The following is a 72,089-nucleotide window of genomic DNA, read 5'->3' as shown; positions in this document are numbered from 1 at the left end:
ATTGGGACAACGAACTCTTAAATGTTTGTAAGACAATGTCTTTTGTTTTGAGTTGTAGAGTATTGAGTGGTTGTATAGAGCTAGTGTTCTTATGTGCATGATCTCTTCATCTTTGAATGCAATGAGATTGGTGTGGGTTCTTTGATCCTTGTTTCTTTGAACCACCTGGATTGAACATATTATTCTTTTTTTTCTAGCAAGTGGACTATGCCTTGCTATGGTTGGAACCTTGTCACCTTGTATTTTGGGTGTCACAGCATTGTAATTTATTTTGATTCCTAGGTGCAAGTCAAGGGGGAGTGGATTTCATTGGGGGTCGGGACCCAAAGTGGTCCCTTGGGTAACTCAATGGAAGTTTTGTAATTGAGTGACAACCTAATTAATGAACTCGGGTGGGTAGTTAGTTGACATTAATAAAGATAATTCTTTGTTGCCTCTTTCGCCTGCAAATGCTCATATAGGTTTGGGGTAAGTAGAGAAGGGCTTGGAATGGCTTCCACCAATATTGTCTCCACAAAAGATTGGTGTGGTCCACTAGTGTATGTATGGGGGTTGGGGGTCGAGAGAGGTCACCAAGTAAACCTAGGATGGGGGCCGAGACTTAGTGAAGACCTACCAAGGTAACTCATGACAACCTACTGATGACACTCTTCCCTATTGCTACCTAGTGGTAACTTGTGTCTTTTATCCTTCCGTAAATTTTTGAGCCTCTGGAAGTGGTTGGTTATCTTATGTTGTTGCCCCTTTGTTGTTTGCTATGGGCCTGTAAAAGTTGGATTTTATTCTTATGTGCCTTCTGTGATGTTCTCTTGTGAGCCTCATGTATGTTTTGACTATTGTTACATTGTGAGTATTGTTTTGTTGATTCTCCTATGAGTCATGTTTGTACCCTTTTATGTTTTTCTTCCGCCTTGTGGGTCTGGCAGATACCTCCTACTATGAGGGGTGGACCTTATGGTACCACATGGTTGGGTGGAGTGTTATTCTCACCCATTGGGTTTTGTCTCCTTTAGCTTCATGTTCATGATGGCTCATGAGAAGATTGAAGACTGTCATTTTTGTACCAGATTCATGTATTCATCCCATCATGGGACTCTTCGAGATTTGTATCTTGAGGATCCATTATAATGTATTTGATGTTCTTATGTGTTTAAAAAATATATATTTATATTTTTATTGTATTATTTATTTAAGTCCCCTAGGCCTCATGGAAGGGCATGACACTTGGTATCAAAGCCCATGTTCAAACACTGAGATCTCTAGTTTAGGTTGTGCCCTTAGTTTGGTTGGATTTTCTGTCGTATGCTTGTCTTTCGGGAGTGTCCTTGGGAATGTTGTATAGGACCTTGTAAGTCTGGGATGTTTTGTGCTTTGTGTCTCCTGCCTATCCTAATTGTATTTATCATGTGTATTCACCTCTTGCTCTTACCTTCTTGATGTTAATGCTTACTATGTGAGTGTATGTGCTTCTAATTATATTATAGTTAAAATACATGTAGATAACTGAATAGGTTGAGGTGTTTAGTATACAATCTCTAACACACTTCGGAAATGCGATCTTAGGTGTCGTTTAGCAGTTACTCCCCTCAGTGTGGCACAAACACGGTCACCTTATGTTGAGATTTTGTTGTGTTCATGATTTATTGACTTGCTTATGCATGTGCTATGTGAATTTGGGGATAGAATAATTTCATTTTAAATTTCTTATGCAAGGAATGACCACCAAATCCTCTCTTCTTTCCATTTTATTTATGACTGTTGTCGTGTTTTGGTGTTGATGGTTGTCAAAAACACAGATAATTTTCTTTGGTTAATCTTGAGTTCAAAATAATTGTTTCTTGAATTATTTTGTCTTGTTTCTAGTGGTTGTTCTGAATGTTTGAATTAGTTGGCCCTAGTTGTCTGTTATGTGTACTTCTATCATGTCCACTTGAACCTCGGATAGTGTGTTATGGGAGAATACCACGGAGATTGGATCTAGGCATGTTGGGTAATCGAACTATATTAATGGTAATCTAAGGAAATAATAGTGTAATATCTTTGATAAAAAATTTCTGTAATCATTTGGATTATAAGATATTTAGGAAGAAGTTTGAATTGTAGTAGACTATATTTTATGCTTGGACTCTCTTTTTGAATTAAGTTGGCATTAGATGGTTAATGTATGTACTTATGTTCATCACCTCTCTTCGATTTAGAATATATATTATACCTTGAGAATAGCATTTTAGGATTAATGTTGATGTGCATGTCATACCTCAAAACCCTCTTACTCTTTCAATGTGTATGCATTATGGACCTTAATGTTAAATGATACAATAGTTATGACTAAAATTGTAGAGCTTAATTTGAAAGTATGTTATGACTAACGTGTTCTTGTTTTTGCTATCTCAGCCTTGTGACTTCGAGGAGTAAGTCGAATCCTAGAGGGGGGGGATGTAATGCCCATCCCTTGATTAGGCTCATTTTATCCTAGCTAGACTCTGGATGACCTTTGTTGTGGATATGTGCTTTAAGCGTCGATGATGTTTTTCAAGATGAATTTCATATTGATGTCCATGATGTGATTGATGATTTCTATGTTGATGTCTATGATGGAATCATATGGTGTAGTTTATGAAGGGATTATTAAAGGCTAATCATATTCAATTAGTTTATTAATGTGCTAGATTATTTATGAGTTTCTTTACATCATCAATGCATATTGACTTGATGTACTTTGCTTCTATGTTTGATGTGCTTGTGTGAAAGAAAAAAGTGTCGCATTTCTCTATACGGGAAAGCTACGTCGCTTCCATTCACTATTCAGGATATGATTTAATGTGGTTTATATATGTACATGTTCGATAGTTTGTTTATGCAGCGATAGGTACCAAGCATCGACTCCACATGAATCTCCAGGTCTAAGCGTGCTTACCAACCCAATGGTAAAGTGGACAATGGAGATATCAGTCAGACCCCATTGTACCATCATTCATATGGAACGAGACCTATGTCTGGTGACCTTGTTTTGTTCATCTGTGGTTATTCAGTAATGTCCACTTGTCTTCACGTTTCACACTTTCTTCTTCTAGGGGTTTGTTGTGTGGTTAATGTCTTAAGAAGAAAATTAATATCAATTCTTTAATTATATTAATGAATGGAAAATTATTGCAATGTTTAATTTGTTTATAATTGTTGAGTTAGATAATTTAAGTATTTAAGTATTTAAATTTATTTTAGAGGAATTAATAATAATCCCTAATTGTTTATTTAGAGAGTAATTAAATTAGTAAATTAAAGTAAATTTTATAATGTCTTAGTAATTAATTTGTGGGGGTTCATAGATTTAAGTTACTTTTGATTATTTATTTGGTTATTTAAAAGGGGATTATATTAGAATAAATTTTATCATTTTTATGATACAATTCATTAAAGAATATAATTATCATTTTGTATGTGCATGTGGGAGTTACAAAAAAAAAGAATTAATGGAATTAATTAATTAGTATCTTGCATGTGGATTGGGAGTTACTTTTGGGGAGATTATTAAATTTTCTTTTGGGAAATTTTCAGGGGGATTTCTCGTGAATTTTCTCTACAAATACTTTTTTATTTTTTCTTTCTAGTTGTGGGGATTTTTTTTAGAGAAGATTGCGGGAAATTCTTGGAATGGCCACGGAAAAAGTTCTCTGCTCATGATTTTGATTTTTTTTTTGTGGTGCCATGTTTTGTGTGGAATTGATCAGGGGAATTGGAGTGTCCCTCGATTCATCCCGAGGAAAGGGGTGGAGTTCTGCAACATCAGGAAGTTTCTCTCCAATGGTGAAATTCTAGACATTGGAAATCATTGAGGCTTGAGAATTCTACTTATGCCTCTCAAGTTGGTTGTGTTTCTTTCATTACATTTAATTTGATTTGATTCTATGCTTAAAGTGTATTTGTAATCAATATTTGATGTCGGTAACTGAAAATTTTGTACTTAGTATCTTCATGTCTTCTCCTCTTTCTGGATCTTCTTAGGCATACCTCTATTCTGATAATCGAATCTTATCATTCCATTCATTGAGGATTTTTTTTTTCATGTTTGATATACTCCGATTTATGGTAAAATCTTCTCATGGGTATGCAAAATTTATCGTTGCTTAGATCCAAATTTGTTATTACCTCTTCCTGCCATTTCTTTTATCTCATGATTTTATCGATCATGATGTTTGTAGACTCTATAGTTTTTACAACAAGATAATAGATCGTGATGTTTTCTCTTTTTCTTTTATTCAAAATACAACATAATCTTGCCAATAACAGTAAAAATATTAGAGTAGGTTCTTGGCCTAAACATAGTAATGCACACAATCACTTACCAACTTATCACATAATCACTGATCCATAAAAATGATGATATCCATCAACCTTTTATATCCACAATATAAAATTAGATCATCTACATGTTGGAAAGTCAAGAACACATAACATGCAAATGAAACATGTAAACCAAGTCGGCTTAATCTAAACTCCAATGCACATGAGGACCAAAACAATGTCAGCTAAGACATAGTATGGACCAAAATGAACACCATGAATAAGAAACACCACCAATAATTATTCCTCAAACATCCTACTCTATTGGGGAATGCCTTTATTCCAGCCCTTAACAAACCCTTATGTTACCCTAGGGTCTTGGCCATGCAATTTTTTGAGGTATGGAACAAGTCCACCATTTGACACATGATGACTATGATAGTATCTGATCTGAGTTACCTACATATGGATTAGTAATTACAATTTACTTAATACCAAAAACCTGTTGTGTTATGCACGACTGCAACAACTGCCCCGTGCATAACATAACTTGCATGTTATGCGCTTTGTCCATCTTCATGTATAACTTGCATGTTATGCGCTCTACCACATCTTCTTCTCTACATCCTATTGACATCCTTGCAACTCTTGTTGACATCAATGACAACACACAACTTCTAGAGCACCAAATCATTACCATGACATCCCAAAACTTCATGACTGCAACTACAACATATCAGAAATGTGGAGCACAAAATTCAGCTCTACTCTATTGGGGAATGCCTTTATTCCATCCCTTAACAAAATTTAGCTCAACTCTGTTGGGGAATGCCTTTATTCTATCCCTTAACAAACTTCAGCTCTACTCTATTGGGGAATGCCTTTATTCTAGCCTTGGAGTCTTGGCCATGCATTTTTTTGAAGTATAGGACAAGTCCACCATCTGACACATGATGACTATGATAGTATCTGATCTGAGTTACTTACATATGGATCAGTAATTACAATTTACTCAATACTGAAAACCTGTCGTGTTATGCATGACTGCAACAACTTCTCCCTGCATAGCTTAACTTGCATGTTATGCACTTTGTCTGTCTTCGTGCATATCTTTTAATAATAATAATCCCTAATTGTTTTTATAGAGAGTAATTAAATTGGTAAATTAAAATAAATTTTATAATGTCTTAGTAATTAATTAATGGGGGTTCATAGATTTAAGTTACTTTTGATTATTTATTTGGTTACTTAGAAGGGAATTAGGGTATGTGCACAAAGATGGTGGTTAGAAAAGTGGACACCACCCAAAAAAAATGAAAAAATAAGTAGCGCATACGTGATTCTAAAATTTGAAATCAACCTCGTACGCGCTTAGGTCCGTTGTTCTCGAGCCCAAAAAAGATAGTGCGTATGCGCTGTCTTTAGGAAAGTGAGCGTGTACGTGCTGTCTTCAGGAAAGTGAGCACGTACTCGCTTCTTTTAGGAAAGTGAGCGTGTACGCACTTATAAGCCCTAAAGAATTGCATATGTTGTACCTGTTAAAAAAAGTTATAAAAAAAAACTGGGTCTTATTTTCCCGTGACCACAGTGTTTTTTCCTCCATTTCCTCCACGAAACCGTGAATGGGTTGCCTCATTTCTCCTCCAAACGCTATGGATCAAGGTTGGTTTTTCTTAATTTTGTCTTTCTTTCTCGTTTATTCAATTTGTTTTATGTTTTGAATTTAATTTCGTTTATTTTGATTAGGTTTTTTTATATTTTGTTTCAAAAACCAGATTTTAATAATCCACAACAACAAAAAAAAAATGCACCTTCTAAAAACCTCAGAGAAAATGCACAAGATACTCCTTTAGTTCCTCCTTTTGACCATACACTTGAAACACAGGAGCACTTGATTAATCAGTTAGGGAAACACACGTCTAAAATAAATAGACTGATTAAGAAATTGAAAACATTTGAGCTTGAGCATCATAAATCCCTCGCCAATAGCTTAGATACATTAGATAGTAGTTCCACAACTATTTCTCACAAATTACAAAATGGGGAAACTCTAGGGATATGTGTCGTCAATACTATGTTGGTGGGTTATCATACGAGGGAGTGAAAAACAAAAATATTAGTAAACAACAAATATGTGCCCTTTTTGTTCATCCTAAAATTGGCTAGTCCTTACCTCTTAATGCAAAGAGGTTTCCCATACATTGGTGTACCAATGTGCAGATGAAGAATCTTTTTTGGCAGAGGTGGTGATGGTATTTGATGATCCACCTTGTAATAATTATGAGGTGCCATTGTATTTTTTGAGAAAAGAAATATTGTGAGCTTGTCCTCAATGTGCGGCCAAACTATTTTGACATGAGAGAGTTTCATGGTAGAGGTGGTGGCTCTGCCCAAGATAGACCTAGAGCTCGTTGCTGAGTAGGTGCGAAAGTCATCACCCCCTAGCACCCAGACCCAAGGTGCATCAGGCTCTCCCAGTAGAGTTGAAAGAGTCGATGGAGCTACTGACTCTTCAGGCAGCCACAACATTGACCGGTGCCATCATCCACCATGGGACATAGTTAGAACACCCTCTTGTACTAGATGATGACCCATTAGTTGCTCCAGGTGGCAACAAAGAGCCCATTGAACATCTGTGTGTTAGTTGCTTGGGGATATGCTCAGGGACGGATGGTGAGGCCATTGTAGATGGATCCACATATCATTCATGCATGATTTGTTGGAGTAGATGTCAGACCTGTAGTACCCCTGCCCTAATCAATTTCTAATCTCGGTTTAATCTTAGTTAGTTTATCATAATATAATGATTATAGTCAGATGTTTTGATTTAGTGCATAGCTGTTAATGTGGTTTTTGCACCAGTTTGTATGCAAGTTGTTTAGTGTTCATATTTTCATGTTATTATCTCGGGCTAATGCTTTCATTAAGTTTATATATGTATGCATGTATGACTCTTGGTTGCAGGAGATTTCAGGTACAACGCTGCATGAGTGCGAGGTTTGTCTTCACCTGGATTTGCAGGTTTGAGTGTACCTCTTTAATCCTTAGAGTTGGATTAGGTGGTCGTAAGACCCTAGTTGACCATAGTCGTGCTCAAGTGAGCATCGTCAGTCGTCGTCGGTATTCCCTTTTGGTTGGGTTTGCGAATCGTCTGTCTAGTTGACCTTCTTGGTTTGCGTGTTTGGTGTGTGTGGTTAAATTGATTAATTTAGTCCCTAGTATTTAATTTGATTAAATATGTGTTTGTGCATTAAAGATTAATGGACTAAATTAAACAGGATTTCTTTATGTGATTTATCGTTAATTTGAATTGCTCGATTTAAATTGGGAGCAAGTTCAATTAAATGGTTAAATTTAAATATTAAATGTATTATGTTTATGCCTTCGAAAAGAAAGATTTAATTTTAATTGAAATAGAATTAATTTTATCTTCTTGGCATTTTGGAAATAGAAAGGTTAGTTTCAGTTAATTGAGGAAATCATTTTTTTAAATTGAAAAGCAAGTTAATTTATTGTTATAGTTGGAAAATAAAGATTTTGGTGATTTATTTTAAATAAAAATTTTAAATCCAAAAATGAGATTTTTGGTCAAACTTCTCCCATTTAACCTAGACTTTTGGAAAATTTTGGGGATTGATATTTTTGGAAAAATGGTGTTGGAAAAATATTTTTTGGAGGAAAATTTGGGGGTTTTGGAGAGGAGAAATTTCTTGAGCCTCTAGGTTGGGCTTTCCTCTGATCTTGCCAGGATTGCTGAATCAGGTAGGCCTCTGATTATTTCTTGGGTTCTTGCTTAAAGAAAGTCATTTTTGGTGTTTATGTAGAAATCTGGTTGTAGATTAAAAATCTTCTGGTTTTGGGAAATAGAGAAATTGTAGTTTGAATTTTTTGGATCTTAAATTCTCCTTGCTTCCTTTCCAAATCTCAAGATGGCAATTTTGTTTGTATAAATGGATTCTCAAAAAAAAAAATTAAAACCAAATTTTGGGGTTTGGCTGTTCTTGAGAAAAATTCATTTAAAACTCCAATGATTCTCTCTTATATAAGTTTAAAAATGGAATTTAGACTGGGGTTTGACAGATGTGATGTTAAAATTGTGTAAATCCGTCTCATTTTGCTGAAATGTTATGGTGTTGGAAAGATTTCCCTTCCCAAATTTGGATATTTGGTAAATGAAGAAAAAAAAATAATTTATTTTTAAAATCTGGGACTGTATCTTTTTTTTTTACTGTGCATTTTTTACAGTAAATTTAAAAAATATAAAATATAATAAATAAATCAAAAAAAAAAATTAATTGTTTTACGTGGGATCGGGGAGCCAAGGCTCGACCCCATTCCCACGGCTTGGGGCTGCGTGCTCCCATTGGGAAGCAGCGCTTCCCCAAGGGGAAGCGTGAGCTCCCAAGGGAGGGGCCCACGTGGGTGGGTCCACGTGGGTACCTTTTCCCCTCTTTTTTTTTATATAATTTTTTTTAAAGTTTTTTTTTTTAATATTTTTTTTATAAAAAAAATATATATAATATTTTAATATATTAAATAAATGTTAAGTTTTTTATAAAGTTTTAATTATGATTAAATTTGTCATTAATTAATATTCATGAATATTTTGTTATTAATTAATTGTATAGTGTTGGTTATACATTGATTAATATTCAAATCTCATTTTATTAGTAATGCAGGTTTTTCTAATTAAATACTTGATTCAGTAATTTTGTCATTAATTATTAATCTATTATGTTTAATTAATCATGGATTAATAAATATATTCATTAATTAATAGTTAATTTTAGTAATTTTCTTTATATGCTCAAGGAAACAATCTATTAATCTAGGAATGGATTTTCTTTAATTGGCTTCCTCAATTATGTATATTTCCTTGATCTGTCTAGTGTAATTTGGTTCTGGAAAAGACAAATTTGTAGGATTTATTTTGAACAAGTATGTCAATGATATTTGTAATTGGAGATCAAATATCTTATTTAATTGGTTAATGGTTGTCTGATTTTATTAATGTGAAATTGGTTTAAGAACTCATTATGGCTTATTATGTGTGTTCGATGCAATGAACCTTAGAAAGTTAGAAAACCAAGAACAACCTATACCTAGATGAGGTAGATAACTGCAATCTAATATAGATCATGTAGAAAACTTGATTGAGTTTTAAACGTTTAGATCAATTCAGAAAAGATTGTATCTGCTGGATATTACCTGTGCGAGTTTAATTTCTGTATTCGCTTTTGCTTATGTAATGGCAAGTCGTGCTTTGTTTGATAGGACCATGTCGTATGGATTGATTTGGGGTACCTGTTTCAGTCCTCGGTTCCGAGTTGACTGTTGTTTTGTGGTAGTGTCGTAATTGGTAATATCCTTTGTGTGGGTGTCGAATGATGATTCATGGTTGACCATAGTTGGTCAGGTCTCTGGTTAGAGTACCGTCAGTAAGTGCACCTCATATGATGTCGTGTTTGACCAAATGGTTGTTTTCTCCATTTCGAACTCCATTTGCTTGACCATGTGTGTTCCTTGGTTTTTGAGTTCGTCTGAGTATAGTCTAGTGTCGTATGGGAAAGTGGCTTTCAATTGGGGGTCGCGCCCAAAGTGGTTGCTTGGTAACCCGTCGAAAGTGAGTCTAATAAGTGAAAACCTAACAATAGATTAGAATGTTATCTCTAAGTAAGATAATTGTGCCTCACGCATGGGACGAGCGCTAACACAGACACGACATGCTGTGAGAAGGCCTGAAATGGCAAACCATCATCCTTGTCTTCACGAGAGGAGGTGTGGGTCCACATGAGGCTTGGATGGGCCGGAGGTTCAGACTAGGTTGCCAGGGTAGCCCAGTGTATGGGGCCAGAACCTATGAAGACCTGCCATGGTAACCATACCACGTTGTGTGATGACACTTGTCCCTACGTTTGCTAGTGTGTTGTTGTATTGTCTGATAGGAGTACCTTTGTGGGTCATCCTTTTGTCTATGCCCTTCTAAGTACTTGGTTTCATGTTAGACCTTGGGTGGTGATGACTCAGTTTTGTGGATGCTCTAATGGACCTTTGTATTAGCTTTGATTATGTTCAGCTGGATCCTTTTCTTTTCAGGGATCATTTATGTATTTATTGACTGATGCGGTCGTTTGTATATTGATTATGTTTCACCTTGATGGCCGGATTGTAAATGGTGTAACCTCATGTATTCTTAATGTTATTAATTATCAGAGGGGTCTTGCAGTTGAGTAGACTCGGAGATGTAGCCCTTTAGGGGTGAACTCCGAGATCATCTTGGTGTTATGTGATGCTTTTATTTCTTATATTTCATGTTTAGTGTTAGCATGTATGAATGCTATTTTGATCGATTGCATAAGTGGTTTAGATGAGATTTATCGTAGATGCATGTATGCAATCGTCTTTTAAAATGCAGTAAATTGGATCGTGAAAGAATGTAACTTAGAGTAATGGAATATATTCAGTTGTTGTTAAGGAAATTAAGTATGCATGAAAAGATCTCATATGTTTATGATGAAATTCTAGTGTGTTAGAATATTAGATGCATGGTTTATATTTCAATGAAAAGTATAAATGATGGGTATGAATAAATCTTAATGGATGAACCTTATCTTATGAATTATATTTCCATCTTTTGAAAGAAATTATCCTTGGTTAAGAATTATCTCATTATTAAGATAATCAGCTTATTGGATTGATTGTGTGAGTTAAGTGAATTGTGAAATTTAAGTAATCTCGTTGGGAAACTCTTAAGGTGTTAGCTGTTACCTTCCACTGTGTAATTTGAAATTTGATATCTCATTGTATCATTGTGTTGTGTTTAACTTTAAAAAAAAAAATTATTGCACTTTATTCTTGTGTTATGGCTTTATCCCTTCGGAGTTTCCTGGTAGGGCATTACAGGACCCGCATGGCTGAGGATGTGGCGCTGACAATGGAGTTGTTACAGATGTTGTTTCCCCATTAGCGGCAAGCTGAGGTGTGTTTATTTGAATTCATAGTATTTTATTTATCAATCACTTTAAATTTGTAATTACATAAATGAATTCTCATTTATATATCAATTTAAATGGAGACAAATAATATGCATTTCAGGATGCAACAACGATATCCCATACTCCTCTCATAGTTACTACAGCTGCAACTTCGATGCCTGAGGTATAAATTTTGTAACATGTTAAAATAGAATAGTACACTTTGAATTCAAAAAAATTACAAGATATACTAACTATCTTAAATACTTGGTCCAATTTTTGGTTTGTAGGTGTTGATAGGGGACCAAATGTCCCATATTCATGACATCACGCTCTTAGGGATCAATTCTGGCCTACAAGGCTATACAGTATCATATTTTGTACAACCTTTTTTATGTATTATTTTGATAGAAAATGCAAGTCATTTCATTTTAGATTTTTAAAATTATGTTTAAAATATTATCTGTACTAATATCTCATGTTAATTTTGTTTTTTTAGGGTACCCCCTCCATGTCTAGGCCTTGTCCTAAGAAAAATAATTCCTCGAAGATGCCAAACCGTGGGAAGAAGGTAATTGAACACATTTTTAGATGTACAATTGTTAAAAAATGTTGAAATCAAGTCTTAGTTGGGGTTTGTAGATTGATTATTGTTTTTTGTGTATTTTACATGTACAATAGACATTGAGCTATGTGGATTTGATGAATGCACCTGATTCACCCATGGATTGAGAGAGGGCGGAGGTATGTATCTCTAATTTATTTTCTTGATTTCATGATTATATGCATGTGTACATGTGAACTTGTGATAAATTAAAATCTTATAATTTTTTGATACAGGAAATATCCATAGCTGCTTCATCAATGGCGAGCCCTCCTCTGTGCACTGGAGAAGCATCTCAGGATCTGATACACTTTTGTTTGATATATTATATTAATTGTCTTTAACCTACAATACTTATAATTATATAAATTATATTTAATCTTTGATCATTTTTTGTATAGGTAATAGCGAGAGTTTCTCCATCGATGGCGAGCCATCCTCAATCCATTGGAGGAACATCTTAGGAATTGGTGTGCCATTGTTCTCTATATTATAGCTTTTAAGTGTTTTTGATGTATTTATGTTAGTACACTATATTAATTATACATTTAATCTACAATATCCCCCTTTGCGGTTTGGCCATAACGTGGATCCTTTTAAGTTTGTCTTCAAGAAAACTTCTAAGAGTGACAAGGAGAGGAGAGCAAAGACATTAGCTCCGAGATCAACCGATGAGGTAATCTACATTTCAACTGGAAAGGAATTATAGTTAAATGCATAGTTATGTTGTTAATTGTGAACTATTTTCTACAAAAGAATTCTAACTTGGCTTTTAAATTGTGGTTTTGTAGCCATCTATAGAATGACGTACTGCATCAAAGGGGCTCGATTTTGATGATCCACCACAAGTTTAGGATCATATAGTGTTAGTTGTGGTGAAAGAATGAACAATACATGTATATATATTCTACATTTTTATTGTATATTGATTTTGACATGGCATATGCCACATTTTGTAATACTTGTATGGACTTGGTAGACATGCCTTTTTTTGATATATATATAAATGTTGATATTCGATCCAATAAATGTGTATAGAGTTCATTATTGTGTAATCATTGTATTTCGTGGCTATCCTTTTATAAACTTAATTAATCATTTGCCTATGTAATCAACAATATGAATATAAACAACAAAAATATATGATATAAAACATTACGATCGTGGAATATGATTTGATAAAATTTCTAAAATATCGAATTAACCCTACAAAACTCCTTGTATTCAATTCATTATTGTGTATTCGCTGTATTTGGTGGCTACCCTTTTATAAATTTAAATAAATTTTTTCTTGTGTAATCAACAATATAAATATATACAACAAAAATTGGCAATATGAATATAAACAACAATATGTGTGTGGTGCGAGAGAACCCTCATGCTCCCAATGGTCAAATTTTGGTTCTCATGTACACAAACCAACATCATGGGCATATCCAGGTGGATAGGCTTATGCTAGGCATGCTCCTCTCGTGCATCCCAAAGCGTCAGAACGTCGAGAGTCATACCCTACCAGCACGATCTCTCAAGTGGTCTGACAACTGTCAAACTTGGACGTATTTCCAATCTAGGACATATATGATCGATTCATTTGAACCCATGGGGTTGTGCAAGACTCCTCTACAATGGCCTATCTCAGTTTTTGATGACTCAGAGCCATTTTCAATTGGTAGCATTTTTTTGCCTGCTACAAAAACTGTTAGTTGCAAGCAAAGCAAAGTTGCAAGATAGGCTAGAATTGATTCAGTTCATCATGCTCACAAACCGACGTCATGAACACATTTGAGTGTATAGGTTTATGCTAGGCATGCTCCTCTCATGTATCCAAAAGTGTTAGAACATCGAGAGTCATACCTTATCGACGCGATCTCTCAAGTGCCTTGAGTCCAAACAATTATCAAACTTTGATGGAGTGTTTCTTCCAATCCAGGAAACATATGATCAATCTGTTTAAACCTAGAGGGTTGCGTGAGGCTCCTCTACAATGGTCAATCTCTATTTTTGATGAATTGTAACCATATTCAATTGGTAGCATTTTTTCGCCTGCTGCAAAAACTGTCAGTTGTATGTAATGCAAAGTTGCAAGATAGGCTAGATTTGATTCGGTTCGTCTTGTGCACAAAATGATGTCTTGAATGCATCTAGGTGGGTAGTTTTATGCTATGAATTCTCCTCTCATGCATGCAAAAGTATCGAAACGTCAAGAGTCATACCCTACCGGTGCGATTTCTTCGATACCCTAAGTCCAAAAAATTGTTAAACTTTGACAGACTATTTCTTCCAATCCAAGACATATATGATCGGTCCATTTGAGCCTATGGGGTTGTGTCAGAATCCTCTAAAATGGCCTATCTTATTTTTTGAAGACTCAAAGCCATTTTCAATTGGTAGCATTTTTTCCATTGTTGTAAAAACCGTCAGTTGTATGTAATGCAAAGTTGCAAGATAGGCTAGAATTGATTTTGTTCATCATGTGCACAAACTGACATAACAAGCACATCTGGGTGTGTAGTTTTATTCTAGTAATGCTCCTCTTGTGCATCCCAAAGCATCAAAACATCAAGAGTCATACCCTACTAGTGCGATCTCTTAACTGCCTTAAGTTCAAAAAACTGTCAAACTTTGACTGATTGTTTCTTCCAATCCAGAACACATATGATCAATTTGTTTGAACCTGTGGGGTCGCATGAATCTCCTCTGCAATGTCCTATCTTGGTTTTTGATGACTTGGAGCCATTTTTAATTGGTAGCATTTTTTGCCTACTACAAAAACCATCAGTTGCATGCACTCCAAAGTTGCAAGATAGGCTAGAATTGATTCAGTTCGTCATGTGCACAAACCTGACGTCACGAGTGCATCTGGGTGGTTAGGTTTATGCTAGGCATGCTCCTCTTGTGTATTCCAAATTGTTAGAACGTCAAGAGTCATACCTTACCAACGCGATCTGTCAAGTGCCTTGAGTCCAAAAATTTATCAAACTTTTACGGAATATTTCTTCCAATATAGGACACATATGATCGGTTCATTTGAACCTGTGGGTTTGTGTAAGGATCCTCTACAATGGCCTATCTTGGTTTTTAACGAATCACAACCATTTTCAATTCATAGCATTTTTTTGCCTATTGTAAAAACCGTTAGTTGAATGCAATGCAAAGTTGCAAGATAGGCTAGAATTGATTTGTATCGTCGTGTGCACAAATTGATGTCACAAGCACATCTAGGTGGGTAGGTTTACATTAGGCATTCTCCTCTTGTAAATCCCAAAGTACTGAAACGTCGAGAATCATACCCTACTGGTGTGATCTCTCAAGTGCCCTAAGTCCAAACAATTGTCAAACTTTGACAAACTATTTCTTCCAATCTAGGATACATATGATCGATCAGTTTGAACCTATGGGGTTGCATGAGGATCCTCTACAGTGGCCTATCTTAGTTTTTGATGACTTGGATCCATTTTCAATTGGTAGGATTTTTTCGCCTGTTGCAAAAACCGTTAGTTGCATGCAATACAAAGTTGCAAGATAGGCTAGAATTGATTTGGTTCATCCTGTGCATAAACCGACGTCATGAGCGCATCCTAGTGGGAAGTTTTACGCTATTTTTGCTTCTCTCATGCATCCCAAAGTGTTGGAACATTGAGAGTCATACCCTACTGGCGCGATCTCTCAAGTGCCCTGAGTCCAAAAAATTGTCAAACTTTGACAGACTGTTTCTTCCATACCAGGATACATATGATTGATCTGTTTGAACCTTTGGGGTCACGTGAGGCTCCTCTACAATGTCCTATTCTAAATTTTGATGAATCAGAGCCATTTTCAATTGGTAGCAATTTTTTGCCTGCTACAAAAACCATCAATTGCATGCAGTGCAAAGTTGCAAGATAGGCTAGAATTGATTTGGTTCATTGTGTGCACAAACCAACGTCATGAGCACATTTAGGTGGGTAGTTTTAAACTAGGAAATATCCTCTCGTGCATCCCAAAGTGTCAGAACATCAAGAGTCATACCCTACCAATGCGATCTCTCAAGTGCCCCGAGTCCAAAAAATTGTCAAACTTTGACGAACTATTTCTTCCAATCCAGGACACATATGATCGATCTGTTTGAACCTGTGGGGTCGTGTGAGGCTCCTTTAAAATGTCCTATCTCAGTTTTTGATGACTTGGAGCCATTTTCAATTGGTAGCATTTTTTTTCCTACTACAAAAACTGTCAGTTGCATGCAATGCAAAGTGGCAAGATAGGCTATAATTGATTTGGTTTGTCTTGTGCACAAACCGTTGTCATGAGCGCATCTGGGTGGGAAGGTTTAAACTAGGCATGCTCCTTTTGTGCATCCCAAAGCGTTGAAACACCGAGAGTCATACCCTACCGACATGATGTACAAGTTGCTTGACAACTTTTTTGAGATTTTTTAAAAATAATGACAATTTTTGCTCAAATTGCATCTAGACTCAATCTATGACTCCTATGACCCAATAATGACTCAAATAATTATCCATGATTATACAAGAATCAAGAATGATCATGATTGACCTTATCAATAATGGTCATGATTGACCTTATCAATAATGGTCATGATTGACCTTATCACATCACATAAACTTTAAACATGGTCACAAAACATAGACACAAAAAATAGTCACAAATCATTGTCACATATTACTCAAAAATTTGCCTTTAAATATGGTCAAATCAGCTCTTGACTATTTGAATATACCATTAAAATTCTTACAAATCATCTCATGGGCTTTTATACAAAATTTGGCATTACAATATGTGCAATTCAACTCATCGCCATTTTAATATATAAAATTTGGCATCTAAATATGTACAAATCAGCTCATTGACATTTAAATATATAAAATTATTCCCATAAACATGTACAGATCAACTCATGGGCATTTATATATACAAAAAATGAATATAGAACAATTCGTCAACGATATATACAAAATTCCCAAAATCATTCTACTTTGAACCATAGAATCAATCAAATGAGCCTTCAGGATCGACTCTAACTCGTATTGTGTCAAGTATTACCTTGTGGTTAGATTCATGAACTTTCCATAAAATCTTATTATGAGGTCTACCATGATATTTCATCAAATGAATATTTGTTGCAACAACAAGGTTAGAGAAATGAAGAATATGTATGTGTGTTTCAAAGTCCTCGAACAACCAAACATCAGAATTCTTGATAGGGTATCTCCTAAGCCATGTTCCTATCATGACAACAGACCCTATCGGGTACTCAATACCCTCTCCGTCAATGATTGTGGTTGTCAATTTTCTTTTAGGCTCAACACAATGACACAAATAGTAATTTGTTCCTTCTTCATTGTTCTCTTCTGCAACAACTGCATACACATGACCTGCATTTTATAAAGTGATAATTAATACCCAAAATAAAGTGTGATGTACAACAAAATGAACCAAAAAGAATAGTTGCAAAAAAATTAGCTCAAAAAATCACCCGAATCCACTAGGTTGGATACATGGTCAAAATCCACCAATGTCTTCATTTGGCTCAATTGTAGAGCTTTGGGAATTTGATATGTATCAATGGGAACCAACAGTATACAAGACCATTTGTCAACCCACTCTTGTGGCTCACATTCTTCTAATAAACAATACATGCATGAAGAGAAAAAACATACCATCTGTCTTGTATAAATTACTACTGAACATGCATTTGAACTCATAAATGAGTGCATGTCACTCGATCCTACTACTATATTGCAACAATCTAGATAATTTACAATGTTAGATTCAGTGATCAACCAAAAATATCTACGATCCATTAACGTACCTCAATTACCTGGACCCATCGTAGAGTTACACCATTGCATAATTGTTTCTGCATCTATCAACTCAACACCACCTTCATACTTCAATTCTTCTCTAGCTATGGCTCTTTTTATACATGCTCCTGCACCATCGTGTTCTCCCTTACCATGTCCAGCCTCAGTGAAATTCCAAAAATGTTGTACACTACTTGTCATATACATCCTTGTCAACCAATAAAATATCCTTGCATTATTGAATTGTGTGGTGCAATTATCTGACCATATTAAGTGTCAGTTGTATTGTATGTTTCTTTCCTTTAAATTGTCATAGAAAACTTTAAAGAGTCCTTGTACAAACTCTGATTAATGAGTATGATCATCACTTATGTAGAAGTGATACTCTCTTACAACCCTTCTATCCTCCTTTGTGCTATCATCTGCATGTATGAATGTTATGTGTACAAAAATAGAAACCTGTGTAGAATGATAATACATAGATTGCACTTCATTTTGAGGTTGAAGTGTATAATTTTTAGCAAAATCAATGATAGAGACAATGGTGCCAAGAGGAAATGTGTCCTTACATACCTTGATTTGCTCATCTAACCATCGAGATCTATGTGTATGCATCATGTACTCATAAACTAGTTTCTCTTGAAATATTTTCATAAATTCAGCTACACATATATCATTTTTCAGTAGCTCACATCTCTTCAAATCTTTTCCATCTTTAACTCCATATGTGATTGTCTTGTATTTTCCAAAACAAACTAGTTTCCTACCAATTTCATGTGTGCTCTCCAAATGCACACATCTTGGTAAATGTTACAAACAACCACATATAGCACAAGAACCTTCCAAACAAGGCATCTTATAATAAATGCAACCATCATGTCTATTACATAGCACACTTGAAATAAATTCTCTTACCGACTTAGGAGGTGCTTCTATATTGTATTCCTACAAAACATCGTTAGTGTGCAAAGTAGAACAAATATGACAAAAAATATCATAGTGCATGGAAAATTCAATATGCATCCTACAACAACACGTGGTGCGTACATGATTAGTCTTAATATAAAAAGGTTTTTCCATTTCAAAAAAAATTTGAGAAATTCTTATTTGAGGAAACTTTTCAAGGAATCTTTCATAAATTTTTTTTTGAGTCATATCCAAATAGTGTTTGGCATGTGGCTCACGATTTCGAGACTCGATTCATCTTCTAATAACATATATTTGGTTGGGCGAAACTCTTGTGTTGTCATGCCAAAAATTTTCAATTAATGTTCTTAGTGCATCAACAACTTTGTCTTTGCATAGTAGTCTACCCGCAAATGCCCAAAGAGAATTATTGTTAGGTTCCTCTATTTTTTCTCACCTCTATAATGTTTTACTTAATGTTGTTCTACTAACATTTAATGACTTACTTGTTTTTCTTATCAAACGATCTTTTTTTATTTTCTTGCTCATTATGGTTGATGTAATGACACGCCGAGTAGCATTAAAATATTTAGTACGTGATTTTGAACCAATATCTTGATATGCATCAAACAGATTTATCACAATAGTTCTTTTGCTATTACTTTCAGATGATCTTAGGCCTAGAATTTTCATTCTCTCAAAAATTCAAATTTTTAATCATTCAAAAAATTAATTGAGATCTTGTAGTTTGATTTAAGTTTTCAAAATAATTTTACCATGCTATTTTAACCATTCTCCTACAAGTTCATTCATTTATTTTATCGAGCATTGGCTTCAATATATTCTCATCTGTTTATGGTGAAAGTGCATAATAATAACATTGAAAGACTAAATGAATTCAACCATGAAACTCTAGCCTAACAACAACAAAGATCCACCATAACATATGAAGATTACCTAAGACAATGAAAATCAAATGAAATCACAAATATTATACCATCACATGTCCAATAGGGTTTGAATTTGCATTCTTCCTATCTCCATTGATCTTGCTTGATATATTTGCTCTCAGATTTTATGTGTACGCAAGAGCTCAACAAAGAATGGAAATGTAGTTGTAAGTAGATTTGATCGCATATGAAAGTTCAAAAGCGTAGTCGGGTTGATTAGCTGATTAGAATGATTAGAATGGTTAGCTGATTAGGGTTGATAATGAAGGAAGCATCTCCTTATATAGAAGACACTATAAGAAATGGAGGGATAAGATTAAGAGGTGTAAAAGATAAATGGTCGGCTAGTATTAGAGGGTAGGTAGAAGAAATAAGAAAATAATGAAAGGGTAGGTAGTGTAGGAATTAAGAGATGAATGACATGTGTCATAAGTGGAAAAGGTTAATAAATTAATTAAATAAATAAAGATTTATTTAATTAATAGAAGAAGTGGGATCGATTAAATAAATAAGATATTTATTTAATTTAGGAAAATGATAATTTAAATAAATAAAGGTATTTATTTAAATGAGAAATAAGGCTAGAAGAGGGTAAATGAATTAATTAAATAAATAAATATTTAATTAATTAATAGAAGAATTAGGCTAAAATAATTAAATAAATAAAGACTAGACAATTTTAGGTGTCTACATCTTGCCCCTCTTTGAGACAATGCAGCTTGTCGCGTTGTTTCAAACAAGATTAGATAAACTGATACAAAGTTGCCCCTGGATGGGAATGATATGCCCCCTTGAGAGATTGGATGAAAATATAGGAAAAGATCACAGACAATCTCTGAATAAGAAAGAAAGGCTAGAATGGACTAACCGGATAGGTTAGAGTGATAGAGTCACAGAATGTAGAAGACTGTCTCGGGAGATGAGGGCTAGGGTAGTCTATAAGATAGACTACGAGGGAAAACATACTCATTGGCATCCACACACCTAAGAGATCTGAGTGCAGAGAGCAGAGACCAGTCAATAATGATGGCATTTGTGCATAGATTCGATCATGTTCACCAATATCAGAGGCCAATAGATGCAGGAGAGTCGGTGAGTACCACAAAACCTCCTTGTGGTGCATTAATTGTTGTCATAAATGCATGCTAGGTAGTGCAATAAGTGCACTTTAGATATGTCAAGCAGGGAGGAAAGAACGTTGAGGCACATCTGCGTTGGTGTCAAGTGTGTCTGAGTAGGATAGGCACGTCTGCGTTGGTGCCAGGCGCGTCTAAGCTTGTTGTAGCATTTGTGTTTAATGTGAACACATCTGTGTCATGCATGCGCGTTTATGTAGGACAGGCGCATATGTGCCGAACAGAGGCATGTCTGTGTGATTTAGGTGCGTCTGTGTAGGATAGGCACGTCTGTGTGATTCAGGTGCGTCTGTGTAGGATAGACATATCTGTGTGATTCAGGCATGTCTATGCAGGATAGGCACGTTTGTGTAATTTAGGCGCGTTTGTGCAGGATAGGTACGCCTATGAAGAATGAAAGCGTGTTTGTGTCATGAATGCACATTTTTGTCTTCAAGGTCAAATCGACAGTTTTATGATAAATATACACTGTCGATTGGATAAGCTGCTCAAAGGATACACTCAAGCAGGTCCTCTAGGGAAGACTAGGATAACATATAGGGCTAGGATTGACAATTTTATGATAGAAAATACATTGCCAATCAGGGAACTACTCAAGAGGATACACTCAAGAAGAGACCCTAGGATAGGATAGAGCGAGGCACTTTTTGATGAACAGGGAGTACCAAAGAAATTGACAATTCAGTGATAGAACATACGTTGCCAATTGGATCAGGCTGAAATTTGACAATTATGTGATAGAACATACGTTGTCAATTGGATCAGCTACTCAAGAGGATACACTCAAGTAGGTTCCCTATAAGATAGGATCAAAGTATCACTTTGTGATGAACAGGGAATGCTACTAGGATAGAAAGCAACACTTTGTGATGAACAGGGAATGCCAAAACATAGTACTTTGTGATGAATAGGGAGTACTAAAAAGAGCAGCACTTTGTGGATGAATAGGAAATGCCACTAGGATAGAAATCAGTACTTTGTGATGAACAAGGAGTACCACTAGGATTGAAATAGTTGATTTGCTTGACTGTAGGAGGACCTACTGATGCTGGAGTCATGGGAGAGATTCCCTTCGACTTAGAGTTTATGACCAGAGCTGACACTCGAGGATAGAGCAGCAGTTGAGGTCATGGGCTTGCGATATATTCTGTATGTGCCTGATTTTCGAGTGAACATGGGATTGTTGACTGCTTTAGCTGAGAGATGGCACTTAGATACATGCACATTTCATTTGCTGATGGGTGAGATGATAGTCACCTTGGAGGATGTGTATAGGATACTAAGGATACTGATCGATGGGGAGTTAGTTCCTTATGATCAAGAGGGAAACATGAATGCACTGAGATGAGTGTTTTAGGATCTGGGACTAGAGATGAGGGCAGGACATGTTGCTTGGGATACCATGACAGCGACAAGAGCAGCCATAGGGACAGGGGGAGGATGAGCTACTATCCTTGAGAGAGCTCTGCCAAGGATAGGCAGATGAGATCTAGGATCTGGAGAGGGAGACAACTAGGCTCAAGAGACAGCTGAGGGATACTGCGTGGGAGAGGGATCGGGCTAGTCAATGCTATACAGAGGCTGAGACATCACTGAGGGTAGAGAGACAGGTAGCAAAGGACACAGGGGCAGGATACACCTATGTTCTGTAGGTAGGGGAGGAGATAGCTTACTGGAGAGGCCTATATTATGGAGTGGTGCCACCAGATCAATGGGCTAGGAGCTTTCAGAGACCATCGCAGATGACGACGACCACTGGAGGGAGAGACAGGAGACATGCATCTAGTGGTGGGGTCATGGGTCCTCCACCACCACTAGATAGAGGGGGCAGGAGAGATGATCCTAGGGCGAGTCCTTCCAGGGCTCAGACGCCATCAAGGCCAGCCAACTCCGAGGAAGGGAGTTCATCATAGCCTTAGAAGGCTCCCTATGTATCAGTTTTTGTACCATTTTTGTATGATGATGTAGACACCTTCGGGTGATTTTGTAGCCATATGTATTTTGACATCATTGTATCATGACACTTATGATTTCGATATATATATGAGATGATTCATCCTTGTAGAAGCTATATGCATGTGTGCCTATGTGATGTTTCTATGTGATGCATGTATCTATGTGATGCTTATGGTATGGATACAAATATGTACATGATGCAATGCAATATTTTGGTTCTTTTATGTTTTATAGGTTTATGCAAATGCAAATGTGAATGTATGAAATGCAAATGAATATGATGAGAATGTAGAATGTGCTAACATGTGTTGTGTGCAGGATGTGATACAATTGTGATATCTATATGTGTGTATGAAATACTAACATGTGGTAGTGCAGGTGCAAACTACATGAAATGCAAACATTTTTGGTGTGTCATTATACTCAGTCATGTGATAGTAGGCTACACGGACTTGGGAAGGATGATGGAGATCAATCAAGAAAGGGGGATGGAAGATAGAAGATATGGAAGCGAAAGAGCTTCTTGTGCATTATCATCATTGAGCTTTACTATGGAAAAATAGGTTATGACAATCGAGGCATATATTTGACCTAGAAAGTCATTGTACTTATTTGCATGAAGATCAGACAATTGCAAACAAAGAATTCTCTAGTTCATACTAGACTCACAATGTCCTCATATCCTTGGACAAGTCATAGCATTACTAAGAGACAATCCATAGACAGCAAAAGAAAAATAGGTGATGATACCCCATCCTCGCCTTTCTAGTCAAAGACATCATGGAGATAAGATCTCTAGTCAGAGACATATTGGAAAAGCTAAAACACATGTCAGCAAAAGATAAAATCAAAAAGAAAACCATGACTCGACACAAACATCCACTGTAGTCCTCAAGTTTAGTGTCTCTTGTCACTTGTATAAGTCTATTTGATTGTGGTCATAATGTTTACTTTCACAAAAGGATAGATAGCACTAAACCATAATGTTGTCTGAGTCTGTTGAAAGATTTGATTTGTTGAAGCCCATTGTTGCTGCCGTGTCTCATCTGAAACTAACTGAATCCATGAAACTAATACTTTATTGCAGAGAAGAGGAAAATTTATTGTGGATTAGCAATGCAAATGTTGTGTTATTGTGGATTGTGCGTGGATAGACTAAAGAAAAGTGGAAGAAACTGTACTCCTCAAAACATGTGATGCTCTCAATGCCACACCCATCACTAGACGTAGGATTTGCCTTAGCCACAGATATAAGCTGATTTATTATGGAACTGAAAGGGTTGTGAGTGTGTGCAAGGTGAAAGGATGAAATGGAATCCTAAAGGAGGGAGGAGCAATGTCTCTACACATGGCGCCGGTGACCCGGTTTTCACCATGGTACTTGCCCAAGGCGCCACCAAAGTGGTTTTCATCGATGGATGAAATGCTTTTTTGTTTTTTTTTTGCTTTTTTTCTTTTTTCAAATTTTGATTTTGTGTCACAAGGCGCTGGTTTGCCAAGTTTTCTCGAAGTAACGATTTTTTATGTTTATGATTTTTTTGTATTTTTTGAATTTTTGAATTTTTTTTTGTATTTTTGAATATTTTGATTTTTTTTTGTATTTTTGTATTTTTTGATTTTTTTTGTATTTTTGAATTAGGACATTCTGAAGAGCTATATGTAAAATCTACGAAGGTACATGCTGTTGATAGGATCTTCCAAAGGTTCGCCATCTGGAGTTGAGAGCTGATATGCACCGAATCCATAGATTTCTGTGATGATGTAAGGGCCAAGCCAATTTGGTTGAAATTTGTCCTTGTTCTATTTGTCTTGCTGATTCTTAGGATTTTCTCTTAGAATTAAGTCACCCACCTCAAATGTGTGAGGCTTTACCTTATGATTGTAGCTGCATTGTTCCTTGACTGAATGATATGTACCTTGAGTGACTATTTTCCTTGATGAATGAACTAAGATAGAATTACTAGTGTGTGGACTGCGTAGTCCCATATGTGTGTCACCTAAAGATGTTTGGGAATCCCTGATAAAAAATTCCTTCTAGGAAGTTTCATTAAAGGTCCATGATATATCGCCAGAAGGGAAAGGATGTGTGGAACAAGTGGATGAGTCATGAAGGCTTGTGATTGTGAAAAGAAGTGAAAGTATCATGACATGATGGAGACTTAGGATCAACAAGTATGTTTTTTGACTTGAAATTGTAGAAGTGTTGCCCCCAATTATTTTGATATTAGGGGAGATCATCTCTTGCTCTTTTTCTTTCATAGGATTTTTATCTTTGACCTTGATTTTTTAGAGTCCAATAGCTTTTGATTTTGATTTGAACTGAAGGACTTCTCTTTATTTTTGACTTTTAGATTTTTCTTTCCATATCTTGATTTTTGATCCCTAATGAGTAAGGGCTTTTGTAATTCTTGTTGATCCAAGTTTGGGAAAGGAGTGGAAATGGTATGAGTGGATGAAATGGTAAGGCTATGTAAGCTCTCAAGAGGGATAGTGATACACTCAATAGATTCTTCACTGGAACCACTCTTAGGACTATTGATATCAAGAGTTGCTTGCAGCACTAGAGGAGATTTGTATTTAGACTTAGTAGCCACAACACTAGGTGGTTCACACCCAATTCCTTGGCATTGAAAATTGTTTGTAGGTTGTTCTTGTTGACTAAATGTCTTAGAAGATAGTGGGAGTTGATCAACATGAAAGATATACTCACCACATCCCATGTCTTTAACCTTGAATTTTTCTTTGTACTCTCCTTGCTTTGATGTAGAAGCTTTCAAGGATTTTGGATCAACATATGCTGATGAAGGAACAACCTCTCAATTGACTGGTACTGTTATTTTTGATCAAGGTCGCATATTATTGCAATATATGAATGGATTTAGATTAGCTTTGACGGTCACTTCAACTCCATTGTGTGGGAACTTGATACATCAATGATATGTTGAGGGAGAAACTCTCATTTCATGAATCCATGGAAGTCCTAGCCATATGTTGTATGTGAGATCTAGATCAAGGACTTGACAAACCACATCCTCTGTAACTGGTCCTACTCTGAGAGGTAAGGTGACTATGCCCTTGGATGAGAACTCTTCGTCATCATATGCCTTGATGGTGATTGCATGTGTAGAATTCACATCCTTTTTAGAATATCCCAATTAATTAAGAGTATTCAATGTACAAATGTTCAGACCGGATCCTCCATCTATCAGGACTCATTTTATTCAATGTTTGTGTAGAAAGGCTTCAATGTGTAAAGGTGCATTATGTGGATGGCTCACGGAAGCATCATCAACTTCTGTGAATGTAAGGGAGTGTGGAATGGAAAGGTATCCCACCATAGCTTGAAACTGGTCCACGTTCAGATCAGTGGGGACAGAAGTGTCTCTCAAAGTTTTGTCAAGAATGGCTTTATGTGCAGGGGATATGCGTAAAATTTCAAGGATGGAGATAAGCACGGGTGCCTTCCCTAATTGTTCTACAAGGTCATACTCAGGTTTGGTTGATGAGGAAGTAGTGTTTTTAGCTAGAGCACCTTGCAAAGTGAATTTACCTTGACGAGTTGTAACATTACATTGAGAGGTAGATTCAAATGAAGGTCCAATGCCTTTTGGGACAACCTTGGGTCTTTAGGTAGAATTTGCAGGTGTTTTCTCTTTTATGATAATGGTAGATACATAATTGTCCATTGAAATGTGATTGATAGTTGAATCATAGTTATAGGATGTTCTCGTATAGTTGGTTTTCTCATCTGTGGCTTTGGCTTTTCCCTTGTCATGTTTTGGGAATGCTTCTTTAAACATTTCTTGTTCTTGGTTAGATGAGTGTCCCTCGATCTCAATGTCACCTCTATCAATAAGATCTTGTATGATGTTCTTCAGTTGATGACAACTTCCTATTTTATGACCCTTTCTCTTGTGATATTCATAGTATTCATCCTCATTCCACCAATTTGGTTTGACCTTTGGCCCATATGGAGGCAAATATAGAATTGTGATTATCTTGTTTCCTACTAGGTTCTTGAAAGCTGACTCAAGTGGTTCTCCCAATGGGGTATACATCCTTCATGATTTTGAAGTTGTTTGAGTATTCACCTGATTGTTTGTAGAGCTTGATCCAGAAAAAATGATTTTGGGTCGTACTGTATTGGCATCAACAACACCATCATTGACTGTGTTTTTGTTTTTATTCCAAAATCTTGGCTTGTCTTTTTCTTTAAAGTCCTCTTTGTTTTCTTTGAATATCTTAATTACTCCTTGTTCAATTAGGACCTTCTCTGTTGCTAAGCCTTTTTCAATGACGTCCTTGAAGGTGGACAAACAAGCTTTTCTTAGGTCATAACCAATGTCTTTGTTAACATTCTGGGTGAACATCTCTACCATTTGTTTTTGTGGAATTTCACAAGAGCATCTGCTAGCTAGATTTCTCCATCTTTGTAAAAATGATGAAAAATACTCTCCATCCTTTTGCTTGGTGTTGCACAAAGTAGTGACTGATATGTCTGTCTCTATGTTGTATGAAAAATGTTGGATAAATGCCTCTACTAAGTCACCCCATGACTTAATTCTAGGTGGAATTTGGGAGAACCATTCCATAGCTTGATCACCTAAGCTCTGTGGGAATAATCTCATCAAATATGTCTCTTCTGCTGCTACCTCAATGTAAGCTGTGAAAAATTGTCTTATATGTGCCTTAGGATCTCCTTTGCCTCTGTACTTATCAAACTTAGGTGTCACAAAGTGTGGAGGAAATGGAGGCATTGGAATGCTTTTGTCAAATGGATAGGGACATATGTCTCTCATTGTGTAAGTTGGCTTTAGTGTATTTATCTCCATTTTTTTTTGTAAGTCCTTAATTTGCTGTTCCAAATTGTTCTTAGGTGGAGATCGAATTCTTACACCATATCCCATGCTTGAGCCACTGTGTGGAGGAGGAGTATGTTGCATATATGGATGGTATTGATCATACACATGTTCATATGGGGGAGGTCTATAATGATGTTGCATATAAGGACCACTTGGTATAGAGTCATGATGAGGAATGGAATATTTGTTTTGTCCATGTATACCATACTCTACAGGCATGTCATGAGTTTGTTCTATTGTGTTGCCCCCAAATTTGACATGGGGTTTCCTTGTGTCCAAATTTTGAACATGCCTTTGGATATCCAATTGCTTTGGTGGTTGGTCCTTAAAACTGGTATGTGATTGAGTATATTTTTCTGCATAAGACTTCCATAATGGTCTACAAAGGTGAGCATCATATGCTTGACCATGTGTATGTGGGACCTCAGGTTTTTGAAACAAAGATGATGGTGATTTGGGAACCATATGTGGTCCTCTATTACCTCCACTATTATGCCTCCTTTGATCCATGTTGAGGTGAGGTTGTTGCAAAGGTCGATTTTCCATTATTTGAGACATGTCAAAATCATGAGGGATCTTAGCTCTACTTTGTGCCATCACTTGTAAGAAATATTGTCTATCTCTCCTCTTTATTTCCTCAACCAATCGATTGAAATGAGGATCCATAATGGAGTCTTCCACTTCTGCTGAATGTATGGAAAAGTTGTCCATATTGTCATTGTGTGTATCATTGTTGTTTGTAGTGTCCATGTTCTCAACATTTGGAATGTTTCTATAGGTATCCATGTCAGGTAATGTGGTATAATTAGAATTGAAAAAGACATCATTGTCATACTCATAGGCACTCATGTTTGCGGACTCTTGAGTCTCTTTAGATTCTCTCCTAGATTTCTGGGAACGGGTTTCAACCATGAACTAGGTACTGACCAAGATCTGTGAGACTAGATGAAAATGGAAAGATTATGGAAGACTAAGAGTTGGATGGAATATAAATGAATCTGAAGTTTACTTGCAATTTCCAAAGTGTAAGACGAAGTATGTATGTAGTAGAGTAGGTGTGGCTTCCAAAGAGATGATAGTTTCTCTTGATGAGGTAAGTTGACCTTGACTCTAAGTAAGACCAAATGAGACCCAAAGGTGATAAACCTTGATGAGGGACCACTTAGCAAAATGTTGTTGTATGTAGTGTGTTGACAAAGCAAGATGAGGACAAGAAAGTGACCTTTTGACTCAAGTTTAGACAAATGTGAATGAATGTAAGGTGTAAAGCAATGATGAAATTTGTGAGACCCAAAGATAGTTTGAATGCTAGATGAAAACCTGGAGAAATAACCTAGGAAGCTCAAGAATTCTGAAATTGATTGCTCTTGTTTGCTAGACTGTAGATTTTTCCAATACTGAACACAGATGTACCTGTATACTTCACATATGCGATTTTAAAATCTGAATGCAATTTTTCCAATTTGTGAAGTTGTTTTTATGATCAAATCTGAATTTGTGACCTTTTTTCATGACAAGAGGACACAATTATTATGAGGACTCAATGTTTGCAAGTGTTTAGACTCAAAATGACTCAAGGAAAGTGTGTTGTTTAATGTAAAAATGTTTTGCATACACTTGAAAACACAAAAGACATAATGTTTTGATGTTTGATCTTGAATTTTGAATGTTCAAAAGAAGACAAGCACAATTCTTATGGTTGTCTAGGACAATAGTTGTTGATCCCACATGGGGTTTCCCCCAAGGCTACGCTATTCAGAGTGGATACTTAGATGCTTGACCCCACTAGCTCCACCTCCGGCACTCACTTTTTCGGGGCTGCCAAGCATCAATCCCCATGAAAACTCCCCATGGAAAAGTTTGTATCTCTACTAAGAACCGTATGTGTGTGGCTCACTCCAGAGGTCTAACCTCCTCCCCCAACAACTAGAAGGATTTTGGCTTTCTAAAACAAAAAGGTGCTAGTAAGGGCATCCACTCGTGTGGCCATACATGCAGAAATTTCAGCTCTATAAATACAGAAGGCTACCAACCAGTAGGGGTTACGCCCTACAAATGATCAAATTAATTTGATCAAACGGGTTTATGGGGAGACATAGTGTTGGTATGAACTAATCAACACACGTTACCCATGGTTTTCACCATGGATATAGTTGTTTATAGTGGTTCAGAAGAGGTGGGTTTTCCTTGCTACCACTTGGGTCGTTCTCTCCTCACTAGTAGTTCTAATTACCACATGGGGAGACATTCCCTCTAAAAATTAAACAAAAAGAGCCTATTTCTCAAGACACAAAAGACACTAGTTCAATTTTAGTGTACCAATTGAAGTGTTTGATAATCTATGAAAACAAGGCACACAATAAAGATCAAAAGAAAACCCTTGCCAAAATTTTGTAGCAAATATTTGTTAGTAGTTTTGCAATAATACCCCTCCTACAAGTACACAAGTTAGGTAAATTTTAGATCCAAAAGACTTTGTGAAATAGGGGCCTTCAACAATGCATTTTTTGACAAATTCAAAGATTTGATTTTCCATGAGTTGTTTTGCATCATAAAAAAAACAAATAACCTGTTAAATTTCAAGACATTTTCAAAAATGTAAGAAAATCCAAAAAATTTGCTAATTTGCTCCAAAATTTTTTTTTTATGAAAAATCATACAAAATTCATAGAAAATGCAAATTTGATCCAAAAAATCTGAATTTTTTACTGGACACTCCTGAAATCCTTCCAAACTTGCATAAAAAAATACCTTTAAAATTTCCAAGCAGTTTGTGAGATATGAGAAAAATAATGTAAAACCCTAACTTTCAAAGATTTGATTTTTTAGGAATGATTTTGTATGAATTTAAAATCACAAATAACAGATCCTGTGTATAATCCTAAGAGATTTCCAAAAACGTAACAAAATCTGAAAAATTTGCTAATTTTCTCTCAAAATTATTTTTTTATGAAAATGCATAAAAAATTCATAGAAATTTCACATATGATCCAAAAACTCTATTTTCTACTGAGAATTTTTTATATTGTTCTTGACCTGCAAAAACACTTTTATGTCAAAATTCAAACCCGTTTGTGAGATCTAATCAAAATAATGAAAAACCCTAATGTTTAAAAATCCATTTTTTTTAGGAAATATTTTGCATCAAAATTAAAATCACAAAGAACAGATCATGTGTATAAATTAGAGAGATTTCCAAAAGTATAAGAAAATCCAAAAAATTTGCTTATTTGCTCTCAAAATTATTATTTTTATGAAAATGGATAAAAAAATCATAGAAATGTAAAATATGCTCCAATAGATCTGAATTTTGGTTTGAGAGCTGTTGATACTGTCTTCAACCTTCCAAAAATATTTGGTGCAAAATTTCCAATCCGTTTGTGAGATCGGATCAAATCTCTTCGAGATCTTGATTTTGTGTCCAAAACCCTAGCTGCACAAGGTAGTTCTCCAAATTGTTTTACAAAACAGCAATATAGGGCTAGAAAAATATGAAAAAACCATAGATCTAACAAAAAACCATGTCCCACTGGGCATGCCAAAATCTATATGGTGAAAGTAGAAAAAACAATAATGAAATACTAAATGAATTCAACCACAAAACCCTAGCCTAACAACAACTAAGATCCACCGTATCATATGAAGATTACCTAAGACAATGCAAATCAAATAAAATCACAAAGATTATACCATCACATGTCCAATAGGGTTTGGATCTCCATTCTTCCTATCTCCATTGATCTTGCTTGATATATTTGTTGTCAGATTTTATGTGTGCACAAGAGCTTAACAAAGAATGGAAATGTGGTTGTAAGTAGACTTGATCGCATATGAAAGTTCAAAAGCATAGTCGGGTTGATTAGCTTATTAGAATGATTAGAATGATTAGAATGATTAGCTGATTAGGGTTGATAATGAAGGAAGAATCTCCTTATATATAAGACACTATAAGAAATGGAGGGATAAGATTAAGAGGTGTAAAAGATAAATGGTCTGCCAGGATTAGAGGGTAGGTAGAAGAAATGAGAAAATAATGAAAGGGTAGGTAGTGTAGGAATTAAGAGATGAATGACATGTGTCATAGGTAGAAAAGGTTAATGAATTAATTAAATAAATAAAGATTTATTTAATTAATAGAAGAAGTGGGATCAATTAAATAAATAAGATATGTATTTAATTTAGGAAAATGGTAATTTAAATAAATAAAGGTATTTATTTAAATGAGAAATAAGGCTAGAAGAGGTTAAATTAATTAATTAAATAAATAAAGATTTATTTAATTAATAGAAGAATTAGGCTAAAATAATTAAATAAATAAAATATTTATTTAATTAGACTGGACAAGTTTGTTCATTCATTTTATCGGGCATTGGCTTCAATATTCTCCTCAATGTCAATTAGATACTTTGGTTTCCTATGAATGATTCTAGGAGGTGTTAACATCGGTGCATTATGTACATTCAATTCATCGAATAGAGCAGGTGTATGTTCATCATTTAATTGATTATTCAATGTGGCATCTTCTTCAATTGAATTAGGTTCATATGGTAAATCAAATGTCTCTTCTTCAATTGCATTAGGTGCATTATATTCATTTGGTAAATTGAATTGAGATGTTGAGGATGGCATACCTTCTTCTCCCAATGTTCTTATGTCATGTAATTTCTTCATACGTTGCCTTTGTCTTTCCTTTTAAGCCTCTTGTTGTTCCATCATTCCTCGCTTGTTCTTTCCCATGGTTGATATCCGTTGTCCTAAAGAGAATCATATTACATATACATGTAAACAAAAGTTCATAAACAAACAAATAACCATAAATATGCATCTTATCATTATTTTTTTGAATCAAAACTATTAAACAATCACAATAATATTGACAAAACTAATAAGAACAACAATTCAATCATTTGAAATCATGTAACAACAAAAAATTCACTTACTTCTATGTATAAAACACTGATAGAAGTGTAGACAGAGTTGCAGTGGGGCATTCAACAACGTCAAAAAATTATTTTGAGGTCATTGAGGCTCTCGAGAAAATAAAACTATGTCTAAGTACCTCGTACGCAGTATATAAATAACTATGTACACGTTGTTAGTCCCTAAAATGTTGGCAAGCCCAACGGTATTTTTTTTTCACCCTCTACGTGCTCCTACTCCTTAAAAATGTTATGGTAGGGTAGCAAACTAATATGCTCAGAGCCCCGTATGCGCTATTTGTAGTAAAGAAAATATGAAGGAAAAGGTAGGGAGAGAGAGAGAGAGAGAGAGAGAGAGAGAGAGAGAGAGAGAGAGAGAGAGAGAGAGAGAGAGAGAGAGAGAGAGAGAGAGAGAGAGAGAGAGAGAGAGAGAGAGGGATGGGGTATGGAGGAAGGGAGAAGGGGAGAGAGGGAGGGGGAGGGAGAGAGAGAGAGAGAGGGAGATGAAGAGATAGGGGGAGAGAGAGAGAGAGAGAGAGAGAGAGAGAGAGAGAGAGAGAGAGAGAGAGAGAGAGATATGGGGGGTCGAGAGGGGGGAGGGAGAGAAGAAGAGAGTGAGGTATGGGGTATGGAGGAAGGGAGAAAGGAAGAGAGAAGTAGAGGGAGGGAGAGAGAGAGAGGGGGGGGAGAGAGGGAGGGAGGGAGAGAAGAAGACAGAGAGGGATGGGGTATGGAGGAAGGGAGAAGGGGAGAGGGGGGGGGAGAGGGAGGGAGAGAGATAGAGTGAGAGAGAGAGTGAGAGAGAGAAAGAGAGGCACCATGTACGTTCTGTAGAGGGGGAGAGAGGGAGAGAGTACACATACACACACATATGCGTGTATATATATACTTAATATATTATATTATATAAAATATATTACATATTATTATATACTTATATATAAATATTATATATTATATATTTATTTATTATATATAAATTATATATTATATGTATATACACATATTATATATACAATATCATATTATACACACTCCCAAATTTTAAACAAAATTAGCGCGTACACGATATTTATAGTAAAGATAGAGCGTAGGTGCTTCTTACACCATAGGTACCCCGTACGCGCTTCTTATACCATAGGTACCCCATACATGCTTTTGATTGTTTAGGCTTGGAAATAAGCCTGGATGATAAAGCTATAGGTTGGAAGTTTTATTTCCCTCCATTTCCCTCCTTTTTGATGTGTTTTATTTTATCAAATTGGTTTCTCGACTTTGTCATCATCATGTTGGTATTTCTAAAATTGCCACCATATTTTCACCCATCTTCTGAGCTTTCTCACCATATATTTTTTTTTTAAATTTGAACAACTATAACATATTATTATTGAATTTCTTTTACGAGTGTCTCCATAGTTCTCATAGACATATGTGTACCATTTTTTAACTTTTGATCTACTTATCCAAATTTAAAAAACTTTATATATTATTGTAGTGCACTTGATTCCTTACAATTTAAAAAAGAAAATGTATTTTTGATTTTTTTAGTGCAAGTTATGTTTCATGCACGAACAGGTACCTAGTTTGTAGGATGTGATCGATTGGAAAAATCATAAAAAAAAAATACAACACAAAAATTACAAAAAAGTACACATCTTCTAGTGCTCACTCTTAACTATCTTTCTGCCAAAGGATTTGTCAAAATACTAAATCTAACTAACTATTTTGATGCACACGTTAGACACTATGTTATGTTTCTCAGAAAAAGTCAGGGTTTATTTTTCGTGCACGAAGGATTTGACCCCTTTAATCTTATGAAATTTTTAAAAAGTTTAGTAGTTTGGAAACTAGATTCAGAGTACTACAATATTTGTTCTTTGATTATCTTCATATCTTGAGTGGATGACTTTCAAATTTCGCCTCCAAGTTCAAGTTCACCTGATTTCAAAAAAAAATGTCAACTCATAGCCCCCTTTTTTACCACCATCTTTGTGCACTTACCCATTATATTAGAATTAATTTTATCATTTTCATGAGACAATTCATTAAATAATATAATTATCATTTTTGCATGTGCATGTGGGAGTTACAAAAACTAAATGAATTAATGGAATTAATTAATTGGTATCTTGCATGTGGATTGGGAGTTACTTTTGGGGATTATTAAATTTGCTCTTGGGAAATTTTGGGGAGGATTTGTCGAGAATTTTCTCTACAAATACTTTATTTTTTCTTTCTAGTTGTGGGGATTTTTTTTTAGAAATTTTTTTGGGAAATTCTTGGAATGGCCATGAAAAAAGTTTTCTCTGCTCATGATTTTGAAATTTATTTTTTGGGTGCTCGATTTTGTGTGTAATTGATCGAGGGATTTGGATTGTCCTTGGATTCATTGAGGTTTGATAATTCTACCTGTGCCTCTCAACTTGGTTGTGTTTCTTTCATTACATTTAATTTGATTGGATTTTGTGCTTTATCGGGTATCCATAATCAATATTTGATGTCCGTAATTAAAAATTCTATACTTTGTATCTGCATATCTTCTCCTCTTGCTGGATCTTCTTAGGCATACCTCTATTCTAATAACCGAACCTTATCATTCTATCCATTGAGTATTCTTTTTTTTCATGTTCGATATGCTCTAATTTATGATAAAATCTTCTCATGGGTATGCAAAATTCACTATTACTTAGATCCAATTCGTTATTACCTCTTCTTGCCATTTTTTTAATCTCTTGATTTCATCGATCATGTTGTTCTTAGACTCTATAGTTTTTACAACAAGATAATAGATCACGATGTCTGCTCTTTTTCTTTATTCAAAATACAACATAGTCTTGCCAATTATAGTAAAAATATTAGAGTAGATTCTCAGCCTAAACATAGTAATACACACAATCACTTACCAACTTATCACATAATCACCAATCCACCAAAATGACAATATCCATCAATATTTTATATCCACAACACCAAGAATTATGCCTCAAACATCCTACTCTATTAGGGAATGCCTTTATTCTAGCCCTTAACAAACCCTTTTGTCACCCTGGGGTATTGGCCATGCAATTGTTTGAGGTGTGGGACAAGTCCACCATCTGAAATATCAATCCAAATTTCCTTATTTTTCTCCCACTTCTGGCATGAGGACGACTCAACTCTTTTCTGGTTGTTTCAATAGATCGCGATGTTTTCTCTTTTTCTATATTCAAGCCCTTTATTTTTCAATAAAATCCATTCTTAGGGCTTCAACGGAACTAGGAAAAACTAAATGAGGGGAAAATGAATGACCAGTACTTGCAAGCTTCCCTTCAAAATCTCTTATTTTCTTACCAATATCTACAGTAAACTTAGGCAAAAATAAACATGATTTGAATTTTTTTTTGCCTTCAGCTAATGCATCTTCTACACTATTCATCGCGGTCTTCAAAATGTCTCTATCATCTTCAAAAAATTTCAAATATGTTTGAAGCCTCATCTCATTGAATTTATTGAAAACCTTTATATATGTTGCTTTCTCCAATGATACAAAAATGGACTCTACTTTATTTAACATATCCTTAATCTTACCAAAGGGTGAGTCAGGTAAAATGTTTTCCAAAGCTGTAGTGGCCAAAGAAATCACTTCTTTCTCTTCTGGAGCAGACTTGAGTAAGTCCTCAATGTCCTTTATCTATGAAAGAGTTGCCAGCTTTAATGCTTGAAGAGGGGATAAGGTGCTTAGATCTACCAAACCATGAGAAAGATCATCTTTGACTACAATTTGCTTTCCCTTATCAAGGATAGTAGCTTTGGTCTTGGTTGTCAGAGGCTCAACAATTTTTCCTTCACCCTTCTCTTTCACTAGTTCTGTATTTTTATACTTTTCATCCTCTTCACCTTTCTCATCAACTTTTCCATCATCTACAATCTTTCCCACTTAACCTAACTCCTCTGCTATCATCTCTGCAATTATTTCTATTTGAGGAGGATCCTGAGTAGCATCACCAGATTTTTCCACAACTTGATTATCAAATGCATCAACTAAAGCTTCCTATTCAACCTAATCAATTTGTATAGCTAGTTGATCCTGAAAAACTTATGTTTTTACATGGATCTTCGAAGGAGAAGTGTCTTTACTTGAATGTCCTTTTGGTTGGGTATAATTCTTCTCTGGAATAACTTGATAGCCATTTTCTTTCAAAATTTTCCTCAAAATACCTTCACTATCTTTGACTACTTCATCTACCCTTCTGATAATTATTTTATTTACTCTATGCTTTCTTTGAAAGTTTTTCTTTGCAATTCCCAAAATATTACGTATTTCTTCTCTAGTTATTTTAGGACATAGCTTTACTAATATAAATTCTTTCAACCTTTTATCTTCTATGTTAGTGGTGTGTCTTCAGGCATCCAAGATGTCATACAAGCTCTTGGGGATCATGGATGATAATTCTATTGAGACCTTACTGAATTTATCCATATACTCTACAATTGCTTCTTCTACTGCCTGCTGATCTTTATCCTCAAAATTTTCATAATATATAGAAACATTTTTCAAATTACCATCCTTTAAAATCTCATCAATTAACTCCTGCAAAGTCAGAGGATGTACTATTTCATATGGACTATCCTTGCATAGGTGTCACTCTTCTTAACTTGTCTCACCTCTTCATCTGGCTCTATTTCCTCTTTTGTTGTGGTATATTGTCTTGTAGGCTTCTCCATCTTCCTTTTCCTTCTCCACTAGTATATACTACCGGTTTACGCTTAGGTGGATGTACTTGCTTCTGCACACTAGATGCAGAGGCAGATTTGCTAGGCTTGGCCTTGGGCTACTTGGGAGGAACTGGTTTAGCTTGTGGCTTCACTACATCTACCTCTTTTAGAATCTTCTTCTTCCTTGCCTTTTGCACTGCTTCTTTGGTAATACCCATATGTTTTACAAGTTCCTCTACCTCCTTTCTTACTTTCCTCTTCTTTTTGAACTTTGTGAATCTCTTATGCAGGTTAAGGTCCTTTTCCTGAAAAGTTCCAAATGTTTCTTGCTTCTGATCTACTGGTTGACTTAGTAGATGTTGTGCATATACTTCAAGCATGATAGCATCAACCTCATATCCCATGGGCATGACCTAGGATTTTCTTGGCTATATATCCTCCATATGGCATTGATCTTAATCAGCCATAAAACAAATTGTCTTCTCATATTTCTTGACATCTCCTTAGGAATTCTTTCTCTGGATTTCATATAGGCTTGGAAGTTCTTGAAATAGCCCCATAAGGTAGATATTCTCATTTTAGAATCACCTATACCCAACAACCCTTCCTTAATTTGTATCGCCACCAGTTTGTCATAAGCCCATTAGACTTTTCCAATACCAGGGATCTCATTCAAGAAATAGAGAGCTAAGTATATAAAATAAAAGATCTAAACTTGAAAGTATGCTCCTTGTCTTGTTTTATTTTCTTTAAGTTACTCAATACTTCACTCAGAAGTACAAAAAAAATATCACACCTTTAATTCCCCTTCAACATCTAATATGTAGTGAATATTGTAGTACTAGAGACTGAGTTATTCCTACTAGATTGATATAATTTGTAGCCCACCACCATTGAGGAGAATCTCACATCATGCTCAACTATATCACTAATTGTCATAGACTGGTTGTCATATTTGGAACCGACAATAGCTACCACAATGGTATTTTGCACTTTCCTCGGTCTCGAGATTTGACCGGTTGCACTCAAGCATGTGACTACCTGAATGGCCTGCTTTGTAATCTTATGCGGTCTATCCAACCATATGAATTGATCAGGAACCTTGTTGAGAATGTACCTGACCCATTCCGCTTCATCGAATGCCAACAAATGAATAAATTGAGCGAAGCCCTTATCGTGAAGAATCTGGTATTCTGACTTCAGATTGCTAGGACTATCCATCATATTCTTATTGTAGAGTGTAAGCATGTCTTCATTTCCAATTTCTTCAATGTCGTAGTGAATGTATGCCCTTATATCTTCATTGTGAAGAATATCATACAGAATCAAAGAAAATGCTCCTTCTAGATAATCTTCAATTAATTTGAAATGATGTCTCTTGAAAAAGGGCCTTGCCCTCTTAGAAATTTTGACAACAAGAGGGGTAGCAATTTTGGATGTAGACCCCATGACGATTCTAGGGTTTTAAACGATAGCTCATGAATAGATAAATACGTCTTTGATTCACAACTGGGTGCAAGAAATTGCTAAATCATTGCTTCAATCTTGTTTTCACTGTCAAATCTCTTTCACTCTTCTGCTTTGCTCTTTTCTCTCAGTTGCATTGTGAGGAATAAACCTTTGAAATGGTCTTTTTAACCTAGTTTAAGTTGTAATAAATGCTCAACTTTAAAGCTTTCGGTTACCTATTTTTCATCATTTCTTCCACCAGATTGCCGAACTACTGGGTAAAAGCACAATGTTGTGTCACACTTTTATAAAGGAAGTGGTCAACACAACTAAAACTATTTAACCTTGACTGCATAAAAGTGACCTATCTAAATTGAATTTCAAAATAATGTAAACTAATCAAATATAAAAATATTAATGAAATTTATGTATGTCATTTTTTTAAATGTTTTTTAAAAAAATTGACATTTGTTTTATATAATCAAAGAAATATTTTTTATTGTTGAAAAAATATTGAAAATCAGGGGTTCTAGTCACCATCACCAAACAAAATAAAAATGAACTTATTTTTTGCTGATTTTAATTTTACAAATAGAGGGCATATATATGCAGTGCTAAAAATTAAATTTTGATGTACAATTTTCTCGTAATAATATTTTTAAGTCCATAATAGCTAAATTTGGTAGTTTTCATTTGGCATCACCTTTTGTCTACTAAATTTATGATTATGAAAAAAAATTTATGTCTTTTTGGAGAAGATTCTCTCATCTAGTGAAAAATATATTTTTAAAATATTTATAATATCATTTAATATTTTTTTAAATTTCCAATCAACTTCTTTTTTAACTTAAAAAACCCACTCGCAATGTTTAATTAATAAAAAATATTAAAATTAATCAAAATACTAAAAAAATTATATGTCTAGATTCATGATTTTGAGCTCTACAAAGGGTATTTTTTTTATTTTTGTAAAAAAATATTCTGCATGAAGAAAAACCGAGTAGAAGTGAAAATTTTCTGAAATATAGACAAAATAGGTGATTTGGCTGCCACATAGGGGATTCTGGCCAAACTCAGTTTAGCCAAACTATTTTGAATTATTTTTTTAAATTTGAGCTCAAGTACCCACAAAAAGTGCCTAAATGGCCCCAAGAGTCCGACCGAACTCTTGGTTCCATTTAGGCTCCACACTAACAACACGGGGTGCCACATGACAGGGTGGTAGTTCAACTGAATTGATTTCAGCTAGACTACACTAGTTAGGCCCAAGTGCGACACAACTTCACGCTTTTGCCCAGTAACACTCATATAAGTGTTATTACCTATCTAGATGTTGTTAAACACACCCAGATATTGAGAAGGAGGGTGAATCAATCTAAAAATATTTCCCTCTAATTATTTATTCAACTCATATAGATGATTAAGTAATAAAAACATAGTGAACACAAATTCACACAACCATAATACTAGATTTATGTTGAAAACCCCACAGGAGAAAAACCATAGGGAGAAACATTGCTTGGGTCTACTACCCAAATCCAACCTCACCAAAAACAAATATGTTACAATAGAATTTAATGGAATTAGTCCATAAGGAAGAACACTCTCCCTAAAATGTTTATGGCTATGTCAAAGTAGCTCACATCCCCAAATATTACAATAGTTTTACAAAAGAAAATGATGTAGTTTTGTCCATAATACACTCCACTAACTAAGGCATCAAATCATGTGTCCTTGCCAAGACATTTATAAACTCTCATCATCGTTGATACTAATTTGATCTTCGCTTAATATCCTCCACAACTCCTCAAAACATCAACATGGTTGGTTTTAATGCCACCTTTAGATGGTGTGTGATACCACATAAGTAAGATACAAAATATATGATACCATGCAAAGGGATTAATTACCCAAAAATCATCTTATCATGTTAGCATAGATCACACTTTTTAAATGCAAGGTCAAATCATCATTTGTGAACACAAATGCCTAGTGAAGTTAGTCCTTTAAGCATATATTATTGCAATATAAATCGATTATTGTATGATGGAGAGATGAATAACACCATGTGGATCATGAAATGACTATTCATGGACCTAATAAACATTTCTAGACTTTCCTTTTACCATTCCATACCTTTTTAAGTTGTCGCTAACATCAAGCCACTTCCACAGCCCAAAAACGGGGCATGTTGGTTCATTGCATCAACTTAACACCTTGGTAATAGAACTTGTATAACTTAAAAACAAATGAAACTATAGAATAACATCCCTTGGGCATAAGAGAACATGTCCTCAAAACTGTATAATAATTTTTTTCTATATGATGAAATGCAAATCATTTTGGCTTGCCTTGTTAACTAGTTTTCACTATCTACACATTGTCCAATATTCATTCTTGAATTTTTAAGAAGAAGTTATTACCAATTGAAAACTTCAAACATAATTGGTTTCCAACTCAACCAAATTTTCTTCAAAACTGCAAGATGATATCTTTATGTACAAAGGAATGTAGACCCAAATATTGTTTCTCAGTCATAGGAAATATACTATAGATGCTTTGGACAACTTTTTTGACATTCTAATTATATGCAATACATCATAGTGACAAGCTATCACTATGAGTAACATGAAAACATACCAAAAAATGTATTCCCATATCCACATCATACATGAGCATTGAAAACTCATGAAGTGCATAGTAGAAAATAATAAACATTAACTTGCACACAAAAATGGGACTTAATCCTTAAATTCATCATTAACTTATTGTCGATTAAAATTCTTATCATCAACACACATTTGACATTCAACATAATTATCTCATCAACTTCATTATTCTTTAGTATCACCATTCACCATCATACTAGATGAGTATCCTTATTTGAATACTTCTAATCCTCATCCCAAAATATTATAAAGATACCATTTGATGATAACTTGTTCACTGACAAAACATATATAAATACTCTCATAGTTGACATTAATGATAACCTATCAACAACCACCCCCTTTTTCATTCATGGCAACACCCTATATATCAAATAATCCCCCCCCCCCCTCTCTCTCTCTCTCTCTCTCTCTACTCCTTACTATATAAACTCTACATAAAATAGTCCTCTTGAGATGAAGATGCCTAAAAAACTAATGCTATGTACATAATGCGTTGACCAAAAAAAAAAATATGGTACTGCTAACCTCCATAATACTATACAAAGAAACGAAATTCTTATCTGCAACAATCCTCCTATAGGAAAAAATGTGCTCGTCGATTACCTTTAGCTGAGAAAAATATTCATTCTTTTTATTCTTTTCAAAGACCAAAATGTGTGATTGGAATTCAAATTGAGTATATATACCCTCTACTTTCTTAATAGAGTTTGGTAACCTCATCATTAGTACAACACTCTTTGCTCTAGTCAAAGACAAAGTTAAGGAATCTAACATTAGGTCCACCACTTCCCTCAAAAAACTAAATTCCCTTTTGATCTTTTCTCTCTATTCCATAAGCTTTTTAGTTGATAGTGAAGACCCTCAATTTGGGCCCTAATGGCACCATCCTTATCCTTCATAGAATCACAATCTTCTACTAACAATGTTAATTGTGACTCAAAGGAGTCAATGTAACCTTTAATATACTTAGTAGGTGTTGGTCATTTAAGAAAAAAATGATAATGAACAATGGCATCCTTCAAACACCTCTAAAAAAATGTAACGTCTTCAAACAATGTGTTATGTATCTTACCATGTCTACTTGAGTCATCTACTAATCTTTAGGCATTCACATATTCCAATGAATTTTGTTCTTCTTGCTTCACCATTTGAGATGTTTGATCTTTGAAATAATCAATAAGGCACTTTAATTATTGTGGAAGAGGCTGAGATGCACCCCTTTTTCCTTTCAAAATACTCTCATGCATGACCTTCGTTACTTCTTTCATTACTTCAACTCCTTCCACCTATTTCTACAAGATATCCTATCTTGTTGTGGAATTAAAAATGCACTAATCCAAAGAATACAAGCATCAAATCCAAGTGATAAAAAAGGATCCAGGTTGCTACCGTAAGGAGAAGACCCACATGAATGAAAATAGAAACCATATAAAATGCCAATACATCTAATCATCCATACCTCAAAGGTATACAAAAAATAGTAAACTCATTCATCAACATATAGAACCGATAAATCACAATGGCAAGCTCCATTGCCAAACTTGATAATGAAGAACACACATGCATCTAGGAACTCCAAATACATGGATAATGCAAAATATAAAAATTTCAATGCATACCAAGTTTATTAATAGAATCACATAGAGAGTGTAACCGATGTCATGTAGTACGAAGGAAAATCCACAAAGATATGTAAAATATTGCAAACAAGTCTACTACAAATAAGTTTCTCATACCAAGTCTCCAAAAACATCTCGTGTAATCCACACTCAACAAAGAAAATAGATCAAAGAACCTCCATGTTTATGTAAAAGAATAAAAAACAACACATGACGAAAAATATGTGTTTACCATAGCTCAACACTAAACTCATAACCAATATAATATGAATACAAACATCCAAGAAGATAATCAAGACCAGCTAAAGAACCTTCAAGTATTAAGAATCTAATATACATTCCTTCTACATACACCTCTAAATGAAAATTCTATCAATCATGATCTCCTTTGAAACACACTTAAATGAAAATCCTCAATTACACCCAACTATTCAATCTAATAGACCAAATACAATACATGTACCATATAACCAATATGGATGTAAGCCTATCAAAATAAAAGATAAAAAGTAATCCATTCCCATAACTAATAAATCATCCCAATAACATCTCCTAAACTCTTGACACAAGGGAATTTCATCATCATAATTCTTAAAGATATAAACATTCCAACACTCTAAAAATGAACCCTCTTGAACCAAATATAGATGTCTCAAGATCCATATGCATGAAAAGAGAAAGCATAAAACACAACACATCTAACAAAAAAAGGCAAACAATACTTATCAAATGAATAATTGTTGATTACACCATGAGGGAGGAAACATTATGCTCCTCCAAGACACCAATTCATCATAAATTATCCAAGAACAACTTTTTATAGGTCCATATTAAACTCATGTCCAACCAAAGTGTAGCCTAATTAGACTTCATACTAAAATCTTGTCAAGAGTAATCATCTCAATACTTGTCTCTACTCATATGAGTAATACAAACCTTACCTATTGTTAGGACTATTTTAGGTAGGTTTTCTTGTTTTGATTATTTTGGTCTTTTACAGCGGCTTTTCAAATTTTGTCTAACGATGCTTTTCCTTAAATTTAAGTTATGAGTTTAATTGAAAATCCTTGTGGCCCTTGTTGCGAAAATTTATGGTTTTCCCGTGTTAAGGTTTTGTTTCCTCCCGCATGTAGCTTTGAAAGGTTTGTAATTGATCACATGCCTAAATCAATATGAGGTGGGTCCCGACTAGTAGAAAGGATTGTGTTGGCAATGAGCTATTATCTGATGCGGTAGACAAAGTGTATCAAAGTTGCTACTTGGAACTCGGTGGAGTCTTTATTTTTCCCTGGCTGAGTCCCGAGTCAAATGAGCCACCAAAATGTTTCTCAGAATTCAGTTATCATTATGTCCTATGTTCAACGAGTGCCCAAGAGGAATTTAATGACTTCACCAGGAGATTACTTGACACTCCGTGAATGAATTGTCTCTCCTTTGATGAGTCCCGAGGGGAGTATGAATGATCTGGTGACTAAGTAAGATCTAGCGTGTCAATTTGGGCATCGCCAAGGTATCTTTAATGATCTCGACGAGTGCCAAGAGTTTTTTAAAAGGGGGTGATGTGACAAGTGATGTGATCGATAGTTTGATCGATAGCTTTAATGTCTACCTCTTCAAAAGCTTCAGTCTTTGGAACCCAAGGCTAAAAGACAAAAGAAAGATTAAACCTTCCATTATGACTTAATTTATCAATTGCCCGATTCATCCTATAGACCTAAGATAGGGGCTAGTGATATGAGGTTTGTGGACAAACAATTTGATTCAAGGGAGAACTATTTTGGAGTTAGAGGGCATCATATCTTCAAGCACTTCTATATGAAATCAAAATATGCAATTCTTGAGTGAAACCCATGGAGATTAGGATTGGCTATATTAGCACTTTCAAATATTTTTCTCAATATAGACTTGATTAAAGCTCTGGCAAAATTTTATAATGTTGAAGGCCGATACATCAGGTTCATGAATGGGAGGTTGTTAGACATTAAGAGGGATACAATATTGGAGGTGTTTGGCTTAGAGGATTGTAGGGATTGTAACACAGCTCATTAATTTGGAAAATCTCAAGACCGAGCATCACAAAGGGATTATTCAAAAGGAAATGGTTGCCCATTCACAAACTTAGATATTGGGATAACTTGCAAAAATTTGCTAGGAACAAGAAGACCCCATACATGGTGGATTTTTTTTGCATATACTTTCAACTGAGCTATTATGCAATCTGTCAAGTGTTGGGATATAATGGGGATTATTTGATGCATGAGGAATTTATGTTATTTGATTGTGATGTACAAGGTGAGACTGACTACATGTGCTATGATTACCCTCAATTTGTTTCAAATGCATTGCATGAATCATTAGTAGGAATTCAATAGGGTGGTTAAAAAATAACTTTCAAATGGTATTCATTATTGATGCATATCATACTATTCCCAGGATATAAGTATGATGTATGGGACCCTTTGCTTAATGTAAGGCCTATTCAGAAAGGAGTTAAGGTTCTAGTCCAATTATGGACTTCTATTTGGGACAATGGATATCAACAATATGGGACCCTTTGCTTAATGTAAGGCCTATTCAGAAAGGAGTTAAGGTTCTAGTCCAATTATGGATTGCTATTTGGGACAATGGATACCAGCATTCTCAGGCTCTAATGTTTGAATGGTATTTTATCAAGAGGATATATATTGCGTGTGGTGTAGAATTTCCTAGGTTGACAAAGCAAGTAATGATTCTTAAGACCAAAGGGGAAGGAAAAGGAGTTCTCAGTATGAGTATTGACCACAATTGGGCTGATTGGTATTTGGATGAGAGTTATACATATATAAGTGTATGGCTTTAAAGGAAATCCACATATACTACCTTTCATAGTCCCAAACAAATTGGCTTCTTTAAAAATTGTATGACAGATGTATGAGGCTTCTACTCCTTTTAGAAATAGCCAAAAGGGATCCTTCTTGCCCATGTGCCTAGTGATTGGTAATTTGAGATGAATACTAATAAAGTCTTTGAGGAAGAAATTAAAATTCTTATATATTTTCACTTCACATTAGGATTGACAGCTAGAGAGTTTGACCCAGTAGGGTATTATACTTCTGCCAAGAGGACAATGACATTGGTAAAAGTTCAGATGAGTTTGAGCTCAGAGAGGAATTAAAGAGAAATTGTGTTTCTTATGAAGAATTACAAACAAGGAGATCAATGTATTTTAAGGTACAAAAAATTGAAAGCATGAAAAGGTTGGAAGACCCCTCTTATGAGGGACTCTTCCCAGAAGAACATGATAGAGTAGCAAGAATGGAAAATATTATTCAAAATGCCCCTGTTCTCTTTGATAATATGCCTATTTATCAACCTCCATCTCCAAGCCCTTCAACTTTTGAGGAAGTTGGGTCAATGGACATTCTTTGTTTGGCTAGGATGTCTTTGGCACCATATTTATGTGTTAATTTATCTCAAGAAGGTGAAGACACAACCAAATCCAGAGAGGAAATGGAAGTAACTCAAGAAGTAAGGTTGCCACCTTACATTCCACCATATGAGGATAATGTTGAGCTGATCCAGGTAAGAAGCTATTTGACAGAAGATGTCAGAATAAAGGCTTCTGAGTCTTTCATATCTAATGATGAATTCATTAAGTCTCAAGAATTCAAATTGTTTATGTATAAGTGGAAAGGGAAATACATTTCCAAAGGATTGACAGATATTCCAAGTGAGCAAAGGGATGAATATTATAGGAAGTTCCATGAAGGGTTTAAAGAGGAGTTTGATAAAATGGCACCCGAGATGGGGAGGATGTTACTTAAAGAAGCGAGATCCCTAATTATCCCTATGATTTATTTGTAGCTTCATAAAATTGTGACCTTGGAAATTTTTGACTACATTTGGGTCTTTGCATTAGCGGATGAATCCCTAATCACAATCGGAGACTCGAGACAAGCTCTGAACACTAAAAAATTGCATTTCTACCACCCCACACTACCTATTGTCATTTACTATCCCAAATTAGGGCAAGACAGAGGTGTGGCACCCCTGTCCCCCCTAGGATAGGGGTGTGAATCCCCTTTTCTCATAGGACATGGGCATGGAACCCCCTATCCTAGCCCTATTTTTGGCCTCCCTTGGTCAAATTTTACATTGGGTTTGTCAATTGTGAGTGGTAAAAAGTTTGCCTATGTCGGCCTAAGATGGAAAATCAGCTAGATACCCCTAATTGGAAAGTATATAAGGAGCATTTCCCCTCCTATTTGCATAAGTTCAAGAACTCAAGCGAAATTCAATAAGAAAAAGCAATGATAAGCAACAACAAGAAAAATCAAACATTCAAGCATTCAAGCATTCATTTAGCATTTCAAGTCTCCTTTCAAGTCTAGGTGTTGCATTAGAGTCAAGGATTCAACCATTGAAGAGGAGATCTCTATCAACATTCAAGAAATCCTATTTCACATATCCTTTTAAGAAAATTCATCAACATTTCAATTGCATCCTCTCTTGAGGTGGATTTTACTTCAGACATTTCATTTCCTTTACTTGCAACATTTTTCAATAACTTGGTTAATTCCAAAATGGGGTTTGACTTGAAGGCAAACCCCCAATCCCAACAACATTTTCCTCTCTTTTCTATGTGTAGGTTGCAAGTGTCCACTTGTAATTGCAGGGTTAGGCTTCATTTTCAGAGACAAAAAAACCCTTTTCGGCGAGCGGATTTTTTGGAGGACCAAGTACAACTTTAACCTGGTCCTAGAAAATTTTTCTCAGATTTTCATGAAAGCTGTGTCACGACATTTTATTACTAATTCCAGGTGTACAACTTCATCCCACATCTCTATCTCAAGATGTAATTGCTTCTTAGTTATCACTACACTTAGTCTTAGTTTGCTTAGTTCAACTTGTCTATTTTAAAAGAGGGTTAATTTACTTTCCAAATACATTCCAAAACCCCTTCAATTCACTTAGCATTCAATATCTTTCCATTGGTATTGGATCTATTGAATTCAACCCCTCTTTTAAATGTAATATGTGTGAGAAGTTGAAGATAATCCTTTGTGAAACTTTCATCCCTTGCTTGAGGGGAGTAAAGCTTTCCACTTGATCTCCCCTCATCACTTTTCACCACATTACATTTTGGTGAACCCGACCTCTTACATGCTTTAGATTGAAAATTATTGCATATTTTTCATTTACAAGTTTAATTTTCTTGCAATTTATAAAACTTAGTGGTTAACTCAATCAAAACCCTAGTTGTTAAAATTGAAATTGAACTTGTGTTTTGCAAAAAATGCTATCTATTGTCTTAGATCTGAAAATTGCATTGTTTGTCAAATTCAATTCTTTCATTGTCTTGTTCAATTTGTGAATCAAAATTACAAAATGTATTGGTTAATTGTCAAAAACCTAGTTTTCAAAAATCAACTTGGATTTGTGCAAAAATTGGATTTACATTTAATTTTCAGATTTATGACTGTTTTCAAACTTGTATTCTTGCCTAAAATTCAAAATTTCAATTTCCCTCCTTTTCCCAAAATTCAAAATTTCAAAATTTAGTGCTTAGGTCCTAAAACCCTAATATTCTAATTTACTTGGATTTTGTGCAAATTTCAATCAATTTCAACGAGTTTCGGTTTTCTAAATATTATTCAAGGTGGCCCTATCCATTAGGTTTGACCTTTTTCAAAATTGCAATTCAATTTCTCATCTTTCTCAAAACCCTAATAGGGTCCTATTTTGACATTCAAAATTTTTGGGGTTAGCTCTCAAATCATTGTAGCTTTCATCTCCGAAAATTTCTGAAAAAGTTGGGAGGACCGGGTACACTTTCAACCTAGTCCCTGGCTTTTTGCCCAAAATTTGGGAGATTGTTATGACTGTTTTTAATTACTTAAATCTAGAAAATTGGCTGATTTTGTCAAATTTTGATCCCTATAAAATAAAAAAACACTTCTCGATTTCAACATTACAACTTTCAAGGAAACATTTAAAATTAAGTGGTTAATTATAATCTGCCCTAATTTCAAGATCTTAATATTGTGAATTTTAATCAAGTGGTATCCCATTGGCCCGAATTTTAAATTTCAATCTCTTTTTATTAATCATAAATTTTCTTGTAAATTGCGTCATTCTTCTTTCCACAAAGTTCAAATTGTATAATCATCATTTTCTTGAATTTTACATTATTCAATTTTGCAAACTTTGTTCCCAAAATTCAAAATTCAAATTCAAATTTCAAATTTTCCCTCTAATGCATGAGTTTTAAAACTATTAGTCCTGCCTATACTATATTCGTTAGATGAAGGATTTGAATTAAGGCTTTCCAAGGTTTAATTCCCAAAGAGATGGAGCCTAATTTGGGTGACTTCTACAATGAGGATATGGCTAATTCTTCTCATCCTAACAACATCCCTATCTACCCAATTGATGATTCCCATGATGAAGAAGAAGCTTTGAATAGAGTTTCCATAGATCAACTATCAAAATTGGACAATCAATTTGACAATTTCCAACAATGGATGTCCCAACAATATCCCAATAGTGAAGCTCTTCCATTAATTGAAGGTTTAAAATGCATGATTCAAAGTGATAAGAATAGAATTGATATATTGTGTGGTATTGCTCACATTGTTGATTCTAATGTCATGCCTATAAATAGTTGTGCTGAGAACTTAGGCTATTCACAACCTCCTACACAAATAAGTCATTCTATTCCTTTGACCACTTCTATGACTAGGATTTTTGCTTTCACTTCAAACATTATGCCTACTTCAACTCAAAATGTCATACCTACAACCATTAGTCATGGGGGCAATCCCTCTTCTTCATTAAATCCTCCATCTTTATCTATTCCTTCAATGAGTATTCCTATTATCCCTCAACCAATCAATGTGACACAAGTGGGCAACTCGTCCAATCATTTTACTCCTCCTTTTAGTGTCCCACTTCCTACTCAATCATCACCCAGGCCTAATTACCATAGTGTTCCACCACCCTATTCTCAATCAATGCCTTCTTTTAATAACATCACACCACCTTCTCAATCAAACATGTCTAACATAAATTCTTCAACCAAAGTAACGATTAATAGCATTTCTCAAACCGTGTCTTCATTGCAACAACAAATCACCTCTATGAGTCAATCCAAGTTTAGTGTACCCACTTTTGATGTTGCGATCCCACTTTCTCTTGATATTGTTAGAGATGTCCCTCCTAAACATGTTGAAGTCCCTCAATTGGAACTCTATAATGGAAAAGGTGATCCTTTAACACATGTCAAAACATTCCAAACTTTGTGTATTGACTTTGCTTATGATCAAAGATTGCTTGCCGAATAGTTTACTATACTATTAAGAGATAAGGTTTTGCAATGGTATTCCTCTTTGCCTTCTTATTCTATTACTTCTTTTCAACAATTAGCAAATTCTTTTATTCAACAATTTCAAAACAACATAGGTCTTAAAATCACTTTGACTGATTTAATGCATTGTAAACAAGGTGTTAAGGAAAAAGTGATTGATTTCATTGGTAGGTATAAGCATTTGTTTTCTAAAATTTCTTTTCCAGTACTTGATAATGATATTCAAAGAATTTTCATTTCTAATTTGCAAAAATATATTAGGGAAAAACTTCTCCTCTCTGAGTTTACTTCCTTCTGCAGTTATGCACAACACTTCACAATTATCAACTGACTGTGAGTCAGTTGGAGCAATCTACTCCTATGGCTCTGAGTGATAAGGGTGAGAGTGTTGAACAACCATTCGCGAAGTTCAAACTGAACAAAGGCCTTGTGAAATTCAATGACACCATCAACAACAACATTATGAATTCTACAACAGATGTGCCTCCTATGTCTAATTTTTTCAAAAGAGAAAGACAATTTACTCCTTTGAATGAATCTTTTCATAGCATCATGTCTCATTTGTTACAAAGAAATGTTATCAAACTTCCTCCAATAAAACCAATTGATCCTTCTGAGGCAATCTCACCTCACTTTGATAATAATTCTTTTTGTCAATTTCATCATCAACCTGGTCATGATATTGAAAAGTGTTTTGCATTAAAAAGTAAGATTCAAGACTTGATTTACAATAATACTATATCTGTGGCAGGTGTGAATGATAAGGGAAACAAAGTTAGTAGCTCCTCCTAATCAAAATCTTAATATTTTCACTGATCCTTTACCCTCTCATACCTCTAACATGATTGAGATTTAACATACCTCTTTCTCTCCGTCTGATGTCACTTTCATAGCTCCAAACATGGTCAATATGGTAGAGAAACAAGAAACACCTAAGGATCGATGTATCACATTTGACCCTAGTGAGACCATTAGAGCACCTAATGGCCCTTTATACATAGTTGCGAAGATCCAAGGCAAACCTTATCGTGGTGTGCTTATTGATCCCTCTTGCATAGTTAATATCATCATTGAAGAATATATTTTTTACTTTTCATTTGCATCAACCAGTCTATGATTATACTAATGTGGTTGTTAAGTTATTTGATGGATTTTCTTGTCCTACTATTGGTTCTATCACACTTCCTATTGAGGTTAATACTAAATCTGTAGATGTCAATTTTGTTATCATTCCTTCATCTGATAAATTCCATGTGAAGTTAGGCTACCCTTGGTTGTCTTCCATAAAGGCTATTGCTTCTCCAATCCATAAGTGTTTGAAATTTCCTCCCAACGGATAAATCATAACTGTTAACCATAGCTTATTTTGACCAACCAAAAGAAGCCCAGGTGTTCCTATTGATTACTTTTGGCCTCAACAATTTCAATATCTTCCACCAAGAAGTGATGCTCTCTTTCAATCTTATAAAAATGGAAGAAAGATATAAGGGCTATCCCACAATAATGGTTCACACTTTTGCCAACGAAGAAAATTGGCAGAGGTGTGGAATTTTTTTATTTTTTATTTTTGGGGGGGGGTGTTCGAGCAAACCCCCCCGTAGGGTTCGATCGAACCCGCCATTAGACATGGGTTCGATTGAACCACAGGTGGGTTTGGGGATTCGATCGAACCCAATAAAATATTTATTTTTAATGGGTTCGTTCGAACCCCTAGTTCAATCGAACCCGGTTTTAAATTATTATTTTTAAAATTGCTATAAAAACTGAAAATGACAGTTTAACTATCATTTATAAGTTTGGAGTTTTCTGTGTCCAGAGGGCGTTAGAGTGAGCCCTATGCCAGCACTATGTCACCGTGCCCTGTCAGTAGTAGCCAACGCTTCTCACCTTTCAAATTTTGACATACATTGTTTTAGGTGCACAAAATAACCTTTTTTTTGTTTAATAATGTTTTTTTTATTAAATTTATTTAAAAATTAATAAATAATTTGTTTGCTAAATTTTTTTTTAATTAAATAATTGTATATTTATTATTTTTTAGCATTTTAGAAAAACGTTTGAAATTTTTTAGAAAAACATTAGCAAAATTAAAACTTAGAAAAATGTTGGAAAACTTAATTTAATGTTTTTATTTAACGTCAATTTATTTTTAAAATTAAATAACTGTATATGTATTTTTTTTCGACTTTTAAAAAAAATGTTATGAAAAACTTAGAAAAACATTAGCAAAATAAAAAATTAGAAAAATGTTACAAAACTAAATATAATACATTTGAAAAATTAAATAATAAATTTAAATTTAAAAAAATACTATAAAACTTAGATAACAAATTTAAGCAAATTAGACAAAATAAAACTTCTATGACCCCTTTTCACATCCTATTACACACACAGCATGACCCCTTAGGACCCCTTAAGATGACATATGCCCTTGACGACACTATATGTCCCCTTAGGACTATAAAAGATCACATAGTAGACCCTAAGGGGTCATATGTGGTCCTAAGGGGTCACACATGTGTTCTAACACATGCATGACCCCTTAGGACCGCATGTAACCACTTATAAAATCCTAGTGTGTACGACATACCCCTTAGTCCATCACATAGTGTCCTAAGGGGTCATATGTGGTCCTAAGGGGTCACGCATGTGTTAACAAATGCGTGACCACTTAGGACCACATATGACCCTTTATAACATCCTAGTGTGTACGACATACCCCTTAGGATCACATAGTGTCCTAAGGGGTCATATGCGGTCCTAAGAGGTGACGCATGTGTTCTAACACATGTGTGACCTCTTAGGACCGCATATGACCCCTTATAAAATCCTAGTGTGAAAGACATACCCCTTAGTCCATCACATAGTGTCCTAAGGTGTCATATGTGGTCCTAAGGGGTCACACATGTGTGACTCTTTAGGACTACATATGACCCCTTATAACATCCTATTGTATACAACGTGTACCCCTTAGGATCACATAGTGTCCTAGAAAGGGTCATATGTGGTCATAAGGGGTCATGCATGTGTGTTCTAACACTGTACATGCATGACCCCTTAGGACCACATATGACCCCTTATAACATCCTAGTGTCTACGACATACAATCCCTTAAGATCACATGTGCAGTGTCCTAATGGGTTGAATATGTGGTCCTAAGGGGTCACACATGTGTTCTAACACATGTGTGACCCCTTAGGACCACATATGACCCCTTATAACATCCTAGTATGTACGACATATGGTCCCTTAAGATGACATATATTAAAGTGTCCTAAGGGGTCAAGAATATGTGGTCCTAAGGGGTCACGCATGTGTTCTAACACATGCATGCCCTCTTAGGACCACATATGACCCCTTATAACATCCTAGTGTACATACGACATTCCCCTTAGGATCACATAGTGTCCTAAGGTGTCATATGTGGTCCTAAGAGGTCACATATGTGTTCTAACACATGCGTGACCTCTTAGAACTGCATTTTATAAGGGGTCATATGCGGTTCTAAGAGGTCATTAAAAGGTCATTAAAGATATATCATTAATTTAAATCTTAATGATCTCTCTCTCTCTTTAAAATTAATATTATCTCTCTCTAGATGTCAGGATTTAAATGATCGCCCTCTCTCTCTCTCATTAATGTTTTAATAATTTAAAATGTGTGTATGTGATCTATATAGATAAATTTATATATGTTTTAATATAGTACATGATGTATATATATCTTTAATGATCTCTCTCTCTCTTTGAAATTAATGATATCTCTCTCTGTCATGAAAATGATCTCCCTCTCTCTCTCTCTCTCATTAATGTTTTAATAATTTAAAATGTATGTACATGCGATCTCTATATAGATAAATTTATATATTTTTAATGATCTCCCTCTCGCTCGAGCTTTAAAATTATTTATTTAAAAATTTGAATTATGCAACAACTTCATGTATATATATATTTATGAATTATGCGAGAACTTCACATGTGTACACTTTAATTTTTAGTGAGCTCAATATTAATGATCTCTCTCTCTAGAATTTAACAGATTTTAATTTTTAATGTTTTAAATTGAATGCACTTTATGTGTATGTGCTTATGTATTTATTGTAACTTTATGACCTACCTAGATAGATGGCGTCCTAGGATCTAGTCCATGATCATGTACCTAATCAGGATCAACCTGCACAGGCTCTTGATTAGGATCCACCTGCACAGGCTCCTTATCAGGAGCTACATGATGATATAGATCCTCCACACCAGGATCCCCGGTTGCCTGATATTGCTACCATTTTTCACTACAGTGATCATGAGTTATAGAGGTTGAGGGTCATATTAGATGACCCACAGACTGATGGCATGTACATGAGTACACGGGAATCCATTTTTGATAGTTTGCAGACATTGAGGGACCACCTAGTTAGTCACACCTCATTATCACCTAAGGTTATAGCTGATATTTATAAACAGTTGAGAAGTGAGGTGAGGGGTCATGATTCTTTTGCTGATCTATGGTGAGGGTGGTCTCGAAGGAGACTATCAAGGAGAGATTTTTTCCACAATATCAGAAGAAGAGTAAGGTGAGAGGATATTAGGTCATGAGATGTATTGATTCATAGGTTGCATCGTTGATTTACCCACACTTCTTAGCTGCCCATGATCATTATCCTAATAACGACCAGATACCATTATACTTTGCACAACATGTATTTGCTGAGGTTCATTGTCAAATGAAACCAAACTACCTTGATATTCCAACATATTATGGACAGGGGAGGGACAGGATTGCTGATAGAGATGCATATCATAGGAGTGATAGAGCTCCGCCTAGACACAAGGACCTTGTTGGCGAGTGATTTCTGGCAATAGTCCCAATTGTCGCCCCATAGCGAATCATGTTGTGATTACTTCTCAGAGAGAAGAAATTGATAGGATTGGAAAAATTACATCAACAACAGCCACCATATCATCTGACAGACTAGGCAAATATATGATGAGCCGACCACGTTTGAGATTATCCATAGATCGTGCATCCTCTAGTCATAGGGTGGCTTCAGATTTAGATGATCAGTATATTACTTCTAGCATCCCCTCCCTAGATGAGGTAGCGGCTATAGTAGGAGGTGGTAGACATGTACAGATGTTGTAGTATTTAGCCGAGGACCTACTACATTCTTACCATTTTATTTCATCTTGACTTGGGATACCATTATTTGCTATTAGAGAGGAGATTCTCAGAGACGGGTAGGCTACCGCTGCATCGATGCATACCTCAAGGCACTCACAACATTCTCATCACTTTATGCATGCTCCAGGCACTAACCCACCTACAGATCACTCTATTGCTGCAGAGGAGGAGATACGAGCTGATCAGGTCCATATTAGAGATGGCTTGGATTCATTTAAGGAGTAGCTGTGAGGTTTTATCCATACTGGGTTTATGGATATGCTACTATAGTCAGACACTTCATCCTCAATGCTTAGTCATCTAGTTAGCCCCTTACACTCCTCAGTCATGCGTACAACCAGAAAGAGATATACAGGCACGAGTGATGTGGTTGATATGATCACAAGACATGATCAGACTATACAACCTACTCCTGATACACAGGTATGTACATGTGTGTTTAAATTGTTAAAAGATGTATATGTTGTAATGTAGGATAATCTATATAGACCATTTAATAAATAATACAAGTTAAATTATAGAACATTTAAATTGATCCTGAACTAATCCTAAAATACATGTATACATATGTATAATAGTTAGCTCATGTCACTCCTAGCTTTATCTCTAAGCGTGTGTGTAGGAGAGATTATTTTGATGCTACACAGGTTGTTAGTGGATCGGTTAGTTATGGTTTTTTGTATATATGTAGATGTACATGTGCGTTACAATTTATATTTTAATTTAAATTGAACTAGTCAGATTTGATTATATTTAAAAATATGCACATATACGTGTGTGTGTGTGTGTGTGTGTGTGTGTGTGTAGAGATCTATATTTAATATTTAAATACATTCTACTTTTTTAGGGGTCTATTGGACATCCAGACTCTCAACAGGACTCTCCCTCAGATGGTCGCTCTGTTCGTGGCCGACATGATGCATGTTGATTTCCTGGATTTTATAGCTCATTTGTTTATCTTATTATATATATACATTTTAGACTTTCACATTATATATTCATGCATGTATGAAGTTTCTATATTATACTTTATACAGTTTGTGTTTGATTAGATTATATATTTCATGCATGTATGTTAGATTATACTTTATACAATTTATGTTTGATCCTCGATTATATATATCATGTGCATGTATGGTTAGATTATACTTTATATGTATAGTTTGTACATTTGATCCTCGATTATATATCACATAATTAGTATTCAGATTATATATGATCATGCACATGTTAGATTACTTACACACTTTATATGTGTGTGTGTGTGTGTGTGTGTGTGTGTGTAGTTTGTGTTTGATCATGTTTACACGTTTGATATATATATACTTTAAATATTTATTTAAGTTAAATGATGTGTTTGATTATATGTAACTTATTATATCACATGTGTATATGTATGTGCATGCTTGATTATTCTTTTAAATTGTATTATACAAGATCAGCTAGATTGAATTGGTGTAAATTTTCAATTTAAAAAATGTTTTTGAGAACTCTAAAACTTTCAAATTTATATATCTATGATGGAATTTGTGTACATGTAGATAGATTAAAAAAAGATTGATATGTTTATTTAAATTTTAAATTTTACTACATGTAGAAGGTATATGTAGATATTCATCAATTGAATTTAAATGAATTTGTGAACAATATATTGACTCCACTGTGCAAGCCATGAACAATATAAAAATCATACTTGTTCATAAAAAGTGAACAAACTCAAGTTAATGAACATATTCAATAATTTAAAATCTAGAAGTTTCATCTAGAACAAGTGATGGTATTGTGAAAATTTTTTGGGATCGTTGGTGGATGGTTTTTGACAAACCACCCAGCAACAATCTTGATGTCCCTTTCTACTTCATAAAAAAATTGTATGTTGAGTTTGTTTTACACAAACATGTGAACTACTTTGACATCCAACCTTTCCAGGGTGTGGGTTTAGGTATGCCCCAAAATAGACCTGGGCCAGTCAGAGTAGTCCAGGGCCCATATGTCCCCCCTCCTCCTGTTGATCCCCCACCTCCAGTGCATCATCCAGATATCATTTGTGAGGCGGCTTCACAGACCATATCAGCTATTCACTCTTTGATTAGCCTTTTGGTTTCTCAAGCTGGGTCAGTAGCTCAGCCTATTTTTGATGGTAGCGGTGCATCCGATGGCGCTGACACATCCTCATCTCCACACATATGTGTGCCCCATATTTGTGTCATGTGTGGGCACGTATGCTTGGGTCCAGTTGGACAGCCTGTTGATCCTCCTGTGGATAGTGCAGATTATGAGGTGCGTGATGCACCAAATGTTATGACACAGACTAGAGGATACCATAGGGAGTCCTTGCATGCTAGAGGTGAGGAGGCATCGTCATCATACATTGATGATGTAGTGGTAAGATTTGTATTTTCACAGTTCATGCTATATTTTAAACAAATATTTATAATCTAGATAATATTAAGTACTAATTTTTATTTACATGGTATATTTAATAGTTGATGACCGAGGAGGAGTTGAGATAGATTCAGGAGGGAACCTTGTCGGCCATTTCATTTAGCCTTGATAGCTTGACAACACATATATTATCGCACCTAGTCGTTTGTATTTTATTGTACATGCATGCTCATCATTTATATTGGTATTAATTAGATTATGTAGTAACTTACATGTATATCTTATTTTAATCTTGTAGGGCACAAGCAGAACGAGTGCAGGGTAGTGTGATTTAGGATTTGGTAGTGCAGTTAATGACAAGGGAACGGTAATTGAAGGCAAATATGATTGAATGAATAGTTTAAATAGCTTATAGTGATTATACACATCTAGACATAGATTGATAGTTTCATATACTTGTTGTGTATATGTAGAGAGAATTCTTGGCTTCACATCCTTGATGACTACACCTAGTATACCTGAAGATGAAGAAGAAGAAGAGATGCCTCAAGTAGATGTGTGTTTATTTTATTTTGTGTTTAGTAGATATAATTTGTTATTATCAGTGACAATTATATGCTAACTTGTATCAATGTCATGTTTCTGAACATATGTAGGTTGTGTATGAAAATATTGAAAACATACCTCCTCTACCGAAGACATACATCAAGACTCCTGCAAAGCCGAAAAGAAAACATGGAGATGAGGTAAACATGAATAGTTAAATTATAGTTCATTTTTATGTTAACTTTTCAAATGTGAATTATATAATATAACTAATATTAATCTTGGTTTGTTTTTCTCGTGCAAGATCCTTCAGAGCTGAGCAGTGCAGTGAAAAGGATCGATTTTGATGATCCATCAGCAGCTTAGGATGTTATAGATAGTTTTGGGATGCTTACATGTCTATTTTGCATGTATATTTTGTATATGGACATACATTCACGTATTTAGACATACATTTTGTTTGAGTTGGTGTTTATGCCATATTTGTGTATGGACATACATTTGTAATCATTTGACATTTTTCTTTATATATACAGAAGTTGATATTTGATCATATAAATTATTTCTCACCTGTGCATGGTGTTATCATGGAGATCTTTAATCTTTATTCCAATAATCAACAATGGTTAATAATGGTAATTTAATGAACAATACAATTCATTTAATGAACAATACAATTCATGAACAATACAATTCACTTAATGAACAATACTTGATATAATTCATTATTACCCTATGCATGGTCCTATTTTCCCCCCCTACTCAGTCGAACACTCGGGGATATACCCTACCGGCATCGTCCCTTGAGCGCCCTAAGTGCTAAAATTGTCAAACTTTGATGGGCCCTTACTCGAAATCAATGGCACCTGCAAATAATTGGTTTGAACCTACGGGGCCACGAGAGGGTTACCTACAAAAGCCTATCTCGGTTTTTTATGTTCCCTGCAGTTTTATTAGGGTAGTAATTTTTCGGTTGGCGAAAAATCGTCAGTCTCATTCATTTGAATGTTGTTGCGTGGCCAATTTCTCATTTATCTCGCACAATGATGAATCGTTAGCTTCAACATGTCCAGTTAGGCATTATTACCCTATTCATGCTCCTATTTCTCTACTCCCCCCCACTTGGTCAAACGCTCGGGGTCATACCCTACCGACATCGTCCCTTGAGCGCCCTAAGTGCTAAAAATTGTCAAGATTTGACAAGCACTAACTCAAAATCCCTGGCACCTGCAAAGAATTTGTTTAAATCTACTAGGCCACGAGAGGGGTCCCTACAAAAGCCTATCTTAGTTTTTCAAGTTTCCCTATGGTTTGATTAGGGCAATAATTTTTCAGTTGGCAAAAACATCATCAATCTCATTCATTCGAATGTTGTCTCGTGGCCAATTTCTTATTCAGCTCATCGTGATGAAAAATCGTCAGCTCCGACATGTCTAGTTAGGCATTATTACCCTATTCATTCTCCTATTTTTCCTCCCCACTCAGTCGAACGCTCGGGGTCATACCCTACCCGCGTCGTCCCTTGAGCACCCTAAGTGCTAAAAATTGTCAAACTTTGACGTGCCCTAACTTGGAATTCATGGCACCTACAAATGATTCATTTAAACCTACATGGCCAAAAGAGGGGTCTCTACAAAATCCTATTTTGGGTTTTCAAGTTTCTCTACTATTTTTTTAGGGCAGCAATTTTTTGGTTGGCCAAAAAATCGTCAGTCTCATTCATTCGAATGTTGTCGCATGGCTAATTTCTCGGTCTTCTCGTCGTGATGATGAACCGTCGGCTCTGACATGTCTAGTTAGGAATTATTACCCTATGCATGCTCCTATTTTTCCCCCCCACTCGGTTGAACGCTTGGGGTCATAGCCTACCGGCGTCGTCCCTTGAGCACCCTAAGTACTAAAAATTGTCAAACTTTGATGGGCCCTAACTTGGAATCCATGGCACCTGTGAATGATTTGTTTGAACATAAAGGGCCATGAGAGGGATATCAACAAAAGCCTATCTCGGTTTTTCATGTTTCCCTACGCTTTTATTACGGCATCAATTTTTCGGTTGGCAAGAAAATTGTTAGTCTCATTCATTCGAATGTTGTCTTGTGGCCAATTTCTCGTTCTTCTCATCACGATGACAAACCATTGGCTCCAACATGTCCAGTTAGGCATTATTACCCTATGCATGCTCCTATTTTACCCCCCCCTCCCCACTCAGTCGAACGCTCGAGGTCATACTCTACCAACGTCGTCCCTTGAGTGCCCTAAGTGCTAAAAATTGTCAAACTTTGATGGGCCCTAACTTGGAATTCGTGGCACCTGCGAATGATCTATTTGAACCTACAGGTACATGAGAGGGGTCCCTAGAAAATCCTATCTTTGTTTTTCAGGTTTCGCTATGGTTTTATTAGGGCAGCAGTTTTTTCGGTTGGTGAAAAATCATTAGTCTCATTCATTTGAATGTTGTCTCGTGGTCAATTTCTCATTTTGCTCATTGCAATGATGAACCGTCACCTCTGAAATGTCTAGTTAGCCATTATTACCCAATGCATGTTCCTATTTTTCCCCCCCACTCAGTCCAACACATAGGGTCATACCCTACCGGCATCGTCCCTTGAGCATCTTAAGTGCTAAAAATTGTCAAACTTTGACGGGCCCTAACTCAGAATCTGTGGCATCTGCAAATGATCCGTTTGAACCTACAAGGCCACAAGAGGGGTCCCTACAAAATATAATCTTTTTTTTTCAAGTTTCCCTATGGTTTTATTAGGGCAGCAATTTTTCGGTTGGCAAAAAAATCGTTAGTCTCATTCATTCGAATGTTGTCTCATGGCCAATTTCTCATTCTGCTCGTCACGATGAAGAACTGTCGGCTTTGACATGTCCAGTCAGGCATTATTACCTTATGAATTCTCCTATTTTCCCCCCCCACTCGGTCAAACGCACAGGGTCATACCCTATCGGAGTCGTCCCTTGAGCGCCTTAAGTGCTAAAATTGTCAAACTTTGATGGGCCCTAAATCAAAATCCCTGGCACCTGTGAATGATCTGTTTGAACCTATGGGGTCATGAGAGGGTTCCCTAAAAAAGCCTATCTCATTTTTTTAGGTTTCCCTACGGTTTTATTAGGGCATAAATTTTTCGATCGGCAAAAAAATCGTCAGTCTTATTCATTCGAATGTTGTCTCGTGGCCAATTTCTTGTTCTACTCGTCGTGATGATGAACCATCAGCTCCAAAATATCTAGGTAGTCATTATTACCCTATGCATGCTCCTATTTTTTCCCCCCACTCCATTGAACGCATGAGGTCATACCCTACCAGCATCGTCCCTTGAGCGCCCTAAGTGCTAAAATTTTGAAACTTTGACGAGCCCTAACTCAGAATTTGTGGCACCTATGAACGATCCGTTTGAACCTACAGGGCCACGAGAGGGGTCCCTACAAAATCCTATCTCGTTTTTTCAAGTTTCCCTACAGGTTTATTAGGGCAGCAATTTTTCGGTTGGCAAAAAAATCGTTAGTCTCGTTCAATCGAATGTTGTCACATGGCCAATTTCTCATTCTGCTTGCCACGATGATGAACCGTCGGCTCCAACATGTCCAGTTAGGCATTATTACCCTTTGAATGCTCCTATTTTTACCCTCCACTCGGTCGAACGCACGGGATTACACTGTAGACACACAGTGATCATCAATATTTCCATGTATTGTATACACATAATTACCATTACACTTACATGTGACATCCATGAAGGGATATGCAAACATTTTTTTTTTTTCATTATCAATACAACTACACAGATGTACTCATGTACAGATACATTGTATATCATCAATATAACTAAACCAGTTTTCTCATGGATATTGTATATCATCATAACAATGTTACATAAATTCACATCCATATACAAAAACAACATCCCACTTCATCTACATCAGACATCCTCATGTCCTAAGAGAAAAGCTTGTGTACATCAAAGCTTGCATATAAATGAAGACCAAAATAAGTAACCTTTTTATGCGGAATGAATGTGCTACAAGAAACATTTTTAAGATGTACAATATTGTATAATTACGAAACTTACCAGTTTCTATGTAACGTATACAAGCATAACTTTGAAGAAAGACGCATGTTGATTAAAGCCCTTCTCACTGCATTTCTTTGTATGGTTGAAGACGATGGTAGATATGGTCATTTCTAAATAGCAATAACTTGACTTAATGTTTATGCACAAAATTTAATATCGTTATGCACAAAGGAATATGTACCATCACCAAGAGAGGGTCTTGTCAATGGCGAATGATCTAGCATGAACCTGTATTTTTAAGAATTAGTAGTCTACACATAAAATGCATGGATGAACATAAAGGCTTTATGATAATCACTTCAACTGAAATGCATGATAATAAATGAAAAGGTGGGATTATATACCATAAAAATACGTCCCTTCAAATTATATCATCAAAACCCACTATGTTGATGCAAAAATCATAATGTGATACTGTTGTATATCATCAAAAAAGACCTGCATGAGCATAAAGGTTTTGTGATAATTATATCATAAAAAATTGTCAAATAGTGTTCTCTAATAACAAAAATTGTAAAGCTCATCAAATGCATGATAATAATTCATGTTGCAAAAATACGTCCCTTCTGATTATATCGAGTGTACCCACTATGTGCATGCAAAAACCATGTTGCCAAAAAAAATGTTCATCAATAGACCTGCATTTTGAACACATCCTTATATACATGTAACAAACTTGAACATTAAGGTTTAATGATCATTGTTTGAAATGAAATGCATGATTAAAAAAATAAGGCACCATTAAAGACCTACTACTCAAGTATGCCTGAAGGGTCATCTCTTTTCTGAAGAGTATCCAATATTGCTTCATGATTAGCAGTAGTCACTATCTATGGATCTTTGGTCTTCGGTTTTGCTTGATGCTTCAACAACTTGACATTTGTAGCTATAATAATGTGTGAATACATTATAATGGTTTTGTGTCTCTCATAGTCTTCAAATGCTGGTATGCCATTCTTTCTAATCATGTATGTTCGCAACCAAGTTCCCACAACAACAACTAAACCTATAGGATATATGAATCCGTCATCATTTGTCACTGGTTGTGTTAGCTTTTGTTTTCCCTATACACATCGTGCCAACCAATATTTTGATCTCTCTTCATTCCCTTGCGGTGCAACAACTGCAAAAACATGTCTTGGTTGTACAAGATTTGATAGACGGTCATACTCAAGTGAACTTTCCATGTCATCATTTGACAAGGATATTGTTTGAGATAAAGGAGTTAGATATTGGGGAACCCACGTATTAACCCACTCACTTGACTCGCACTGATCCCAATCACACTGAACACAACTCTGACAAAAACAAGCCAACACTCGTGTCCAAATGGTCCATGTACTTGCATCTGAGCTGAGAAATGAATGCATCTTTGAAGAATCTTTAATTGTTTGACAATCCAATCTATCTCCCACTGTGCCCTCCTCAACCAACCAAAAGAATTTGGTCATTGCTGAATCAAGAGTACCTCCATGTGACAATGTTGAACTACACCAATCAATAATAGAATGTGCATCAGAGAAATTTGCACCTGAAATCCTCAATTGCTCCTTAACTAGAGCTCTCTTCAAACATGCACCTGCTCCATCATGCTCCCCCTTCCCATGCCCTGCCTCAAAAAAACATCAAATATGAGGTATATGCCTCTCTACATGCATTCTACTCAACCAATAAAACATACAGGAATTCTTGAATTGACCCATATAGTTATCTAACCATATGATATGTCGATCAATTGCAATATCTTTCTCATGCAAGAACTCAAAAAAAATCTCGAAAGAATGTTATACACAATCAGAGGAGTGTGATCTATCATCACTCATATAAAAATGCTACTCCCTGATTATCTTCATGTCCTCTTCTGTACTATCGGGAACATGTCTATATGTAATGTGAACAAAAATAGCTTTCTATATTGAATTGTAGTACTGAGACTATACCCCATTATGTGGTTGTAATGTATAGTTCTCTGCAAAATCAACCACTGATACAATAGTGCCAATTGGGAAAGAGTTCTTACACATCCTGAACTGTTGATCCAACCACTGAGACCTATGGGTGTACCTTGCATACTTGTAGAAAATATTTTCCTTAAAATCCAAAATAAATCAGCAATACTCACTTCTCTTGAGACTAATTCGCATCTAGAACCTTCACCTCCACTCTTCAGAGTATATTTCATTGTCTTATATCTTTTTTTCTTAACATAATTCTTTCCAAACTCATGTTCGCTGCCCTCATGAAAACATGAAACAAACTTTGAAAACCCACCACATTTTGAGCACTTCTCATTCAAAAGATCATTTCTATAGAAATAGCAGCCATCATCTCTAGGGCATAAAAATAGATCTTGCAAGTCTCTTGATGATCTCGGAAATAGCATTGCACCACACTCCTGTAACATCTCATTAGTATACATCATAGAACGAATATGACATAAAATTTCATGGTACATTGAAAACTCCACATTGTACTTGCAACAACAAGTATTGCGAATCTTAAGAGGAACACAATAAAATGGTTTCAAAGATTTAAAGGCCCTTTGTGATATTTGCAAAATTGGATGTACTTCACAAAATAATTTGTACAACATCGTTTGGCTTGATTCTAAGAAATGCTTGGGATGCAGTGTGCAGTCTCGGTTGCCAATTCTTAATTTCAAAATTTCCTTTACATTGGGTGACATTCTAGAATTAGAGTGCCAAAATTGTTGAATCTCCTCCTTCACATTGTCAATCAACTTTCTATCAACACGTGGAAGCCTCCCACCAAAAGCCCATGTACCTTGTTGAAGTGGATCATCAAGTCTTTGTCTTCGTGCGAAGTGCTCTATCCAAAGTTTTACGGTTTATGTTAAAATCAACACAAGTTTGTCTCATTTGACGAGCCTTCCTCAATTGATGGCTTACTAAGGAGGTTGTAATCACTCTTCGAGCAGCTCTCTTCTCTCTTTCTTTGGTATTCTTTCCAATAAAATTGAGAGCATCAAATAGTTTTTTGGCAATAATAGAATTTCTCTCCATCTTCTTGTTCATACGAATCTTCAATTTGTTTAGCAATGGTCTCATCTTTATCATCTTTAGCAATTGAAGAAAGAGTTGGCATTGCTTGGTCAATGTCTTATTGCTAAAATTTTGGTCAAAAATTTGTGTAGCCCACAACCGAACGGTTCTTGTTGACCTCTTGCCTTCAAGATTCACAATAATGTTCTTATCGATTTTAAATATCCATTTTGGGGTTCTTGAAGGTCTTGGATTTGGAATTTGTCTTTCATCCATGAGAGGGTCTTCATTTCTAAAGTAATTAGGTCTTACATATGGTTCACTTGGTTGAGCAATTCCACCATCAATGTCAAAGTTTTCCACATTTTCACCTCCTATGTCAAAATTTTCCACATGAGTATTTTCATTATCACTTTCAACATTTTCAACATTTTCAAATTTTTCACTTTCAAAATCTACATTTTCATTTTCAATAACTTGTGACACATTTTCAAATTCAATTTCCTCTTCACTTGAAGTAAAATTAGTAATATTTATCATACCTTGTCTTCTCCTCCTATGACCTTATCTATCTCTTTCTCTATACACTTCAATTTGGTCATTTGAAAGTTTTCTTTTGTGTTTAGACTTCTGACGACTACTACTCCCCATTTACCTTCACAAAGATGCTCCTAAATGATTGACAGTGTAAGATTTGACTTTAAGAATCTCCCAAAAGCAAAAAATTGTCTCAACCTGTCTAAAAACCCATGATCATCGATAGAAAATAGAATATGCAGACTGTGGGCCATTAGAATCCACAAAATGGCCCACAAGGCTCTTTTTTATTTACAAAAATTGGATATCCGAATTTAATGTATAAATTTGTGGTCGCAAAATTTTTTCCCATTGCCACCTTTTTTTTACTGTTGCCACATTAATGGCAATGGCAGAAATTGGATATCCGATATCTGATTTTATTAGTCATATTTTAGAGAGAGAGAGAGAGAGAGAGAGAGAGAGAGAGAGAGAGAGAGAGAGAGAGAGAGAGAGAGAGAGAGAGAGAGAGAGAGAGAGAGAGGGAGAGAGAGAGAGAGAGAGAGAGAGAGAGATCAGGGGAGGGGGAGAGAGAGAGAGAGAGGAGGAGATGGAGAGAGATTAGGGGAGAGAGAGAGAGAGAGAGAGAGAGAGAGAGAGAGAGAGAGAGAGAGAGAGAGAGAGATGGGTCATAAGGGGTCCTATGGTATAACATTTTTTGAATCTGAAATATGCGTCTCATCCTATGCTTCATCTACTATAGGTGAAAATAAAATAAAAAATTAAATTTCATAAGGTTTTGACCAAGTTAAGGTGGTCAGACGTAGGAGTTTCTAAATTTTTGAAAAGTTGTAGTAAAAAATTCATAAATAATTATTTACTTTTAAAAAAATTATAAATAATTATTTACTTTATAAAAAATTATAAAGGCGTCATATGACACAATACGACCCCTTAGAACACAATATGACCCATGAAGACACAATTTAGTGTCGTAAGGGGTCATAGGACACAATATGACCCCTTAGGACACCATAGAACCCATAATGACCCAATATGGTGTCATAAGGGGTCATATGTTGTCCTTAGGAGTCATATGGTGTCCCATGACCCTTTAGGACAACATATGACCCCTGACAAAACCTTATGGTGTTATAAGGGGTCATATGACCCATAACAACACCGTATAGAGTCGTAAAGGGTCATATTGTATCCTAAGGGGTCATATGGTGTCTTAAAGAGGTCATATGACACAATATGACCCATAACGATATAATTTGGTGTCTTGAGGTGTTATATGGTGTCCTAAGGGGTCGTAGGACACAATATGACCCCTTAAGACACCATAGGACCCATAACGACCTAATATTGTGTTATAAGGGGTCACATGTTGTCCTTAGGGGTCATATGGTGCCCCATGACCCCTTAGGACACTATATGACCCCTAAAAACATCATATGGTGGCATAAGGGGTCATATAACCCATAACAACATCGTATAGAGTCGTAAAGGGTCAAATTGTGTCCTAAGGGGTCATATGGTGTCTTAAAGGGGTCATATGACATAATATGACCCCTTAGGACACAATATGATCCATACTGACACAATTTGGTGTCGTAAGGGATGATATGGTGTCCTAAGGGGTCGTAGGACACAATATGACCCCTTAGGACACCATAGGACCCATAAAAACCCAATATGGTGTCATAATGGGTCATATGTTGTCCTGAGGGGTCATATGGTGTCGTTAGAGGTCACATGATGCCTTAGGACACCATATGACCTCTAACGACAACATATGGTGTCATAAGGGGTCATAGTGTGTCATAAGGTGGAAAGATGAACCATTATTACAATATAAAAAGTAGTACCAATATTGCTTACAAAAATTTGACACTTAAGGGTTCATATGGTGTCCTAATCTCTCTCTCTCTCTTCCCCCCCAAATCTCTCTATATCCCCCTCTCTCTCTCCCTCTCCCCTAATCTCACTATCCCTCTCTCTCTTTGTGCCCCTCTCCCTCCCTCTCTCTTAATCTCTCTCCCTCCCTTCCCCCCTCTCTCTCCACTCTTTCTCTCCCCCCCCTCTCTCTCTCTCTCTCTCTCCCCTAATCTCTTTATCTCTCTCACTTCCCCCCTCTCTCTCTCCCACCTCTCCCTGTCCCCCACCTCTCCCTCTCCCTAATATCATATACTAATTTACTTATAAATGAATATATTGTATAGTAATATATTATATATTAATAAACAATAGATTAATTATGTGCAAATTTAGTTATTGAATTTACTTATTAAAATCAGATATCAGATTGTACCAGATATCCGTTATATCGGATATCCGATTGTACCAGATATCCATTATATCAGATATCCAATTTTTCTTGTACAAATTTCAAATTTGAAATTTTGGCTCGGGAATGCTTTGGGATTTGGCTTCGAAGTGACAAGCCTAGAAAGTGAACTGAAAAAACGTGTTTTTCATTATTCCTTGATTTTCCAGACTTTACTCTGGTGGCTAATGACATTTTTTATAGCCAAAATTGATAAAACAAAAAGGGTTTTATAAGGATGTTCTCAACTTTCCAACAATATGAGGCTTGTCTTATTTCGACTTTAATAAATAATTATTTTATTTTTTAATTGAATTCTAGCAAAAGTCTTGATTGATAGACCGATTGAAAAACACTCATAACTTTCAAACGGTATAACATTTTTTGAAACCGAAACATGCATCTCATCCTATACTTCATCTACTATAGGTAAAAATTAAAAAAAAATAGAATTTTATAAGGCTTTGACCAAGTTCAGATGGTCAGATGTAGGAGTTTCTAAATTTCTAAAAAAGTGTAGTGAAAAATTCATAAATAATTATTTACTTTATAAAAAATTATAAAGGGGTCATATGACACAATATGGTGTCTTAAAGGGGTCATCTAACACAATATGACCCCTTAGAATATAAAATGACCCATGACGACACAACTTGGTGTTGTAAGGGGTCGTAGGACACAATATGACCCTTTAGGACACCATAGAACCCATAACAACCCAATATGGTGTCATACGGGGTCATATGGTGTCTCATGACCCCTTACGACAACATATGACCCCTAACAAAAACCATATGGTGTCATAAGGGGTCATATGACCCATAAGAACACCGTATAGAGTCGTAAAGGGTCATATTGTGTCCTAAGGGGTCATATGGTGTCTTAAAGGGGTCATATGACACAATATGACCCATAATGACATAATTTGGTGTCTTGAGGTGTTATATGGTGTCCTAAGGGGTCGTAGGACACAATATGACCCCTTAAGACACCATAGGACCCATAACAACCCAATATTATGTCATAAGGGGTCATATGTTGTCCTTAGGGGTCATATGGTTTCCCATTACCCCTAACGACACCATATGGTGTCATAAGGGGTCATATGACCCATAAAAACACCATATAGAGTCATAAAGGGTCATATTGTGTCCTAAGGGGTCATATGGTGTCTTAAAGGGGTCATATGACACAATATGACCCCTTAGGACACAATATGATCCATAATGACACAATTTGGTGTCGTAAGGGGCCATATGGTGTCCTAAGGGGTCATAGAACATAATATGAACCCTTAGGACACCATATGACCCATAACAACCCAATATGGTGTCATAATGGGTCATATGTTATCCTTAGGGGTCATATCATATCCCATGATGCCTTAGGACACCATATGACCTCTAACGACACCATATGGTGTCATAAGTGGTCATAGTGTGTCATAAGGTGGCAAGATGAACCATTATTACAATATAAAAATTAGTGCCAATATTGCTTACAAAAATTTGACACCTAAGGGTTCATATGGTGTCCTAATGGGTCATAAGACACAATATGACCCTTTCCCCCATCCTCCCTCTATTTATCTCTCTCCCTTCCCCTCCCCCTCTCTCTCCCCCTTCCTCCCCTCTCCCCTAATCTCTCTCTTTCCCTTCCCCCCTCTCTCTCTGTCTCTCTCTCTTTCTCTCTCTCTCCCCTAATCTCTCTATATCCCCCCTCTCTCTCTCCCTCTCCCCTAATCTCTCTATCTCTCTCTCCCTTTCCCCTCCCATCACTCTCTCTCTCTCTCTCTGCCCCTCTTACTAATCTCTCTCCCTCTGTTCCCCCCTCTCTCTCCCCTCTCTCTCCCCATCCCTCCCTCTCCCTCCCTCTCGCCTAATCTCTCTCTCTCTCTCTCTCTCTCTCCTAATCTCTCTCTCTCTATCCCCCTCTCCCCACTCTCCCTCTTCCTAATATCTTATACTAATTTACTTATAAATGAATATATTGTATATTAATATATTATATATTAATAAACAATAGATTAATTATGTGCAAATTTAGCTATTGAATTTACTTATTAAAATCGGATATCCGATTTTTCTTGTACAAATTTCAAATTTGGAATTTTGGCTTGGGAATGCTTTGGGATTTGGCTTGGAAGTGACAAGCCTGGAAAGTCAATGAAAAAAACGTGTTTTTCATTATTCCTTGATTTTCTAGACTTTACTCTAGTGGTTGACGTCTTTTTTTATAGCCAAAATTGATAAATCGAAAAGGGTTTTTTAAGGACATTCTTAGCTTTCCAACAATATAAGGCTTGTCCTATTTCGACTTTAATAAGTAATTATTATTTAATTTTTAATTGAATTCATACAAAGTCTTGATTGATAGACTGATTGAAAAACACTCATAACTTTCAAACGGTATAGCATTTTTTGAATCCGAAACATGCATCTCATCCTATGCTTCATCTACTATAGGTAAAAACTAAAAAAAAATGAATTTCATAAGGTTTTGACTAGGTTAAGGTGGTTAGATGTAGGAGTTTCTAAATTTCTAAAAAGTTGTACTAAAAAATTCATAAATAATTATTTACTTTATAAAAAATTATAAAAATTTATTTACTTTATAAAAAATTATAAAGGGGTCATATGATACAATATGGTGTCTTAAAGGAGTCATATGACACAATTTGGTGTCGTACGGGGTCGTAGGACATAATATGACCCCTTAGGACACCATAGAACGCATAATGACCCAATATGGTGTCATAAGGGGTCATATGTTGTCCTTAGGGGTCATATGGTGTTCCATGACACCTTAGGACAACCTATGAGACCTAACGAAACCATATGGTGTCATAAGTTGTCATATGACCCATAACAACGCTGTATAGAGTCGTAAAGGATAATATTGAGTCCTAAGGGGTCATATGACACAATATGACCCCTTAGGACATTATATGACCCATAATGACATAATGTGGTGTCTTGAGGTGTTATATGGTGTCCTAAGGGGTCGTAGGGAACAATATGACCCCTCAAGACACCATAGAACCTATAACGACCCAATATTGTGTTATAAGGGTTCATATGTTGTGCTTAGGGGTCATATGGTGTCCCATGACCCCTTAGGACTGTTGGCATATGCACACTCCAATGAGACATTGAAAGTGATTGAAGGTTTTGTCATTGATGGCAACCTTACAATCCTATGACACCGGCAAGAAAATTTACTAGCACTAGCAAGATTAGACTCTACACCGGCACTCACATCACCGACATCGGTAGTGAAAGGAAGCATATCGGCACAAAGGCCGACAAGATTTTTGGTGTAATATATTTTGTTTATTATTTGTAAAATCATTGTAAGCCAACTTGGCAAGTTGTAAAATGACTCTTATATAAGAGAGATCATTATAGAACATTTGTAAGTAAGTGAGAGGAATATATTTAGGCAAAATAAGGCAGACCTATAATGCAAATTATACGTTAAGGGTTTATGTAAGAAGCAGAGCAGAAACTGGTACCGGATCTGGCATTATAGATGCTATTTTGAAGTAGTACAAGACACTGGATTTGTATAATCCATTTTGTAAGTCAATGAGACTTCCCATTTTGTATTTGAGCAGGCCCCTCTTGTAGTAGTACTATTCTCTTATTGGCTAGTAAGTGAATATTGTGGGTCACAAATCCCACCGAGGTTTTTCCCACACTAGGTTTCCTCATTAAATCCTTGTGTTATGGTGTGTTTTTCATGTGGTTGTTTTTATCTCTGTTTATTGCATTACTTTCTGCTTACTAGTACACAGTATTAATATGCTCTACATGTTTTAAGTCAAGAAAATTTATAAACCGGTTAGATATTGATTCACCATATGACCCCTAATGACACCAT

The sequence above is a fragment of the Cryptomeria japonica genome, chromosome 1 (genome assembly GCF_030272615.1).
Source record: "Cryptomeria japonica chromosome 1, Sugi_1.0, whole genome shotgun sequence".
Taxonomy (NCBI): domain Eukaryota; kingdom Viridiplantae; phylum Streptophyta; class Pinopsida; order Cupressales; family Cupressaceae; genus Cryptomeria; species Cryptomeria japonica.
Note: the sequence above shows the minus strand (reverse complement) of the source record.